Source organism: Pinus tabuliformis, chromosome 5_1 (genome assembly GCF_031772625.1).
Source record: "Pinus tabuliformis cultivar Carrire ecotype Pingquan chromosome 5_1, CPIR1, whole genome shotgun sequence".
Classification (NCBI taxonomy): Eukaryota; Viridiplantae; Streptophyta; class Pinopsida; order Pinales; family Pinaceae; genus Pinus; species Pinus tabuliformis.
Window position 1 is genome coordinate 302,763,901 of NC_142305.1, and position 72,089 is coordinate 302,835,989.

Here is a 72,089-nt window from a genome sequence, read left to right on the forward strand (position 1 = left end):
ATCAACCGTTGCAAAGTAAATTCTCTCACCCCTCCACCATGCAGCCATAAAATCTTTAGAATTAGTCCTTTGCATAGATTTTTTGGATTCATTCAGTAGGCAGCACAGTAAATCACCACTCTCATGGAAAATCCACATGAGCAACAAAAGTAGAAAATCATCACTCCCACAACCAAATGAGATCATCTCCATCAAAGAAATCAACAACTACATACACAGGTTGACCAAGTAACATCATTGTTTCAATCACTTTGGCCCACCATTGTTGAGGTAGTTATCGAAGCCCTAGAAGACTTTTTTGCGTGCACCTTGGACGAATTTTGCAGCCATATTCAAGCAGCCTACATGGGGATGATCTCGACCAACAGGGAACTGAAACAAAGCCTCGATGCGATGAGAACAGCTCTAACCCATCTGTCCACTAGCTACATTTCTGAGATCGAACAAAATATCACTACCGTGGCCACCATGAAAGCCTCTATTCTTCATGCTCTGCCTAAGGGATACATTCTGATGGATCAAGTTCATGACTGGTCAAGTAGCTTGGCCATGAAAAATCAACCGATATACCCAATTCAATAGCAAATTCAACAACTCCTCAACGACAGCCGGAACTGCAGGGACAAAGATCAACAGAAGAGGATTGACATGGAGGTTGCCTCTTTGGAAGCCCGAGTTCAGCAAATTGAGGATGAGTCGGCAAAGACTAAGAAGAAGATTTGGGATCTCAGGCCACCAGTCAATTCCCATGTCAATTATCTTCGCGAACTCTGTGATGAAATGGAGGAACAATGGAGCTCCCTAATGAACACCTGGACTGACCAGCTAAACTTCAAAATTGCTATCGAGTTCCTTAAGCAAGCTAACACAATTACCGGCCCCCATAAAGCAGCCCTCGTTGAGTACACTCGATTCCGCCAGGAAACTGTTGCTTTGGTACCACAGTTGGGGCCTTTGTTTGGAAAAGAAGGCCAGTAAGAAGCAGAAATCACACAACAAGAAATAGGATTGGCACAGCAGGAAATAGCATCAAAAGAGGCACTAGCATAAGCATCAACAGAGCTTACAACAATCACGCAAACAAAACCCAGGGTCGATTGACTCGGAGATGAGTCAATGAATTGTGGTTGGGCCCTATTAGGGCCTTCGTTTTGACTTTTTGTAAAAAGAAGAGTCAAGGATAGGTGGTGGGGAACAAAAGGGAACCGTAAGTTTCGGGAAGGTCGCGTGGAAGAGCAGGAGCAAACGAGAAAAGGGAGATCAATGGCAGCCAAGGATAAATCCAGTCGATCTGAAGATAAGAGAAACTTGCAGTCTAAGCATAGAGTAGAAGATAAAAAGCAGCAGGGAGGGTGAGAAATGGTTGGTTGTTGATCATTTGAGCAATTCAGGGATCGGTAAGGATTTCCTGAGTTGCGAAAGGCGTGAATCCTTCCTTGTCCTATCTATGTTTGTTCTTGTTGGTTGTGGTATTTATTTTCTTGATGATCAGGCTTCAAGCCTCTTGTAATTATGTATGTATTTCCTTATGTTAAGCTTAATGAAAGAGACAATTTGATCAGCAATGTGTTATTGAGTTTTGTGTTGGTTCTTTAAAAATTTTGAATGGATGCTTATAAGTTGTATGGTTCCTTAAGAGTATCTAAGTAGATCAGTGTGATTGGATTAATTTGGATGATTGATTGTTCCAATACATTATTGTTTGTTTTTTGTAATTCCCTTGGTACCTTTCTCTTCTCCTTCTAACTTCGGTCGCGGAATGCCTCAGGTGAGACTCCTTACCCTATCTGGGTAAGGTGAAAATGTCGGCGTTTCTCTAGACTACAATGGAGCCTTGTTGGCCCCTTGTTCCTGAACCCAGGGTCTCTGCCCCATTGTCAAATTCGTTCCAACATCCATCTCTATTCATCGTATGTAATGAATAACAAACCTTTCTCCTTGGAAATTTTTGTCCCCCCTTGCCTATAAAATTCTTCCTTCCTCTTCATCTTCGACCACCTCTTCCTCTAGAATAATCATGTGCATGATTCTTCTCCTTCTATGCAAGGTACACAGCTTCTTAAGTAGACTAAGGAGTTCTCTTCTTCCCAAAAGCCTTCTCTCTCTTAGCAAACTTCTTCCCAAGGGAGTCAAAGGTAATCTCCTTAAGGTTGTCACTTGCTTTCAATGACTCAAGATAATGTGAATAGGTGGGATATATTACCTTGACATAATCTATGAGATGAATGTCTATTTCAACACCAATGGATTTTATGTCATGCATAATGGATCTTACTTATGATGTTAAGGCAAGAGGGTCATCATTTTTCAACTCAAGATTGAACAACTTGATCATCAATTGAACAAATTCAAGTTCAAAGTGTGAGTCATACAATTCCTTCAACGTCTTTAAGGCTTAAAAAGAATTTGAAAATGGAGAAATATGATGACTCACCTCTTCATTTACTAATTGTTGAAGTCTGAAATTTTTTCCTTTTCTACTACCTCTTTCCCTCTCCTTTTATTTTTTTTGTGGCCATTTTTGCAGCAATCTCAGCATACTCAAGGTTATTTCATCTTATAAAAGGTACTAATCATCCATGTTTTAGAATCAATGTTTCTTTATGAATTATAATGAAAATGTCTCTACAATTACAGAATATTGATCATTCGGCAACTAATGTTGAATTTCGCAGCCATATCCATGATTAGACATGTTGCAATGCATCAACAAAGGGATGAAGGGTATCTGAAGATGAAAAATTTTCACCACATGGATGACCACATACCGGAATGACCTAGTAGGCTATAGAGATCAGGGATCTAAGTGTCAAACTCAAATTCAAACTCTGAGTATAACGATGCAATAGTCAAGCAAAGATAAGCAGGAGATCACAACGACATTAGGCGAGTGTGAAAAAAACTTGTTCAATCACGAGGATATGATTCGAGAAGAATCCCTCTTGATTTTCTCTTTTAGTATAAATTAATGAGGAGATGAAGTTCTAATTTAAATCTATTTCCTAGATGGAAAAACAATTTCATTTCTTATCGGCATAGAACTCTTGAATTAGTTTTAATTAATTGTATAAAATCCTTAAGGTGAAACCCAAAAGATAGTTCGGAAATTAAGTATGTTGTGGTTTATTTTCATTATTGTGAAACTCTATTTCGAATTAATAGAATCATTTGTTTTCAATGCGTGGTTGAGAAATTAGTTGATCAGTGATAGACTTACACTCACGGAAGGACCCCCTGGTGAGTCGTAAGGATAGTTAGTTTTCTTCCTATTTTAATTTACTCATAGTGTAGTAGTTTCATTACTCATTTATGTTTTAATTCGCTTATAGAATTGTAGTTTTATGAAGTTTTTCTCCTTGAATAGTTTTGGTTTAATCCTTTGTTGTTTTAATTTCATAATGCTCATATGCATTTTCTTTCCATCAATTTTGTTTCATTACTGACTTAATTTTGTAGATGGTGAAAGAAATGTGTTTTAGAGTTAATTGTGCACATCAATGATCATTTAGTTACAAGTTATCATTTGATTCTTGATTCTGCAAGTAGTTTCATTAGTATTCCTTTCTGTAATTGTAGTTAATTTCTTTTATTTCTTCAATTAGGAATTAAGTTCTCTTTATGCAATTAGTGTAGAGGTTCCTTTTTGCAAAGTCGTGTTGTAATGTTTTTAATTATGCAAGTAGCATTAAAATATTTTTCCTGCAATCTAGTGTTAGGCATTTCCTTTATGCAAGTAGAAATAGGTTTTGAATTCTGCAATTAAAATAGATTTTCATTGCTGTGAGCAATAGATTTCAATTCAATTAATTAATTGGGTTTTGATGTAATTTTGAATAGAAAGAAATTGTGTGTGATTACTCTCTAACTCTGATTCAAACATTTGTCCATACTTAGGATCATTTCATACTTAGAATAATTCAATCCGTAGATAGAATTCCTAGCATGTGTGGTGCACATACATCTCACAAATACATGAACCTTGGTTGACAATTAATGAAGTAATTTAATAACAATTAAAATACCCAAAAATTTGGCATCATTGTCAGGGAGGTGTGTATAGATAGGATTCCATTCTTGGTTTGCATATCATTTTAGGTGCATCAATTTTGTAGATGCATAGTTAAAGCATGGTAAAAATCGTTTATGCATAGAGAAAGGGATTTTAGGGTTAGATTTGTAAGTAGAGGTAGAATTTCAATTCCAACATCATCACTCACCCCTGCTAGACCTCGTAGTGCCACACCATCCACTCATACTCACATTCCATCATTTTCATGTAGACATAGACTTCCTGAGGTGCATAGATCTTAAATCCAACCAAAAGATTCACTAACTTCTTCTACCAAAGTTGTAGTTGAAGAACCTACATCCCCAACAAAAGGAGTAATTTTCCTCTCTTCGACAAGAGAGAAACTTCTAGGACAAGAACTAGAGGTTCATAGTGAAGAAGAAGAAGAAACTTACTATAATATACCATTAGTAGAGGAACTGAAAGAATAGCTAGACAATCCTATTATAGAACTTTATATTACCTCTGAGGAATATACAATGGAAGAGGAGGAGGTCGAGGTCGAGGTGGTAGAGGTGGTAGGGGAGAACCAGATGCTTATGGATTTCCCATTTTTTATGAAGATACCATAGCCACAATGAAAAACATCTCACCCTACATCCTTCCTAATTTCCATGGTTTGAGAAATGAGGACCCTGAAACATTTATTTTTGAGTTTGAAGTTTCCATGGTTTGAGAAATGAGGACCCTGAAACATTTCTTTTTGAGTTTGAAGTTTTATGTAAATCTTATGACTACTTACTTGATCCTCAAAAATTGAAATTATTTCCAGCTACTCTTAAATATGGAGCACTTAAATGGTTCATGGGATTAGGAACACATACTATTAGAACATGGGAAGAAATGAAAAATGTATTCTTAGAAAAATATAAGGATTATTGCATGCCCCATAACCTTAAGGATGAAGTCTTTAAGATGATGCAGAAAGAGGATGAAAGCCTTGAAGACCTAGTTGAAAGATTTTCTTACAATATTAAAAGGGATAAGATGCATAATTTAGATGATGAAACATTAAAATCTCTTTTGCTAAAATCCATCAGAGATGAATGGATTGACCTTCTCAATTTAATGGGCAAGGGAGATGTTTCACAACTTTTAATTTGGAGAAATATGTGATTTGTTGATGCAGGGATACCCCCGCACATACCCACAGTATGCATGGATATACATAAATACATATGTCCCAAGTATTTGACTCACAAAGGAGTCAAATCTTTAACCATACATGGTTAAGGCCCTTTTAGCCACAGTTCCTTTTATATCGAAACCAATCACCCTGCCTAAACCTCCTATCAGAACATTATAACTCATCATAACCATCACTAACCCTTTTTCCACTTATATATGTAACCTTTCCCCTTTAAACATTGGCTACACATATAATTAACCCACAAAACCTTTTATCTGCACATAACGATGGACTTATATATGAATTAATGCATAAACCTTCCATTGGTGCTATTTTCCTTTATAACCATTTACAAAGGAATTATGCGCAAAACATACCTTTTGCCTTGGTACGGCCTCTGCACAGTTCTCGAGGTTTCCACCTTAATTTTTGATCGCATTCAGCTCTTTGTGGTTCATTAACACATACCTCTGCTTCCTCCAATATGTGATAACATAGCTTTTTCCTTTAAAAGACTTGGCCACAACATTTAACACAATATAAAGGAAATACACGGGAAAACTTGCTCCGAGCCAATAAGCCGAATCTCAAATATTATATAACCCGCTTTATAACTCCGTCAGATCTGCCTCTCGCTTCCCTTTCCACAGTGCTCTCCTTCGAACTTTGATCTCCCAATACCTCTGATCACCGATCGGCTTTGTCACTATCAATGTATTGCTATTGCACTATCCTTTCATTACCGCTATCATTTTGCTTCTCTGATATCCGATTTGCGATTAGATCGCGACCGTCGATCTGACTCTCAATCTGACGGTCCATGATTGATATCGCTTGATTGCAATCGGAAATTGCTTAAGGTTGGGGTTTGTTCACTTAAAATTTGTGATGTGATATGAACACTGCGATATGATACTTGATCTTTAAAGATCCAACGGTTGCTGAGCAACTAAACTCTCTTCTTCGCTCTTCACTTTACTTGTGTTTTTATGTTGTTTCTTTAATTTTCTCCATGGTTTGGGTTTCTTCAAAGGTTCCCGTTCTTCGTTGTTTCCGCTGCTCAACTCTTTCTGAGTTTAACTCCTCGAACTCTCAACTTCATTGTCTCTCCAGAGCTCCGCTCTGATGCTTCAATTGGACTCAATGATCCATTACGATTCTTCTGAATCGTTCTCTTCTCTGTGTTTTGCCTCAACTCTGCCTGCATACAACTATTGCAGAATCCCAATTCACAATAATTTCAACACTCAAAACACACTTATCCATGGTCGAAACTAACCTCTGTATTTATAAATATACACAATTATTACAGAATGAGGCTCCCTGTCTCTCATGCAGGCCTAATCCTCAACTATTCTTGGTCCTCCTCCCTTTCTGCCCGTAGGCTTACATATATGCCAGTGAGTTTTGTTGAACTCATCCTGGTTCGAATCCTAAATCTATTGAATTGATTCCTAAATCCTCTGTCCACTTCTACTTCAATTAATTCCTAAAAGCTCTCTTTAGTTCCTCAAATCATGGAACTGTTCTAAGAGTCCTATTTGACTATTTTCATTTATTCACCACTCAGATTCTCCTTTAATTCGAGAGTATCTACCACTTCCTTTCATTATCTAATTAATTCCTATTCTATGCTCAAAAGCCTAATATTACATTAATTTATCACTTAGGAATCCAACTTCCTAAAAATACATGACCCCCTATGTCTACTTAATTACAATGATTTTCTCTTGGGTGAATGCTCCTACATCAGACTCCCAAAGTAGAAAATATTCATGATCTCCTAATCATGTGTCTTCTGGTCTTTATCGTCCTAGATCCCACACTTTGTTTTGTGACTGCCTAAATTTCTTGTTCCTTTGTTGTTGTTGTACTTATGTTGTCTTCTACTCTATCTTCTTCTTCTTGTCAATCAGGTTCAAACTTTGATTGATCATGCTTCCTTTTGCTACCATTTTCCTCCATTTGGACTGCTTCATCATCAGTTGCCACATTTCTTCAATCTCTGTCTCCAGTACATATTTGGACTAGCCAATGTTTTGCTTCTTACTTCTGTCTACTTCTTTTTGTTTCAGGTTGTTGTTGTTGTCCACTAATTCTTTAAACTTTTGCTGGTTACTTTCTCTTTGTAGCTGCTGGTTTACTTTTTCTTCTTCTTTTGCTCTTGTTCCAACTTTGGCCTTGCTTACTCCAACTTTTGTTTTTACTCCTTTGCTGACTCTTATGTTGACTACCTCCCTATCATCCTTACCCTCTTTCATGATTGAATCATGATTGTCCAACACTCTCTCCAGCAATTTAACATCTCTGTTCCATGGATTAAATTCTTCCACAGAATCTTCTTCTTTCATCTTTATTTGGCTGCTCATCTATGCCAAATTTCCTCCAGCATCTGCAACAAAACCTGCACTCACAAAACACTCGTTAATATCAAAAACATAAGACTTTTGTGCCTTATCTTCCTTTGGCAACAATTTAGTTTGCTACTCTGTTTCTTTCTGCTCTGTCAGCACATCAGTATGTTGATTTGAACTCTCAAAAGAATTCATGAGACTATCCATTAGTCTCTCTTCCACACCATCTGTCCTAATGATGTCTTCCTTATCTTGTTCATTGTAATGAACTTCTTCTTCTGCAATCACATTGACATACTTTGAATTTTCCAGCAAATATTCTAGCAATGCAATTTCTCTGTGACACTTCATAAGTATTTCATCATCACTTATGTTTCTTGCATTTATACACAAATTATTAGTTTGGAAATCATAAGGTTCAACAGTCTCAATTGTTGCTTCACATATCAACTCTTCAGACTGAACTTCATCTCCTTCTTCCACAAGAACTTGTTCCTGTGTTGTCACATCTTCACACATCCATGCATTGTTAAGTTCCTTCTGCTACAATAAGTCACTGCTTCTCTCATTTAAGAGACATTCTCCATCCTCCTTTACTTCAGATTTTTTATCTTCTGAAAGATACTTCTCCATACTTTTGACATCTTCAAAAGATTGTTCACCCTCTGCAAAACACTCCTTTGTTAGTGTTCCTTCTCCCAAGGTTAAATCCTTTGCATAGGTTTCTTCCTTCTTAACATCTTTCAGTAGATGTCCTTCTTTCTTACTGACTGTCTCAACTGTTTCCATGGCTATTTCCACTGTGCCTATCATCATGGTGAATTGATGATCCTTTACTATGTTTTCAGCTAACATAGTTTTTTCTTCAAGTTTGCCTTTAGTCTCTTGTTGTTTATCTTCCCCAGGAGCTATCCTTGTCTCACCATCTGCATTAACATTTTCCTTCATTTTTTTGCATCCATAGACAAACTATCAGTCTTAAAAACATAAGACCCTATGGTCCCACTTGATGCTTCAGCCATCATATCTCCTTGTTTTTCTAAATCCTTCATATGATTCAGAAATTCTTCAATGGTCTCCTATTAAATCTCCTCAAGCCCTTCACTTGGTTGCTTGATATCTTCCCCCAAGTGTATATGAGATCTATCTATCTCATCTTATTCCAGTACATAATTTAGATTCTGTTTGTCTTCTTTCTCCTTTATGACAATATTAGAAAATTTTCCTTCACATGTTTCACCTGGAAACATACACAAATTGTCAAATTTAAAATCATCAGACCTTTTGGTCTCGCTTGAAGTTTCAGCCTTCAAGTCTTCATCTTTAGTCAGCATCTCCTCATGCTGTTTTGAACTATCCCAGTAGTCCATGAGATCTCCACTTGATCTCCATTTTTAGCTTTAGTGTAGTCTTCACTTTCTCCCAGAATTTCTCCTTGTTCTGGTTCACAAATGGACTCTTCCATTTCTAACTCAAATTCCTTGAGTTTTTCCATCAGCCACCTTGCTTTTGTTGTAGCCTTCTCTGCATCTCATGCCACCTTACTGGCTTCTTCCTCAAGACCCAACCTATTCTCTGCCTTTCCTCAAGCATCCTCCTTAATGCATCAATTTTTTCTTTTAACTCTACAATCTCCTTGTCAATTTCCTCTTGACTCATCTTCTTGCCATTTGCCTTGGCATCCTCTTTCTTCATCTTTCTTCTGTTGTGGCTTCTCTCTGAACCTTTGCTATGACTATCAGTAGTCATCTTCTTCTCCTCTTTCTTCATGAGCTCCTCACTCATCTACAACAAGCCTCTGCAACAACTAGTCCTCCTCATTGCAATCTTACCTCACTAAGCTCTCCTCACTCAGTCTTTTGGTAAACACAGTCCTTTATCTAGAACCTCCTCTTGAGCAACACCTTTTCTCCTTCTAGGCTTCCATAATCTCTCATTATCTCTTGAGAACACTTCAGTTGCCCTCTCTGTCCAATCTCTTGTTGGATTCTTCAGGTTCACTGCCACTTTCCATTCAGAGTTTTTTCCTTCCTCTGTCTTCAAGAACACATCTGGTTCTCCTCTCCCAGATTCTCTTACTGTCACTTGTGCATTAGTGTAAAAACACACATTCTCAAATTAAAACAGTACATATTACTTCAATTTCAAGATCTCAGCATGATCTTGTTTCCCCATTCCATCTATACCTTTAATGGATTGTCCTCTGTCTCTTGCATCTACAAGTTCTGATACACATCACCTCCGTGTGCCTTCCTTCTGTCAGATTAGAATCTGATCCTTCCTCTTTCCTGCATAAACACCTTAACACATATTCTATTCTCAATTCTTTCTCATAGAATTTCTTTGTTATGTTTTAACCAATTGTTTCAACTTCAATTATGCTCTGATTACAAATCTGCTTTGATACCACTAATGATGCAGGGATACCCCTGAACATACCCGCAGTATGCATGGATATACATAAATACATCTGTCCCAAGTATTTGACTCATAAAGGAGTCAAATCTTCAACCATGCATGGTTAAGGCCCTTTTAGCCACAATTCCTTTTATATCGGAACATTATAACTCATCATAACCTTCACTAATCTTTTTTCCACTTATATATGTAACCTTCCCCCTTTAAACATTGGCTACACATATAATTAACCCATAAAACCTTTTATCCGCACATAATGATGGACTTATATATGAATTAATGCATAAACCTTCCATTTACAAAGGAAATATGTGGAAAACATACCTTTCGCCTTGGTACGGCCTCTGCACAGTTCTCGAGGTTTCCATATTTATCGTGTATCGCAAACGGCTCTTCGCGGTTCATTAACACATACCTCCACTTCCTCCGATATGCGATAGCATAGATTTTTCCATTAAAAGACTTGGCCACAACATTTAACACAATATAAAGGAAATACACGAGAAAACCCGCTCCGAGCCAATAAGACGGATCCCAAATATTATATAACCCGCTCTATAACTCGGTCGGGTCCGCCTCTCGCTTCCCTTTCCACAGTGCTCTCCTCTAAACTCTGATCTCCCGATACCTCCGATCGCTGATTGGCTTTATCACTAACGGCGTATCGCTATTGCACCGTCCTTTCACTACCGCTATCATTTGACTTCTCCGATATATGATTTGCGATTAGATCGCGATAGTCGATCTGACTCTCGATCCGATGGTCCACGATTGATATCGCTTGATCGCAAATGGAAATTGATTAAGGCTAGGGTTTGTTCACTTAAAAGCTGCGATGCGGTATGAACATTGCAATATGATCCTGGTCGTTGTTCTTTAAAGATCCAATGGTTGTTGAGCAACCATACTCTCTTCTCCACTCTTCACTTTACTTGTGTTTTTACACTATTTCTTCAATTTTCTCCGTGGTTCGAGTTTCTTCAAAGGTTCTCGTTCTTCGTTGTTTCCGCTACTCAACTCTTTCTGAGTTTAACCCCTCGAACTCTCAACTTCGTTGTCTCTCCAGAGCTTCACTCTGATGCTTCAGTTGGACTCGATGATCCATTACGATTCTTCTAAATCGTTCTCCTCTCTGTGTTTCACCTCGACTCTGCCTGCATACAACTATTGTAGAATTCCAATTCACAATAATTTCAACACTCGAAACACACTTATCCAGGGTCAAAACTAACCTCTGTATTTATAAATATACAAAGCAATTACAGAATGAGACTCTCTATCTCTCATGCAGGCCTGATCCTCGACTATTTGTGGCCCTCCTCCCTTTTTGCCCATAGGCTTACATATATGCCAGTGAGTTCTGTTGAACTCATCCTGGTTCGACTCCTAAATCTATTGAACTGACTCCTAAATCCTCTGTCCACTTCTACTTCAATTAATTCCTAAAAGCTCTCCTTAGTTCCTCGAATCATGGAACTGTTCTAAGAGTCCTATTTGACTTCTGACTCTTGTCATTTATTCACCACTCAGGTTCTCCTTTAATTCGAGAGTATTTACCACTTCCTCTCATTATCTAATTAATTCCTATTCTATGCTCAAAAGCCTAATATTACATTAATTTATCACTTAGGAATCCAACTTCCTAAAAATACATGACCCCCTATGTCTACTTAATTACAATGATTTTCTCTTGGGTGAATGCTCCTGCATCATTTGTGTAAGAATATTTCAAGGGGTAAGGCTAGAACTAGTAAAAATCCAAGAGGTCCTGTGATGTCCAAAATTAGTAAATATGAAACTCGAACAGTAAGTAGAGCTGAAATAGGCAATTTGCTTGACAATATTAAAATAGATATTCTTGGGAGTCTTAGTGAACAACTAGATACCCTTAAGATGCAAAACAAGCAAAAAGCCAAGAATGTTTTGTTGTCTATTTTTTTTCCCAAATGTAGGAAGAAACATGCCTTGAGAGAATGTCCCCTTGATAGTATAGAAATATGCCATATGTGTTGAAAATAATAATACAATGGAATGTCCTTCGATACTTGATCTTAAAGTTGTTTTTAAATATGAGGCTGTAACAACCCAAGCTGAATCACTATGTTTTATCGCTAAAATACCATGGCAAAATCAACAAGCAAATATGACTCAACAATCATAAGCACAACCATAAAATAATTGCATTGCACCCATGCCTTGGTAACCTTGGCCCTCACAATCTCAAAATCCATCTTGGCCACAAGTTTGGAAAAATCCTTATGGAAAATATCCTCAATTGGAACAACCTTATCCTTCTTTTCCACCACAATATTATCCTCCTTAACCAACCCAACCCCTTCAATTTCAAAATCCAAATCAATAATTTTCATTACCATTTCCTTAAAAATCCAATCAATTACCTGCTCAACTGCTTCTGAATCCAAACAATAAGAATCAACAAGTTATTTATAATGTTGAAGGAAAAAAATTTCAAGCTTTTATGATTACTCCATTAGGTCTAAATGATGTTCAACTTAGATCTGGTAGGGTTTTGCAAAATAAATCACCAACAACCGCCATCCAAAAATATAAAGAGGATGAAGTTCATGAAAAAGATGCAAATCTTAATCAAGAAAATATTTCTCTAAAGGAAGATGTTCCTATACATCAAAGGATGAGAAAATAAAGCAAGATCCTACAGTTCCTCTAGTAGGACAACCTTATATTTCTTTGCAAGATCCATCTTTTCCTGAAAGGCTCAAAATTGATAAACGAATAGAAAGGAAAATTGATTTACCAGACTATGATATGCTCGATGAACTTAAGAATATTTGCATCAAAATTCCTTTACTCCAAGATATAAAGGAAATACCAATATTTGCAAGAACAGTTGAGAAGTTATGCATTAGAAAACCAGGAAGAAAAAGAAAATATGTTAAAAAGATCCAATTGGTAGGAAAAATTGTTGATATCATGATGGGGAAACATGTTGTTCAAAAATATCTAGATCTTGGTAGTCCCATTGTGAAAATGCATATCAATGGTATTGAAATTCCAAAACTTTCACTGATCTATGAGAAGCCATCAAGATTATGAGTAAACAGACAATGGAGCAAATTAAGTTTCAAAGCCTTCAATATACCCCTACATTATTACAATTAGTAGTTAGGTTTGTTATCAAACCAGATGGAGTATTAGAACATGTATTTGTTTCTCTAGATTCTTGGGAATATCTTGTAGATTTCATGATTTTAACTCCCAAGAATAATTCAAGAGGCCATCCATTGATCTGTTGTAGTCCTTGGCTAGCTACATCTAATGCATTCATAAGTTGTAGATCTAGTGATATGTATATCTTTGATGGGAATTCCACTAAGAAATTTACATTGTATCCTCCTGCAAAAACAATAATTGAAGTAGAAAGTGAAATTTGGATAGATGATGATAATGAAGACTTTGATGATATGCAACCAGTTTATACTCTTTCACAATTAGATGAAAAAAATCAATTGATAAATTTAATGAATAATAATGATTCTTCTTCATACTGTGAGCAAGATCAAATTTTTCAAGAGCAATGCAATATTGAATATCTATCATCTCACCAAATGGCTTTACATTCTATGGAAAATTTTGGCAATTCTCAAGTAGAAATTTTTCTAGATAAAGCATTGAATATTAATAATAATTTGGAGGAATTTCAAAAGAGTAAATTGATACATATGCTATAGAAGCACTCTTCTACCTATGCATGGGATTATACTAATATGAAAGGAATAGATCCTAAAACTTATATGTATCATATTTATATTCAGGAAAATGTTAAACCAGTTAGACAGCCTCAGAGAAGGATGAATCCTAATTTGAGAGAAATTGTTAAAGAGGAATTACAAAAGTTACTTAATTTTAATGTCATCTATCCAATATCAAATAGTCAATGGGGGTCACTTTTAGTGATTATTCCAAAGAAAAATGGAAAATGGAGAGTGTGTATTGAATATAGGGAATTAAACAAAGTTGCTTTGAAAGATCATTTTCCACTACCCTTTATATATAAAGTATTAGATACCTTGGCATGGAAGAAATATTTTTCATTTTTAGATGGTTTTAGTGGATATAACCAAATCCATCTAGCACCAAAAGAACAATATAAGACTGCTTTTATATTTCCATGGGGAACATATGCCTATAGGGTACTTCCCTTTAGATTATGTAATGCACCTACCACATTTCAAAGAGAAGTTTTAGGTATCTTTTCTGATCTAATTCATGATTGTGTGGAAGTATACATGGATGACTTTATTGTGTATGGTGATATTTTTGAGGAAGTTATTGAAAAACTGGAGAAAAAAAATTACTATTAGATGTAGAGAGGAAAACCTTTCATTAAGCCATGAGAAATGTTTTATGTGTTCAATGAATGGATTTTTTTAGGCCACCATATTTCAAGTGATGGAATTAAAGTGGGTACATCTAAAGTAGAAATAATTTCCAAATTTTTAATTCATGTTTGTCAAAGAGATGTTAGAATTTTTCTCTTATTTAATGGATATTATAGAAGAATCATAGAAAAATTCACAAAAATAGCCTCTCCACATTTTAAACTCCTTACAAAATATTGTGAATTTGTTTGGAATTCTAACTATCAAAAAGCATTTGAAACATTGAAACAAAAGACTAATCAAGCACCAATTCTAAGAGGACCTAATCGGTCTCTTTATTTCCACATTTCTATGGATGCTTCTGACACAACTTTAACAGAAATGTTGGGACAAAAAGATTTAACTCCTTATGCTATCTATTATACAAGAAAAAAATTGATTCCAACATAGTTAAATTACACTGTAACAGAAAATGAGTTTTTAGGTGTTGTGCATGTCATTAATAAGTTTCGTCATTGTATCATTGGTTATGAAACTTTCGTTCATACAGATCATTCTACCATTATATATCTAATGAAAAAACCAATTACTAATGGTATAATTACAAGATGGTTTTTATTGTTACAAGAATTCAACATTACTATTTTTGATAGACCAGGAAAACAAAACACAGTTGTTGATTTTCTTTCTAGAATGCATAATAATAATGATTATGTTCTTGTAAAAGATAACTGTCCTCATGAATATATTTTTACAATATCTACTAAAACACCTTGGTTTGCATATTTTCTAATTATTTAGCTACTGGAAAGTTACCTCCACAACTTGTTAGAAAATTATATATTACGGAGCAATGGAACACATAAAGAGATATAAACACAGAAAAACACAAAAACAAGAGAGACACAAATATACGTGGTTCACCCAGTTTGGGCTACGTCCACCCCGAACAGCCAGTCCTTCCTTTTTATTATCCAGCAAAATGAAGAGACACAACCTACAGCAAATCCGCTGTAATATCCTTTGTTTTCTCTCACAGTCTCACCTCTCTGTTTCTCGCTCACAGAATACACATCTATCTCACAGCGTCAAATACAATACCCTCATACAAAGAGAGGGGTTGCCTTCTAGGGCAAAAAACCCTAAACTAAACATAAGTTCTACCGTCAGATCATCCGCCTAATGAACGGCTCAGATTGACTAGAAATTACTATACTTTTACAAGGCAATTTTACAGTTGTTTTTAGCTTCGGGGACGCTGCCCCCAAAACACCCCGCCAGGGGGGGGCTCCCAAAGGTCGCAGCCGCCCCCCCCCCTGGACCCCCCCTTCAGCGAATATTTTACGGGCGGCGTTGCCGCCCCCATTTCGAACTGGGGTCCTATGTGGCGATACCTTTGAATACAGAAGATAATCAGGCTCCACACCCAACACAACTATCAGCGAGAGAAAAGTAACAAGTGATCAAAACCAGTGCACTTTATTCTTGGATAGATGGAGAATTGTACAAAAATGAACCTGATTTGATCATTTAAAGATGTGTTCGAGAAGATGAAGTACTTGAAATCTTGAAAGTTTGTCATGATGAGCCATGTGGAGGACACTTTGCTGACAAAAGAATTGCTTACAATATCCTCCTTTTGGGATATTATTGACCATTTATTTTCAAGGATGTCAAAGAATATGTCAAAATATGTGATAGTTGTCAAATAATGGGAAGCTTATTACATCATATGAAATACCTCTACAGCCACATGTACTTGTAGATCCTTTTGAAAAATGGGCTCTACCACTCCAGATTTTGTTGGACCAATAAATCCTCCATCTAAACAGAAAAGGTACATACTTGTTTGCAAAGATTATGTTACAAAATGGGTAGAAGCTAAAACTCTTTTATTTGCAACTGAAAATGTTGTAGTTACATGTCTTTTTGATGATATTTTTACTTGTTTTGGTGTTCCAAGAGAAATTGAAACAGATCAAGTTACTCAATTCACATCCAGGTTGGTACAAAGATCATGGAGCAATATAATATCAAGCATCGAAAGTCTACTCCATATCATCCACAATTCAATGGACAAGTGGAATCCACCAACAAAGTACTTGAAGCAATTATAACCAACTATGTGCATTTGCATAAGAATGATTGGGCATAAAAGCTTCCATAAGCATTATGGGCATATTGAACCACATGGAAGAACACAACTAAACATACTCCTTATAATTTTGTCTATAGGAAGCAAGTTTTTCTTCCAATTGAATTTCAAGTGGATACCTTCATAACAACAGCTAAATTGGGTCTTGATCTATCAGAAGCTCAAAAACAGAGACTAGCACAATTGAATGAGCTAGATGAGATTTGATAAAATATTATCCAAAGAACCAGCACAATTCAGTAGCAAAGATCAAAATGGCATGAAAAATTTATCAAAGCTAAGAAATTCAAGCAAAGTGACTAGGCTCTTCCTTTTTATTCCAAATTCAAATATTTTCAAGGGAAATTTCAAACTCATTGGCTTGGTCCTTATGAGATTGATACTATTTTTTATAATGGAGCAGTCAAAATCAAAACTATTGATGATGAACAAGTTACTTTCCTTGTTAATGGTCATAGTTTAAGGTTGTATCATAAACCACTAACAAAGGAAGAGTTTGTCAAATATTTGCAAGAGAATTCTGAATTCAAGTTGGTCAAGAAAGGAGATTCTTCTCCTCATTCTCCAACTTCATTGTAATTTTTCTTATATATATATATATATATATATATATATATATATATATATATATATATATATATATATATATATATACATGAAAACCAACTATGTTGGCATGTTTATATAGAAAACCTTAGCTGAAAACCAAGATTTCTTAGTGGTTTAGATTTTCATAATTCCATTTTCTTGTCAATATTTCTTTCTATCCTTCTTTTTCAAATAATTTTCAACTGATGAGCAATACTTCTGAAGACCGGTTTTCTTTCTTATGATCAGAGCAATTAAATTTCGAAATAAGCAGCAACAGAATATATGACATTCTGATGTTGATCTTCAATTCTGCAGCCAAATCTGAATTCTACATCTACATCAACATTAGAAAATCCATAGCAAAGGAATAGAAAAGGAACTCACAAGCAAAGGTATGTAGGATGTTGAATTATTTTTCATGTAAGAACATTATGTTTTAATTCATGGGATGATTTTATTAAAGAAAAGCTTGAATTATTAAACCTTATAAGACTGCCCAAAAATCATAACTGTTACACCCTACCATCATCATTACTCGTTTGGTCACATCAATTCTTCTAAAAAATCGCATACATCTCACCGATCCTATGAAATCGGATGTAAGAATCATGGGAGATCATGTGAAAAAGTGCATTCCTATCATGAAACAAATACTCTGTAAGCACCTTACTTTGTTATCATTTTACTCGACCTCGTCCCATTTCACTCCATTATGAAACCCTCACCGTTCAACTCTGCTCATTTTCTATCAATCTTCCATCATCAACGGAAAAATCAAGGAGAATGACTGGGTAAACTTCCTTAGAGAACCAGGTATGGATATATCCATCTTTAAAAAGGGAATTCCAGTTACAGCACTAAAAGGGAAATGGAGAAATTTATTGTTGGTTATCCAGAAATTTTTAACTTGTGAAGGAAGGTTCGGAATTATGTTTTTCTACCATGCCCAACTTTTGATGCATTTTATTGATGGGAATGAAACCAATTTGCCTTACTTTTTCTTCAAAGTCTTAGAAATATGGCATCTATTATACAAAGAGAGTCTAAATCTATTGATAATGCCCTCTACCATCATGGACTAATCAAAATTCTCATAGAAGCACATTTAGAAGCTAAGGGAGACAATTGGCAGGAATTTCTAGTTCATAACCACTTTATAGAAGTTCAAGAAGAAGAAACAAGTAGAAGGGTTAAAAGAAGCCGAAGAAAGTTAGCATCAAACCCTAACCCTTAAGAGAAAATTGAAGAAGAAAGTCCATAACATAATGAAACAGAGGCACCAGAGGACCTGTTTGAAGATGACACCCCGCTCTCATTACTTTGAAAAATGTAAGCATAAAATTGAAAAACAAAGTGTTAGAAGAAAGAAAGCTAGCATATATCCTAAACCTCCTTAAGAACATGAAGAACGAGAGAAAATGACGCAGGAACAACTTGGAAAAAAGAGGAAAAGTCAGAACATTTCAGAGATAGAAGTAAAGCTAAGAAGAAGTAGAATAATTTAAAAACTCTCAAATACACAGTCTCCAGAAATTATTGATCTTGAAGAAGAAGGATATAAGACACCACCTCAATGAGCCCGACAAGGAGAACACCAAACATTGATCCAGTTCAACAAGAAATTTATGACTATGTGGAATCCCTGGAACAGAAAGTGCAACAGAAGGTAAGTTCCTCTCATAATCAAGAAAATGCATTCAATGAAACTCCTTTGTAAAACCATAGACTTGGGGATACTTTGAAGCAGGACATATATGAGCTAGAAGTTCTTAATAAACATCTTACACAAGAAAGGGAAGCAGCAAAGGTACAAAATGAGATATTAAGATTTCATAATGATAACATATTTTTACATCTCTGCCATTGGTATAAGAAAAATAAGAAACCCAATGCAAAAAATAAGTTCCTTGAGAATAAGATCAAGGGTTTGCAGAGAAAATGAAGCGGGAACAATTTGGAAAAAAGAGGAAAAGTCAGAACATTTCATAGACAAAATTAAAGCTAAGAAGGAGTAGAAGAAATTCAAAACTCTGAAATACACAATCTCCAGAAATGAATGATCTTGAAGAAGAAGGATATAAGACACCACCTCACACAATGTGCCCGACAAGGAGAACACCAGACATTGATCCAGTTCAGCAAGAAATTTATGACTATGTGGAATCCCTGGAATAGAGAGCGCAACAAAAGGTAAGTTCCTCTCAGAATCAAGAAAATGCATTCAATGAAACTCCTTTGTCAAACCATAGACTTGAGGATACTTTGAAGCAAGACATATATGAGTTAGAAGTTCTTAATAAACATCTCACACAAGAAAGGGAAGCAGCAAAGGTACAAAATGAGATATTAAGGTTTCATAATGGTAACATACTTTTACCTCTCTGCCATTGGTATAAGAAAAATAAGAAACTCAAAGTAAACAATAAGTTCCTTAATAATAAGATCAGGGGTTTGCAGAGTAAAATTCTGATGAAGAAACCAAGGGCTACCTTCAGCATTAGAAAGAGAAAGGAAAGCACTAGCTAGATGTACTTGCACAAGCTTCAAAAATCATACATTGAAGAGGATAGAAGAACCAATTTTGAATTTTTGGTGCATGATGACATGCAAGACGTTTGGTGTGGGGGAATGTTGAAGTCTGAAATTGTTTCATTTTTTACTATCTCTTTCCCTCCCCTTTATCTTTTTGTGGCAATTTTTGTAGTAGTCTCAACATACTCAAGGTTATTCATCTTATGAAAGGTACTAATCATCCATGTTTTAGAATCTATTTTTCTTTATGAATTATAATGAAAACATCTCTACAATTACAGAATCTTGATCATGTTGCAACTAATGTTGAATTTTGTAACCATATCCATGATTAGACAGGTTGCAATGCATCAAAAAAGGGATGAAAGGTATCTAAATATGAAAAATGTTCACCACGTGGACGACCACCTATCGGCATGACTTGGCAAGCTATAGAGATCAGGAGATCTAAGAATAAAACTCAAATTCAAACTCTAAGTATGGCGCTGCAGCGGTCAAGCAAAGATAAGCAAGAAATTGTGACAAAATCGCGCGAGCGTGCAAAAGAACTATTCAATCACGAGGATATGATTCGAGAATAATCCCTCAAAAACTAACACTTTTGATTAAGAGAACATGTGTGTGTGTGTGTGGGTGTAAAGCTATTAAACTGTGATATGGCAAAAACAATGTCAAAGTGTTTTAGTTTTCTTTGTTCTCAAATAAAAATAAATGTCAACAAGTTTTACACTTATTATTTTGATATATTTTCTACTCTAGTTTTCAAACTCTAAAGCTAGATTCATTTATTAAGTCATTTAAGTTCAAAACTCAAAGCTTTGAGAGGATGAATATTATAGGCAAGGTGAAGCTAGATGCTAATGAAATGTGGAAGCATTTTACAAATGCAACAAAATCTCATTTGATAGTTGGAAATGAGGATGAGATCCTACACTAGGCCATGGCACATGTAGCAATTCGGTAGCCTGGGAGCCACCTGACCACTCAAGGTAGGAGCTCAACCTAGGAGCACAACAGGGATCTAAAGGAGAGACCACCGCCTTGAGATTGATTTTTGATTTCTTTCAGAACCTGATCAGAATAATGGATGATGGACAACTAATAAAGAGGTTGAGTCATCTTTAAACTGTCAACACGTCAATGGATATAAGTGTTTTTCACTTAAAGGTTTCTCTCTCAAAGGATTGATGTAATTAAAACATAGGATCACGATCATACATTTTTTATTTTTTTGGGTGCTATAATTTGGTGATGTTTGTTATATATTTATTTATTTATTTATTTATTGTGGTTAGAATTTGGTTGTGAAAAATTGTGTGAGATTAGTGATTGTTTTTGTTTAAGATCACTTTCAATTGGAAATGTTGCTTTTCTCATCTTTTTGTGGCAATCTTTGTAGTAGTCTCAACATACTCAAGGTTATCTCAGCTTATAAAAGCTATTAATCATCCATGTTTTAGAATCTATGTTTCTTTATGAATTATAATGAAACATCTCTACAATTACATAATCTTGATCATTTTGCAACTAATGTTGAATTCCACAGCCATATCCATGATTAGACAGGTTGCAATGTATCAACAAAGGGATGAAAAGTATCTAAAGATTAAAAATGTTCACCACGTGGACAACCACCTATCGACATGACTTGCCAGGCTATATAGATCAGGAGATCTGAGAGTAAAACTCAAAGTCGAACTCTGAGTATGACGGTGTAGTAGTCAAAAAAAGATAAGCAGGAAATCATGACAACATCATGCGAGCGTGCAAAAGACTTGTTCAATTGCGATGATATGATTCAAGAATAATCCCTCATGATTTTCTCTTTTAGTAACAAATCATGAGGAGATAAATTTCTAATTTAAATCTATTTCCTAGATGGCAGTACAGTTTCATTTATTATCGACATAGAACTCTTGAATTAGTTTTAATGAAAATTGTATGAAAGCCATAAGGCGGAACCCAAAAGACAGTTGGAAATTAAGTACGTTGTGGTTTATTTTCAATATTGTGCAACTTTGTTTTGAATTAATAGAATCGTTTGTTTTCAATGCACATTTGAACAATCAGTTGATCAATGATAGACTTGCACTCACGAGAAGGCCCCCTGGCAGTTGTAAGGATAATTAGTTTGTTCCTATTTTAATTTACTCATAGTGTAGTAGTTTCATTACTCATTTATGTTTTAATTCGCTCATAGCATGGTAGTTTTATGAAGTTTTTCTCCTTGAATAGTTTTGGTTTAATCCTTTGTTGTTTTAATTTCAGAGCGCTCATAAAAGAGATACCAAAAAGATTTGATTTTCATATGCATTTCCTTTCCAACAATTTAGTTTCAATACTCAGTTAATTTTGTAGATGGTGAAAGATATGTCTTTTAGAGTTAATTGTGCACATCAGTAATCATTTAGAGTTACAAGTTCTCATTTTATTCTTATTTCTGCAAGTAGTTTCATTAGTATTCCTTTCTGCAATTGTAGTTAATTTCTTCTCTTTTTACAATTAGGAATTAAGTTTTCTTTATGCAAATTCATTTTATGCAATTAGTATATAGGTTCCTTTCTCCAAGGTAGTGTTGTAGTGTTTTCAATTCTACAAGTAGCATTAAAAAAAATTACTGCAATCTAGTGATAGCATTTCTTTTTATATAAGTAGAAATAGGTTTTGAATTCTGCAATTAAAATATATTTTCAATTTTGCAAGCAATAGATTTCAATTCAGTTAAGTAATTGGGTTTTGATGTAACTTTGAATAGAAAGAATTTGTGTGTGCTTATTATGCAATTACAATAGATTTTCAATTTTGCAAGCAATAGATTTCAATTCAGTTAAGTAATTGGGTTTTGATGTAACTTTGAATAGAAAGAACTTGTGTGTGTTCAATTCAGTTAAATAATTGGGTTTTGATGTAACTTTGAATAGAAAGAACTTGTGTGTGATTATTCTGCAATTAAAATAGATTTTCAATTTTGCAAGCAACAGATTTCAATTCAGTTAAGTGATTGGGTTTTGATGTAACTTTGAATAGAAAGAACTTGTCCATACTTAAGATAATTTCATACCTAGAATAATTCAATCCATAGATAGAATTCCTAGCATATATGGTGCACATACATCTCACAAGTACACAAACTTTGGTTGACAATTAATGAAGTAATTTAAGAACAATTAAATTACCCAACACTTGCGTTGCAATCAAGACATAAACGTTTTTGTACTTGTTTTCTCAAATATCAAGCTCTTTAGGGATTTTCAGGTGCATTGTTTCATTTTCCTCCACAAATTCATTTCCAAAACTCATTGAAAATGAAAGTGTGTTTTATCTTCCTAAACCACTCTTGTTAGTTCTATTTGCCAATAAAAACTACTCCAACAATAAATATAAGTAAATGCATCCTACAATTTAAATTGGGCTCAAAATAATTATAATACTTACAAAACTTTGTAATAATAATAATTGACTTTCTTAAAAAGTTTTCAACTAAAATATAAACTCTCAATAAATTTTCATGCCATGAATCAAATCAAACAATTCCTCTAACAGAAAAGCCAACAAATAACCTTCGTGCTCACATACCCTACTACATATCACATATAATCTTCATAAAGTAAAGGGCACATGAATATGATGTATGGTTAATATTATATATATACCATATTCTTCATTAAAGCTCCAAGCCCTTTTAAAAACTTTTATATTCTATTAAAAAAACTTGTATATACCATAGGACCCTCATAAAAATTCACTGTATCATTTTACACCATATGGTCATTTTAATCACTTCACCATTTAAAATAAACACCAATCGGTCTTCACAAAATATCAAAGCATCAATCAATTTTGTAGCCCTTCCAAAAAAAAGTTCAACATAACATACCACTCAAATCAAGGCATGTAGTGGGACGCAGAGTCCTTCATCAACAAGAATCCGGAGAGATACAACCAATAATTTCCTTCCTCACGGGTAAATCGGCCAACACCCAGGTTTATAAAGCGATCTGAGATACGTTATTTCAACCAGCTCTGCGCCCCAGCTTATATTGACGTGAATTGGCCACATTAATCCAAAATTCCATTCCCTGGGACGAGTAGAGATACCGACCTTTTTTTACCACGATTCTGCTCAGCTTGGATCACATTGAAGAAAAAAATAAAGCTGGTGCGGTTTGAAAAGAATGGCTAACAACCTGGTCATTTGAGGCGGGATTCTAGTGTAAAACTGAAAGAGGGATAGATAATATGTTAGAAGAGTAGGAAATTTCACTGAAAACAGGGTTACAATTCTAAAATGGCTCTTGTGCTCTAATACCATGTTAGGCCAAGAGTAACTCATAATGAATTTGTTTGTTGCTTATTGTATTAAGATGGTATGATTATATACACAGAGAAAAATTATTGGGTTTCATCTTTTTAATGTTTCTTTGTTTTTCATGTTTTTTTAATTTTTATTTACAATTATTTATATAGGATCTCTAATCTCTAAATATTAAGTGTTCAACATATTTTATTGAAATATTTTATTTCTATTATAATTATTTATATATATATATATATATATGCAGTTTGAGTGAGCATAGTTAAGAGCATGTGTTTCTTCTTAAGAGGTCACAAGTTCAAACCAGAGATGGTCACAAGTTCAAAACCAGAGATGGTAGAGTATGCATCCCTTTGTAGACTTAGCAGTGAAACAAAAGGGTTTCATACACCAATTTAGTGTCTATCACAATTGTCAAAATAAAAATAAATAAATAAATAATATATATATATATATATATATATATATAAAAACGGAAAATACTATTAAAATAAAAATGGAAAATATTATTAAAAAACACATGTGCATGTAAATCAACAAGATTCCCAATATCTTCCCAAAATTAACCTAATTCTTATTGGTCTCTCCTTGGTTGGCACATTCAAAGGCAACATTTGATTAGTGTAGGCAACCTGGAATTTTTTTAAAGCTAGTAAATTTATCATTTAAGGTTTTATTGCTTTTTTCAATGAATTTCTTGTGATTTCATAACAAACTTGAAATGAATTCCAATATAATTTTAGACGAATTTCTCGAATTATTCGTATTTTTGTTTGGCTTGTTCATGTTCAGCATGAAATTTGCAACCTCATCGAATAAATTCCCCTAGAAATGAAATTTGGCAAACTTCAAATTCAATCAATTTTGTTCATCGAACCCAATGACTTAGAGCAACAATACTCTAACAAGGATGAGGATCCAAGCACATTCATGGTATGATCAAATTATCACTACAATTATCATCGACCTTGCCCTGCGAGCCTAACTCTCCTAAAGTTCTAAGTCCATTCATCCCATTCGTTGTTTCTATGTGATACATTGTTATTCGAAAAGACCCTGCCTCATTTTCAATTATTTCCCTCCCAAATTTTGCCTTTTGAGCCTAACTGTGGTTTTCTCTAACCTCCTTTCTCCACTTCATGACTCCTCCACTCTTTCATCCCTATAATCCAACTATGTCCAACTTCTTCCTACTCTCAAATACTCTACACCAACTATGGGGTGCTAACACTCAGTTCAATGCGCTCGTGCCTCTATTTATTTCTCAACCCTCTTTTAGTGTCCTATCATGCCTCAATATTACACTCCAACCTTAAGCACAACAAATGAGACTTAACCCTTCACACTCGTTCCAATGCAAAAACCTTGACCAACTATGATTGGGAGTCCACTACCTAGTCAAATCATGCTACAAACAAGAGGCATGGGTCAAAAGAAAATTCCTTTTAAACCTAACGGGAAAATGAAAATATGAAGCACTAGGTACTCACACAAATAACACCCAATTCTAGAAGATCTCAATACCCACAGGAAATAGATTTATATCGACAAATAAAGACCATAATGAACAAGTTCTAATTGGGAGAAATGAAGGCCGAGAAGAAATTATTTAATGCATTGATGCCCAACCAAAAGTCAAAATGGACAAACTTTTAATGATGGCCAAGACGCTAACAAACCTAGCCTTCAACAACATTGAATATGATGATACAACACCAGCGACAACATTGAATATGATGATCCAACACCAACTCTAACTAGGTGGACACTTCTCATGATTAATTATGATATATTCAAATTGCTTTTGTTTTGCAAAAGGTCTTGCTTAACAACCTTGTAGATAGCCTTTTCCATTGTTTTTATTCTAGCTATCTAGACATTCACAAACAAATTAAATTAAGCATTTTCAAATTCTTGATTTAATATTCTTTACCCACTTTTGTTTTCCTAGAAGATATAAATTTCTAATGTTTTTTATCCATAACACAAAGATTCATTTAACTTGAAAATAAACTCCAAATTTACAAAAATCAAATTGCTCAATGTAAAAAAATTCAGCAATTTTCATAATAGATCAATAAAAAAATAAAATCACCTCTCACAAAATTAAATTAAATTTGATTTCTCACCATGCAATAAATTCCAAAATTGATACATTGTCCAAACACTTTCACTTATAACCAAGCACCCAAGCACCCAAAAAAAATTGTCCAAACGCTTTCACTTGTAACCAAGCACCCAAGCACCCAACAAAAAAATAGTGCTACTTTATTTAGAATCCTAATATTTATAATGCTACTTTATTTAGAATCTTAATATAAATATTAAGATATTAAATCTTAAAATTCTTCATAAATATAAAGACTATAATATTAAATATTAATTCCATAGATCATCGAGTCTTAATTCTTTTATAAATATGAAATTATAATATCAAATGCCATATCTAATAAATTAAAATCTTCAGTTTTTCACTCTTTAAATCCACTTCACAATCAAATTTTTAATTTTTAAAGTTAAATTTATATAATCTTCTATTTAATTAATATTAATCTTCAGTTTTTCACTCTCTTTAAATCCACTTCACAATCAAATTTTTAAAGTTAAAATTATATAATTTTTTATTTAATTAATATTTTATAATTATTTTAAAGTAACGCTCTTTACATCCACTTCACAATCAAATATTGTCATCAATGGAAAAAAGGGCATAAAACCAACTCCAGTACTTTACATTAGAAACAAACAATGTTTTAATTTTTAAAATTGAAATTACATAACTTATTTAATTAATATTTATGTCAAGTACCAAAAATAATTATACATAACACTTATATAAATAATTATACAAATCTCCGATATAAATTGGTAAAATTCTTTTAAGACTAAATATATTTTAAATTTTATTTTATAAATTTCAGTGGTTAAAAGAACTCAAGCCACAATATTAAATTATTTTATATGCTTTAAAAAAATTATTTCGAATAAATTCATGAAATTTCACTGACTAGATATGAAGCTGCGCTGATCTTAAAGGTGCTGTGTGGATAAACACCCTAAGATTCGGTGCAATCAAACCTGAACATGGACAAATCGGAGAAATCAAACCTTAACTAACGACAAAAGTCGACGTATAGGGATTCAATGATGTCGAAGGAGCTAAATCCCTAACGAGGATGAATCAAACAATTTATAGCCAACAGACAAATGATCTTTTGACCAAATGGAGCCATCGCTTAAACGAAAAAGAAAATAAAAAAGATGGAGAGAAACCGTTAGGAAAGCAGGTAATATATCCCACTGAGCCTAAGTTTGTATTAGAAATTAAAATTTAAAGAAAAAAAAGTTTAAAATGCAGTAGTTAAGCCTCGGATTTGGTGCCATGGGGCTAAAACAGAACATCAAAGCCGAAAGAAAAACAAATACAACTCAATTACTCTATCACAGATGGGCGCCCATAATTGTGTTTTGTTCTTTCGGGTAGTGTTGTATTAGAAATTTAACTTGAAAGAAAAGAAAAACAGATCATCACAGCCAAAAGAAAAACAAATAGGTACAACTAAATTTCTCTATCATAGATGAGATCCAAAAATGTGTTTTGTTCGTTCGGGTAGTGTTGATTACATTTCTCTTCACTCCAAGATTATTGAATCACTGATATCAATGATGTGTGCAATAGGTACAACTCAATTTCTCTATTACAGATAAGATACAAAAATTTGTTTTGTTCGTTCGGGTAGTGTTGATTACACTTTCTCTTCATTCCAAGATTATTCAATCACTGATACCAATTTACGTAAGCAAAACTTGAAATCAAGATTACCGGAAAGTGATTTTGCTTCTATTATTCCCCATAAACATATACATAATGTCATTTTCATTCAAAGCAACAATTTTATTTTTACCTTAATTTAATTATGCTATTGCACAAATTGATGCAACGTATACGAATACAAGCAGCTTCATGGTTTTTTTTCAATGCACAGACAACTCGTAACCAACCTAGTTTCAACAAAAGCACCAATCAAGTTAAGGCATATATATGAATGAAGCTAGCAACATGTACCCAACACTTTCAACCTCTATAAATCTCAGTGGTTATAGTTCTCATTATTTTGCAATTACATGGAAACAAACATGTACCCAACACTTTCAACCTTCTATAAATCTCAGTGGTTATAGTTCTCATTATTTTGCAATTACATGGAAACAAACTAGTCAACAACGTGCAGTGTCGTCCTCCGTAACATTTGAAAACCGTCTGCCTTACATTGTTCTTGCAGCAGCTTGTCCACATTCGATGTTTTTTATATACGATGACAGTTTCACCTATTCTGCTTTTTTGTTCTGTAACGACATTTTATTACATGAATGAGAGGTAAATATCCTATTGTGCATGTAGTCCATGAAAATAGTGACTACCATATATTAAAAATTTATTTCCTTGATACGGTTAACGGCTAAAATGAGTTTCTACATCAATTAATAATCTTGCAACACAACATTGTTGAATACCGGCACAAATGTAAACAGACATTCCCACAATTACATATTGAGCGAGGACCAGCAACCGTTAAGGCACAGTAGCTTAATAATTAGGAGTATGAAACAAATGCAATTTCCAAGATGATAATAGAACGGTTTTAAAACGAAATGAACATAGAATGCCCTTCACAATATCCATGCCGCTGCATTTACTGTTGACTGGAACAAGAAATAAATACAGCCTAGAAGATAAAAATGTACCTAATAAATGATCTTAAAAAATGAGAAAATGAAACTGATGACACAGGAACCAGAGTTCCACTAAAAATCAAGAAAAAATTTGATACCCCTGTATTGCAGTAACATGGGGATGATATCCAAGGTCCTGACATAGATGTTATGATATCTGACGCATATAAAATAGTCTTTCTGATGGGTTTAAAACAATCAATTTCATGATTATGATATCCAGGAAATTTTCATATTGTCAGGATCATAACTAACAGTCTCTGCACTCTGAATTCAATTTGACTCAGCAATCATATTTCTCTTCTGTCCTGATCAATCCGTTTTGCATCTTATTCAACATTCATTACAAATACCGCCCCCAAACTAACCAATTTCAAAAGAACGCAATCTAAACTAAATGTTCTGCCATTGACTAATTACAACAAAAAGGTGATTCCTCGGTTCATTTGTAAACCTATTTAATGTACTGAGAGAGCCATTTAATACCTTCACCATAACCCATTTTCCTAACGATACTGCACATGAAGACCTCAATCGCTCTAACATTAGAATCTGCCAAATTCACTTTGCCCTTGCCAGTAGTATAATTTGATAGGCCTAGGTAATAGCGCAGCTCATCTTCAGATGCTGCATATGGAATATCAATCTTGTTTCCTAAAATCAAGAAAGGCACGTTTGTCAAAGAATCATCTGAAAGTAAGGCATCGAGCTCCTTTTTTGCCTCTGCAAATCTCTCTTTATCCGCCGCATCAACCAAATAGACCACGGCATCCACCTGCATTTGATGCCAATAATATTAATAAATATACCCATCTTAAAACAACATTGATCAACAATCTCACATACTACACTGCCTGCTATATTAGATACCCTAGCATAAAATCAACTTCTTGAAGAAAAGACAGCAGCTTTTTAAAATCTAAAATTACAATGAAATTTTCAGCGGCCAAATAGCCTAGACTTCTATAGATAAGTTTTTCAAGATTAGGAGTTTCAGATAAGTTTTTCAAGACCTCCCTAAATAACATGTGCTCGGAGACAAGCTAACATAGGCTGGGAGTATGGCCCATCATTGACTTCAGGCCCATCTTTACAAGCAATGATTGCGAGGAAAAAACTGTGAATTTAATGACAGCTGAAAATAATTAAGACCAAGCCTTATTAGGTAGTAGAAAATAAAAATAAGAGACCTGAGACAAGTTTAAACCCTGTGCAATTTCCAACTCATGCTAGGGCTCGATTAGGAGTCTCCAGGGTATGCACATCCCCACATGCAACTAAAAACAAACCACAAGATGACCAAAACAAAAGGGAATGTTCTGGGGAGAGATAGTAACATAGTATTCAAAAAGTTCTTAAAATCTGACTAGACAGAACAGGTCAAAAGGGAACGTTTCAGATTAGGAGTTTAAATCATGCGTAATTTATAAAAGTATGTTCATGCTATGGTTAGATTATGAGTTCCCAAGGTAAATGTTTGCAAGCAAATTGCTTCATTCAGGCTGAAACCTAATGATACATGGAAAGGAAATCAACTAAAAATAAAAGATGGAATAAACCCCAGCCCTTATTGACTATAGCAACCTCCATCAGTGCTATAGCAAAAGAAAATATCTACACAACATTCACAGTACTTTGTTAATATCCTTAACACTTGGTTTTTCCAAGTTTATATCCATGTTGCATCATCTCTTTTAGTCCTTTATATTTACATTTTCCCTTGACATCCGAAAGTCGATTCTATTAGCAAACAACTGTGGAGCCATAGCCCCTGCATATGATTGTAAACGCTTGGCAGCATCTGAAAGTTAATTTTATTAGCCAACAACTGTTAGACAAAGACTCCACATGTGATTGCAACCACTTGGCATACTGCTTCGACTTTGGATTTTCTATCTTCTTGATGAGTTATTCACTTGCACGCTAGCAATAACCCAACGAAGCCCTAGGATTCCAAAACTGGTTTGGGGATAGCACATCCCCAAAAGCAGGCTACATTAACCCTTATGCAACCTGTAGAAACCAAGCCTCCTGGTAAATGTGCAGCTAAAGGCTCCAGCCGATGGTTTCTCCATAGGAGGCATCCATGGAAGGTTTCAATTTACCATACAAAATCCAGTTATTTTACCATTAGAAATAATTTCTCTGATTCTGAGAAAAAGCAAAATGCTGCAATTAGTAGATGTTCCCTGCCCTCTGACACACAAATCCCCAGAATTTACAACCAACGTTGAGGAATCGTAAATTCTCAAAAGCAGGCCACATGAAAGCCAAGGATCCATCTGGTAAAGATTTGCATCGAAGGTTGCCCTCACCACAAGGCCTAAACAGGCAGCTGCAGCTGATTTCATCATCTACCTAAACTAGCCACTTACTATATAAGGTATTTTGTTAAGGTATTTTTGTATAAGGTATTTTGTTAAGGTATTTTTTGTATATAGGTTACTCAATGAAAAACATCTGACTCTCGACTGTTCTTCACAAATGAGTGCAATCTCTCTCATGCTACTTTGATTTGCAAATCCAGCAACTTTAGGCCTAGTCACTGGGCTCTGGTATGGTAGATCAGGAAAGGTGAACTGCCTTCTCCTCAACATTTGTTCCAAGGATTCATTCTATTATAAATCGATGGTTTAGAGGGGAAGCCCCAAAATTTTAGAAGGGGGTCTGTGATTGTGGAAAAGAGCAGTCCGTTCAAGAAATCTTGGTTTTTTTTAGCCCCAGTGTGGCTAAAGTAAAAATAATCTGTCTAATCTGTCTGCAGTTCTGGATAAAGAACATTCTTGCAAGTATTAACAAAACCTATGTTTCTTAAGCTTAAACCAACTCACTTTAGTTATTTGTATGGCTAAAGTCAATAAATCTCTCCACATTTACATAAAAGGATCTTTCACCAGGTACCAACAATTATCTTCAGGTATTTGTTCATATTTAGCACACACCAAGACAACAACATTTGTTACTAGTCCTGCATGTTATTAGTCCCTCCCATTTGTGTTGAATCAGGTTGGGTTACCAAAAGAGATTCTTCTGGAGCTGTAAATAGAAATCTGGGGATAAACATTAGGCTATAAAATGTGGATGTCAAGTCCAAATCTGTCAGTGTCATGTCATGTGCCTAGCCTCAACATGTTAGGACCAGAATCAAGATCCAAAATGTTCTAAAAATATCTCCATCAAGAGGCAAATACAGGGCTTACAAAGGAGAGGGCGAAGAGGAAGCCACTGCTTAAATGGTGAAAAAATCCCAAAAAGCAACAAGAACAAGGGAAACAAGAAAGCTTAAAGCAATATAGAGGCAACCAAAGAGACCTACTCAAAAGAAGGATTGAGGTATTAACCAGAGACTAATCTTATGACGATGCCAAAGGACCACCTCTGAGCAGTTCAAACAATTTGTCCACTCAGCCAAAGAAACAAAAGGAATCTAACAACTTTCTTCGATGGATGATGATACAAACTGTAATTTGGGGGATCTGACAAAAAGTAAGGTTGAAATCTCAGTTAGTGATAATTCAAGATGCCATTGTAAAACATCTTATGTAACCATGTAGGAATGGATACAAAGCAAGATATCACTTACATCCCTATGTAACTGTGTAGAAATGGTACATCCTCTAAGCAAGATATCACTCGAGAATTTTATAGGATTTTCATGGAGACTCAGATTTTATGCCTAGAAACAAAATAACTGATGATTTAATTATCCCTCAAGAACACATGCATTCCATGAAAGCCATCTTTCATTTTGAAGCTACACATAGAAAAAGGGATATGACAGTTAACAGGCAGTGTTGTTATTTTTTCTTATAAAAGTTAGTTTCTTTAGAAAAAGGATGCCGATGTCAAAGCTTCCATGCATGATCCCACCATGATGTAGTCAATGGTCAATCCATGGAGATCTTTTCTTCATGGGTGAGTTTGAGGCAGAATTGTCCATTAAACATCGACACTTTCATATGCCAAAGAATGATTTCTACAATGTCCTTGTAACAAAAAGGTTTTTTGCAGGTCAAAGAAAGCTTGATACAATGCTGAAATGTAAATTGAAAATAGAGATGAGCCTTTTAAATAATAGGAAACCCATGTCTTTTAGACCCTATAAGAGTAAAGACTGTGTTTCACTTTTAGGAAAGTTACAGAGAATTGAACTCCTAGAAGAGTAAACGGTAATGGTTTTGCTTTGCAGGAAGGATTTTTAACTGTGAGTTACAGAGAATTGAACTCCTAGAAGAGTAAACAGTAATGGTTTTGCTTTGCAGGAAGATTTTTAACTGTGTGTTGTCAAGGTTGCCCAGGTTGAAGCTTACATGGATCATCCCAGTCTCTTAGCATAGTCGATGTTCTATAAATGAAGGCCTGCTACAGTGCCTTCTCATCAATAATGACTCTTTCATAGGTCAAAGACAGCTTGGAAAAATGCTGAAATGTAAATTTAATTGGAAATAGGACCATTGAAGAGTAGAGATTGAATTTTCCTCTTATCAAGAAAGGTAATTAGTTTTTCTTTGCAAAAAGGGTCCATTTTATAGACTCTGTTTTGATAGCAGTATCAAATTTCTGCAATTCTAATCAAGCTCGAGCTCAAGTAATCAATAAGTGAAGAGCTAATCAGTCAATTTCTACAGCTGGCAATAATAAAACGAGATATTTGGGTATGGAGAATTCATTTTCTGACATGGCTAAGTGGTCCTGGAGTTTATGTACATGTCAAAATTGAAGTAAATCGTCCTGAACAAGTACTATAGTCAATTTCTACAGCTGGCAATAATAAAACGAGATATTTGGGTATGGAGAATTCATTTTCTGACATGGCTAAGTGGTCCTGGAGTTTATGTACATGTCAAAATTGAAGTAAATCGTCCTGAACAAGTACTAGAGAGGAGCTAAACAATGGAGCCCCTTTTTCTATTAATTTCATGATGATTGATGCTACCAGTCAGAAAGTTCTGAAAGGAAACAGAGCGGAGTTTTAGGACCATACTTGGCCCATGGGGAGTCTTTCCTGTGGTGGTTACTCGAATGATTACAAATTACACGTTTAGATAATCATGAATTAAAGGAATCCTACAAAGATCTTTTGAAGTTGATCAAAACTAGGTATATTCATATTTTATCAAAAGCAGAGGACAAGCTTAGTTGGAGAATGTTCTCTTACTGTGGACATTTCAAGGTTTACTTGGGAATCAGATATATTAGGAAATGCAGGGGATTTGGAAGTCTAGAGCAAAATATGGCTTCCTAGGAGTGCACTATGTGGATGCTCCCCAAAAAATAGCTGTTTACTTGCCATGTTTTGTTTAGAAAGAGTGTACTAACCCTTCCATCCATGTTCTTTGCAAGAAAGAAGACAAGACTGTCATTGTACATTTGTCCTGTGAAATTATGTTACAAAATTCTGGGGTTTGAATTCAAAGGATTTGGATTGGATCCCAACTTGCTATGAATGTTAATTACATAAGTGGAAATGAGTAGTCATAAGATAAGATGGGATGAGATCTACCAATCTAGGCTCAAATATAACTCTATATTTCCATTATCCAAGCAATCTAGGTTTGGAGACAGAAAGTGACTTAACTGATATCTGCTTCAAAAGAAGTCGAAGAAAAAATAGTATCCCACTGCAAAGTTCATAATCCTAAAAAAAATCTAAATTTCTGAGGAATTTTGCAGTCTACATTGTTAATGGCGCTTCTAGATAGAACTCAATGAATGCAGGGTCACAGGGTCAAATTGTCAAGAAAAGAGGTTTAGGTGAAGTCTCTAACTATGAAGAAGAATTCAGAGGATTTGTTGGGGATTTCAAACCTAGGGAAAACGTTGAAAAAGTTTAACTCCAGTTTAATCATAGAGTGCACGGATAAAAACTATAGGAAAAGAAGATCATGGAAGTCTCTTCCTTGATTGATGTGATCTGTGAAGCTTCTAACTTTACTATTCAGGAATATTTTGTCCTAAAGACAACTTCAAAGCTTAGTAAATAGATAAGATGGAATTTCCACGAGGTTTGAACAATACTGGCCTACCATGGAAAAAGTAGTATCTCCTGCTCCTGGACACCTCTATGGGTTCTCTGCTTTATCTGGCATATCTTATATTATCACATTTGACCCAAGCTTAATATTATGGGGAAACTGAACTCAAAAAAGATGACCATGGATGATGTGGAACTTAGACCAAGAAGAAACAATAGGTTTTCTCTCAAGCACTGCCAAGCTAACATAGGCTGGCTTCAATTGCATGCATGTTTAGTGTCACTGGAAAGGTGACCTTTAAAACATCATTCAGGGTTGTAAGTTTGCTGGAGAACCCTGTTCACATATTGCTTAGTGGTTCCATGATGTTTTGTGCAGACATGTTCAGTGTTCACCGAAGAGTGGCATCTCTAGTAATCCTGGATTCCATACTAAATCTGCATCATGATAGTGTTGTCATCTGGTTCACTACTCATTCTTATCTTTGGAAAGTAGGGTATGCCGTTACTTTTGAGGGATCCAAAAAAGAATTATGTAATAAGGATTTCCATACATTGTTGAATAACTTAGCAATCCGAATTTGTATTACTGTCCTTTTACTTAGGAAAAACATTTATGTCAACTGATATGGATCCCCAAAGATATGTGAACTTTTCTTGCTTAGCAGCAGCTGGGAAGAGGAAGCACTACAATGCAAGGGCAGACCTGCCATATTTTGCAATCCTATTCATCATATAAAATTCAATTTTCACCAAACCAAAAAACACTCATGTGCATCATGATATGAAAATAGAATTCGTCATATAAAATTCAATTTTCACCAAACCAAAAAACGCTCATGTGCATCATGATATGAAAATAGAATTCGTCATATAAAACTCAATTTTAACCAAACCAAAAAACACTCATGTGCATCATGATATGAAAATAGATGCAGATCACATGCTAACACAAAAATTTGTTCGCAAACAGATTGAATGCAACATAGACTTCCAAAACTTGCACTAGATTGTGCCATATGGTTCAAAACTCAAAATATGTCATAATGTCAGACTTTCAGAAAACTTTATTTGAATTTATGTAACCTTGGAGTCATTTGTGTAGTTTAGGAAATATTATTTTAGGGCCTTGTGTTCAAACCTTTAAAGACACCTTCAACTAGGATAGTTGTCTTCAATGCATACTCTTCGTCTATATATATTTATAATATGAGTATTTTTTGTACTGTGTCTGGGGGGAGATTAGAAGGTTTGTTTATTAAGTTTAATTTCTACCTTCTTATTTATTTTCCATGTATTGAAGATTAATTTTATCAAATGTCATTTGATTGGAATCGTCCCAAACAGAATTGAACAGCATTATCCAATCCCTGCCTCCTAGGAACACATCCACAACCAACACGTACGTGGCAAGCAAACTCTTCATTCATTAAAAATGTGGGGACAAACATAGCACTAATAAGTAGGTCGATTTTTTCATCATTAGTTATTGCTGATATTTTATCTTTTTCATGGACAACACTTACTTGAGCACAAGCTCACAAACATATCCAGACATTAGAACCTGACATGGACATGTTAAAGGTTTGCAGTAAGTGCAGCATATGCCTAAGGAACATTCCAGCTGAAATGGAGTATAAACAAATAAGGTATTTAGATAACACCTCCAAAAACAACATAGATTTTAGAACATATTTTTAACATATATATCCATGATAGTGCACGTTAGCTTACAGACAATAGAGAACTGGCCCTTAAATTTAGCAATACCTTCATAAATCACTGCCCCAAAAGCCCTTGTGGCTGACCTGAAACATAAAAGAGCTATTTCTCCTTTGTATAACAGCTATTGATCAACTCGCTATTAACTAAATCTTCAAAAGAAATTACAAACCTAAATAAACACAATCAAGTACAAAATGTCCTGCAAAATAAATATATAGAGTGAACAGTATATAAGAGAACGCCACAACAGTCAATTGGGGTTATTATCTCAGGTGGTTGGGCAGAGTGGTTGTTATCTCGCCCACCCAGTTCAATTCCCTGCGAGTAACATGATGATGTATTGACCCTCACTCTCACACTCAGGCTGAGAGAGAGTATGATTTCCCTTGAAAAAGAGAACACCACAACAAAATTGTCAATGACCTCTACCTATCAAAAATCTAGTCACAATTATTTTTACCAATTAAGTAGTTTGTAACAAACTAAAGTTGGTAAATAATGGTGAAAATTGAAATGCTTGAGAGTATTTTTCCTTCATCAACCATATTGGTATCATACTTGACCATTCTTCACAAGCCATACTTGGGCAAAACATTAATGTCTTATATCACTTTCTTACTCCCTCTTAAAAAAGAGAATGCCAATAGAGCCACCAATAGTATTCCACAAGTTTCCCCAGTTATCAAAGTGCAGAGCTCAGTTGTAACTATTACAATCCATGACTTACTGAAAGTTATAATTATGAATAGATTTTTGTTAGTGTTTAATCAGCCAAACAAAATACTTGACAACCAAAACATCTCCTATAAACACCCCCAACGTGTGAAAACAAGGTTGATAGTTGGTTATATAATTGTCATTGCAAAATGTTTGATTGTAATGCCTCTCTAAAAACATGCGAAAAAAAATGAATGAAAATGAATTTTCCAAAACATATGTTCTAATCCTTCTGGTGTGCATTGAATTAATATATTGCAGGTAATATAAGAACATGAAAAATGGGCAGCCACCAATATTTAGTTAAGTCACAGGCTTCACCAAATCTAAAGGTTCAGGATCAAAATTTGACAAATCCAAAAAAAAATTAGGTTCATCCAGGTTCGCTGAACCTAAAAGACAAACCTCTAGTCAAACCAAATTGAATCAACTTGATTCAAACCAAATCACAAATTTGATCAGAAAAAAAATCAGGATCAAGTTTAGGCTATTTAAAATTTGCTGATCAATGGAAAAAGATCCATAGATTTGAGAGTTTCAGTCGACGTTTTGGAACCACCAGTTGGTCCATCTCTAAAATTTGTTTTAAAAAAATAAAAATAAAAATGGGAACCATAACATGATTATTGAATTTTGGCACATTGACCCAACAAAAACATCTCCTATAAATATCCCAACGTGTGAAAATAAGGTTGATAGTTGGTTATATAATTATCATCGCAAAATGTGTGATGGTAATGTCTCTAAAAACATGAGAAAAAAATGAATGAAAATTATTTTTCCAAAACATATGCTTTAATCCTTCTATTGAGCATTAAGGTAATGCATTGCGGGTAAAATTAGAACATGAAAAATGGACAGCCACCAATATTTGGCTAGGTCACAGGGTTTGCCAAACCTGAAGGTTCAAGTTCAAAATTTGGTAAACCCAAAAAGAAAAGAAAATTAGGTTCATCCAGGTTTGCAGAAACTAAAAGACAAACCTCAAGTCAAACCGAATCACAAATTTAATCAGAAAAAAATCAGGATTGAATTCAGATTCAAAAATACAATGGGACCCACAACATGATTCTTGAATTTTGGCACGTTGAAACCCTTTGCCACCAATGCATTTCTCCATCATGCTTGTCGGTTGTGTGTCAGTGTAACCAATTTTTAATATATATTATTCTATATTCATCAATCAAAATTCCTATTCACGTGTGTTTATTGATGTGATTTCTATTTTTTTATGTTATATTTCATTCTAAATTACACACACACACACACACATATATATATAGAGAGAGAGAGAGATTATATATAGCCAAACCTCATTGAAAAAAATCAAACCCAAATGAAATTTAATTATTGCCAAACCCGAACCATGTGGACTTAAATATTTGGATACTCAACCAAGGAAAACAAACAAAAAAGGAAAGCCACTAATGATGACGCAGTGTAGAACTCTAGAGTCTACACTATCAAGCCTTCTACTCCCACAATTTGCTAGGTTAAAACTAAAAATAGGAAAACAAGGCCACATTGCAAATAGAAAAGGACTTCAAACATCTGCTCTAAACAATTAGAGAGCCATATCCAACATGTACAAAGTAGAATAAAAGCATTGCACCTTTTTACAAGGTTTTGATGTTACTAAAATACAATAGAATTAAACAACCAAAAAAAAATCCAGTACAGCATCTTCAAAAAAGATTAATAAATTTCACTAGGACCATAAGACGTTTGGAAAAAGTCATTTAATATTTCAATCAAATATTTCCCAACCATGTCTCTCTCACCTGCTTTCTACATTACTGCTAGACAAATGTGATCTCAGTAGATATTAAATAAGCATTTCACTTTCTTTGTAAAAGAAAAAGGAAATATTTTTGGCGCTAAAAGATGAAGAGCTATAGGTTTCTGGATTCACGATTATCTTGCAAAAAGAATTCCAGGACAGCATCTTCAAAAAAGGTTAATAAATTTCACTAGGACCATAAGGATATTTCAATCAAATATTTCCCAACCATGTAAAAACATTGACTGTCTCGCCTGCTTTCTATGTTACTGGTAGACAATGTGATCTCACTAGATATTAAATAATCATTTCACTTTCTTTGTAAAAGAAAAAGGAAAAATATTTTTTGGCACTAAAAGATGAAGAACTATAGTTTTCTGGATTCACGATTATCTTCAAAAGAGAATTCCAGGACAGCATCTTCAAACAAGATTAATAAATTTCACTAGGACCATATAAGACGTTTGAAAAAGTTCATTTGATATTCCATTGTTTTAATCAAATATTTCCCAACCATGTAAAAACATTGACTGTCTCACCTGCTTTCTACGTTACTGCTAGACAAATGTAATCTCACTAGATATTAAATAATCATTTCACTTTCTTTGTAAAAGAAAAAGGAAAAATATTTTTTGGAACTAAAAGATGAACAACTACAGGATTTTGGCCTCAAAATTATCTTTAAAAGTATTCTGTGATTTTATTTAATCTTACAAAATTATCACAAACAATTTCATGGCTTCTAATCCTTACTTCCCAATGATTACTACTGTCTAATCCAAATCTATCACCACATCAACAAAAATCAAATACTAATCTTATCAGAAACCACTATCCATCTAAAAGATATAAACAAATGAAGCAGAATACAGAGAATAATAGAGGTTCTTAAAAACACAAAAGCTCATCTTAAATAGCATAGAAACATAACCCATACCTTGGCATAATAGTCTTTCCAGACTCTTCTAGCAATTTGATGACCTCCAAGATCGAAGGCCTTAAACTTGATTTTACCAATACTCAGTTCCTCAGATGTAGGATACTGAGTAGGTTGATGTTGGACTAACCTCTGCGACCAAAAGAACATAAAACAAATTAGAATAGAGAGAGCCAACGATCAACCTACTCCTAAACTTCTGCACAACTCACGTTATCATTCAAAAGATAAGCACGCAACATATAGAAGAGTTCAAAGGAGCAAAGTTATAGAATTAAGTTGAAGATTGATTTAAATATAAAATTATACCCCGACTGAGGTTATAAAGTTACTTTTCTCAAACCTTAACAATACAATGATTGCATATTCAAGGAATAGTATCTAATAAATCCAATCTCTAGCTAGTACTCCAAATTTTGCATATATAATTATCTGAAAATCTAAATAGTCAAGTTAGTTCTTCCCCTGGTGGCCTTCGAATGCTTACTACTATAGACATCCCTAACTGGTCTGAATCTATTGGATACCCGTTTTAATAAACTCACATCTACTACAGTTTGCTCAAACAAATTTACAAGTTAAATGCGTAAAATCTAAAGATCAGATCGTGAAAATTTAACAGTGGATCATGACCCAAATCAAGGAGCTAAGACCTCATAATTAGTCTCCCGCTTAAACAAACAGGAAGGAACAGTGCAAATGCATTTTTATATATCCGACGGTCTATCAAAAGGGATTGTATATACATAATTATATCAAACAAAGCAGATACCATGCAGATTATTGAGTTTTTCCCTGCAAAAATTATTTGGATCTTGCGCTAGCAAAGCTCATGGCTCAAACGTCACTCTGTAAGAACACACATTTCCAACGTATCATATCGGCGTCTTACAAATTTTCAATTGATGTGGTTCGTCCACTCATGATTTTGCTTCCAGCAGTCCCAATGGGATTCCAGTGCACTCTTCAAATCACTTCACCCCTTATGGGGAATTATGGATAAAAGAAACAGTGGCTGGACTCTGCATACCTGAAAGAAAAACCACTTTGCTACCGGCCTTTCTATCTAGAGAGACGAGTGATATAGGGATTTCTAGCTAAAGGGATGAATGTTAGAGCGCTACAACAATGTGATTACGAAATTTATAGATTGGCATCTCATAAGTTAAAATTATTTGCAAGTGTCCACACGGAACTAAGTAAACCCAGACGAGTTTATCAAATCTAACGTTTATACAATAAAAATACACCAGCTAAAGGTCAGGTCTAACAGCCAGATTTAGGCAGTTCAAAAGCAGATTCCTGCATCTGGTTACGTTGAACCAAAGGGCAGTAAAAGGTGGATTCATAGCCTCCGTTTTTTCTACTCCAGATTGCAATAGTACTGTCAATGTAGTAGCATTCATGGTGGTTTCACCCAAATCAATAATAATATATTGTGTTGATAAATTTGTTCGAACATTTGAGCAAAGGGCTGGAAGGATTTACCTCATCTTTCAACATATGCAACAAGGTGGTCTTGCCTGCATTATCTAGGCCTAGAAATAGAATCTTGGCCTCTTTCTGCCACAGGCCTAGAGTGGCAAGAACGCTGTAAAACCAATCGAACAGAAACATCTTCGAGCCTTCCAATAGTTTCTTACGCAGAACCTGCGAATGACTCCGTAGAGACAAGGATACCCAAATGGGAAATCAGATCCAAAACAATTATCTGCAAATAACCCAATTGATTTTTCACCGTGTCGAATAAGCCGAAGTCCAAAGAAATCGAGAAAACGATAACTTTCTGATATACCAGACCTGGAATTAAGTATTTCAAAGCCGAAAACGACCCTAGAAAGCTAAGGGTCCAGAATTGCAGAGACCCTGAGAATAAATAGCCACGCTCCAAAAACGAAAAAACCCACAACGGATCTGTCCCCGGAGCTTCTAGTCACGGAGGATTTCTGCTCTGAAATCCCGAGAAAAAGGCATTGTAAGAAAAGCCTCACAAATTAATAAATAAATTACTAAACAACAGCACACACGTATATAATATGATAGGAGGGCTGTGAGTTTCACCGGGCTTTACAGGCTGGGCAGGTGTCAGGACAGCCTGCTCACGGTCGATCAGCAACTGCCGGTCGCCGGTCCCGTTTTACCAATGGGAAAGCGGCGGAGCGACCAGTTTTACCGGTGAAGGGAGTAAGGTCCGCGACTAGCCGGTCGTGGAAATGTAAGCCGTTGATTTAATTTTATACGGATGAGATGAATCGGTGGAGTATTTTCTTCAGTTGAACGTTGACGCGTACTTAGATTCGTCAAAGATCTCCGACACGGTCACATCAAGGGGCTCAACTTCAAAGTAGGGGCGTAGATTCTTCATTTTGGTGAGAAACAAAGGGTCTTAAAGTAAGACCACCCGGGGAGTGATAATGTGGTACCAAATTTCAACGAGGGCATGCGTGATTAGAGGGTGAAATTTTGGGATACATTATTGTAAGGTCGAGGATAAATGATTTGTACCACATTATTGATATGATTTGTCACTTTTACCATTTAGAATGGTAAGTAACTATCAATCTCATGTTCACCACGTTTTATAATGCTAATATATTACATAGTGGTATAGTCTAGTGAATGTTATGCAAATTATTAATGTGTATAATTTGGAAGTGTGGTATTGTCTATTGTATTTTTGGTATTATTCATTGTATAGGTCAAAGTTGTGTTTAAAGAAAGTTTGATGGGTTAGGTTAAATTATTCACCACTAATGTTGTTGGGTGTTTAGTTAATTTCATGTGTAAAGTGTGAGTTGTAATAACATATTTTCATGAGATTTTCATTTAAAAGAAGCATCTAATAATAATAGTAGTTAGTGACATTGTATATATAATAATCACAAGTTGAAGATGGCTTTTTAAGTTAACACTTAAATGGTTGAAAATGTTTATATTAAAGTGAGGGCATATTATTACATGAACTCAATTAGTTTATTGCCAATGTTGTTAAGCATTTGGCTCATTTCAAGGTGGTTTCAAGGCAGCAAGTTCTTGATTTGAAACCCTCTATTTGAGACAAATTAGTATATGTCGATAGGTTTACTAAAGATGTCAAGCACAAGGGTTAGACCCAAAGTTTGAGCTCCTTAGCCAACAAATACCTCGTAACCATTAGCATTTTTTATCTCTAATGATTGGAGAATGTCTCACTCGAGATGCATACAAGAATTACAAAACTAAGACCTTGTTCAAAGATGAGGCAATTCAACTTAACAACAGGATCTTCACATCTCAAACATTCACATAAAGAATCATTAATGGTTTAATAGAGATTGGACTAAGCACTTAAAGAACACATTCATTATAACACATAAGACTCACAAGCTATAATTGGACATATCTTTCATTTGCTCATCACGAAAACAAGATATTTACATGACAAACCCCATATACATTCTCCATTACAAAACTTGTGAGCTCTACAAAGACAACTCAAAGATTCTAGACTCTTCTCTATCTTAAAGAATCTTCTACCGCCTCTAGAATGGTCTCTCTTTACATTATTTTATAGGTTTATCCCCATGGGGACCACATTAACCTGACCATAGGTTGTTTAAAAAATTGTATAGATTCATTACAAGTCCTCCTCAAGTGCCTACATAGTTTGCTTAGTTCTAATATGCAATGTGTCCAACGCAACACCCATGCACAACATCTCTCCCTTGCTTGTTGCAATGTCCTTTGGTGCAAGTCTTCAAAACTTGTTAACATTTGAAATCTTAGGCTCCCCTTAGTGTCAACAAGACCCCAACATTATTATATGGCTCATCCTTAAGCCAAAGGCAGGGGTTGCATCTTCTTACTTGATGTTGTCATTGGTACTCTAGTCATGCATCCCATGTAACATGTTTCCATTGGCCTTCCTTATGGAACAATGGAGTGAACTCCTTCCTTGCAGTAAGTTCTAGCTAAACCTGGTGATGGCCTTAAGTATTCCAACAACAATGTTGTATCCCTCAAGATCTCAACTTCAATAAGTGAACCAAGGTCTGTAAAAACTTAAGAGGTATCGCACACCATATATGCAAGGCACATTCCTACTTACTCTTCAATGCATCTTATTTGATGGGAAAAAATGTATCTTTGGTCGAGTGAAAAGGGGAATCATATGGTGGAGCAATCACTTAGCTAAATTAACTTGCATAAACAAAACTAATTGCGGAAAATAGACTTGTAGACAAAAAAATGTTATGTTATTTTGTGAGAAAAGAAAACTAACTTTTAATTGCAAAGAAATAAATATTGCAGCAATGAATATCCAATTTTACTCTTGCATAAATGTGAACCTAATCCTACTTTTGAAAACATAAAGCAACGACGGTAAAAAAAAAAAATCAACAATGTAGTAAGCAAAAAAGTGATCATGTAGAGATAATTGTCTTCTCTTTAACTCCCGTGTTCATTAAATCATTCAATAAATGTTGTTTGAGGTATTTGCATATGAAAGGTGAATAACCATGAAAAAGATGCTAAGCACAAGCTATCAGAATTGTTCCAACAAAAAGTTTTGTAATGTTATAGGAAAGTCTTGTAGCCTTAAAGGAACTTCCAGATTTGAACTTAATGTAGCAATTTAATGGTCAAAAGCCTAAAACATGTAAAGAAACATATTTATAACATATATATTTCATGATAACAACTCAAAAATTGAAAAGAAAGTTCCTAAGCTTCTTCATGAACATATAAAATTCATCACACTCATTAAACTACTAGCAATGTAAAATGAAAGACATGAACAGTATGGAAAATAAGCATGAAAATGAGAAAGAGAGAGTACATAGGGGTCGCTAGAACTCCTATGGGTGGGCCCTCTCCAAGTTTCTCAAAGACCTAATAAAAATCCAACAATAGTTACTTGACAAGAAAGATTGTCCTTCCATTAACTTAAATCAACAATACATAAGTCTAAGTAAAGAAAGTTGCAAAGGTACAATGTAATCAAAACAATGTTCTTTCTCTCCTCCTTAGGGCCTAGCCTGGAATCTCCTTCTCATATAAAAAGTTCAAGAAACAACCTACTCAATAGGAAGGTTGATTTCCCTCCATAAATCCCTAAATCATAGGCAATCTGCGTCCTCTGATCTGTTGCACAACTACATATGTCTTTCATTATTGATATGGCATGTCCTTAAGCAGTTTTGGAGTTCCATATTGGCAACTAAGGGAACAAGGTCCCTATTTTTATGGTGGGTTACTAGAAGGGGAGTTGTTGTTCCAAAAACTTATCAAATCAATGTGTTTGTGATGCCAAAGGTCATGAAAACCATAAGTATGATTAAATTACCTAAGCGTTCACTCGACACAAGGTATAACACACAAATCATCAAAATGTATAACGAACAAGGTCAAGAATGCACGTTTTTAGGGTGGTTAGAGGTTGTAAATGGGCCTTTGAGCATCCATTGTTAGGGCCCATCATTTGGTTGACTTGTAAATCACTCCAATTGATGGAATATGTGGAAGTATTATTAACTTAATGAACATCTAAAAATGCTTACTAACTCAATTATAATTGTGCTTCCCAACATCGATTTATCAAAATAGTGAAATTTTAGAAGGATGCAACATTTTATCATGTTTAGGAGTAGTATCTTGTTATTCTCTTATATTGTCCTAGTCAGTAACTCTCATCAACACTAATCACAATATGGTACAATTGTGGGTCATGTCCCCACATGTGATTGATGCTCTCCTAGAGTGTGACAACTCATATATTTATCCCTTGAACTACTTGTTATAGTTATTGTGCATACTTCATTGGTTGTATAAGACTATTGTGAACTACATTAGCCCTTTATTTGATATACTATGTCTACTTTACTCCTAGCTGCCTAAGTGTTAACAATGTCGCAATATTATAGTGCATCAGATTCTTGGCACTTGTAATACACCTTCAGTGAGTTGTACATTAATCCCTTTAAAGACTAACCACCAAGTGTCACTAACATCACTACATTGGCCTTCACTGTAGACTACCCTGAATGGCCCTAACAATCGCATGTGAAACTTCCCTGGATGTTGCAAAAACTTACTATCACATAGTACTACCAGTGTGCTTGGTTATAGAACCTTGCACTAAATATTCCAATCATGCCATGCTTTCTATGTTGTTTCTCAACTGCCTAATTATAACTAGCTATCAAGCCATCTTCCTCCAACTCCATGAATTCAGCTATTCTTCATTGCAAGAATTGATCATCAAACATCTTTCAACACCAAATCAATTCGTAGACTAGGTATGACAAATTCCAATGGCATTACAACTTCTTTCCCATATACCAATATGAGGGATGAATGCTTTGTTAGGTGGATACACATTGTCCTATATGCCTATAATAAGGCATGTATGCATTGGTCCTAATCATCGTGTTATACGTTGCACATTTTGGTAAGACCTTATTCTAGAATTTTGTTGAAGGCCTCCATCCGAGGGTGGTATGGTGTGCTCTTTTGATGTTGGATCATACACTCTTGCACTAAAGTGTGGATCATATCATTGAGGAAATTGGTCCCTTGGTCACTCATAGACACCCTTGGCATTCGAATTAGGTCACAATGTTCTCAAATATGAATTATGTTGTGGTGTCTATAGTGCAGTCCTTGATTGATGTTTCCTCAACTCATCTAGTTAAGTACTTAGTTGTTGTTATGGTACACTACACACCTGTTCGCCTCTAAGAGGATTGATTAGACCAACAAAATTAATTTCCCACTTCTCAAATGACTATAGTATAGGTAGAGGGACAAATAGTAGTTCATCTAAGCCATATTGCTTCCCTATTCAAAGGCATAACATCTAGCTCATGGTCGTCTAACACACATTTGCACAGTAATTCATCAGTGTCGAACCTATATAATTATCCCATGATTAGTTAATAATCAATGTTATGTTATATGTATCTCTCCAATGCTCTTCATGTGGACAAGAAAGTTGCAATTTCCAAGAACTAATTTGGAATTTACCTCTACAAAGTAATTATGCATATGGTAGTTTATCATCCAACTTTCTCCTATCTCCCAGGATTCTATTTGTGACAAATGATCCCATGTTCTATTTTCCTAGTTTTACCACTAGTTCAATCTCAAATTCTTCAAACAACAATAACCAACAAGAAATTATCCCTCCTCCCCCACCCCCCAATGTTAGCTTGTTGACTAGATGTTTGAGGGTAGAGTGATATGCAAAGAATTTAAACATAGTTCCCTATGGGTAAATCTAAATTTATGGAGTGCATATACCATTGCTAAGCCTTCTCGTTATGTGGTTGTATAATTCTTCTTTGCATTTCATTTTTGGCTAGCAAAAGAAAATGGGTGATATATGTTCCATTCCCTAAGTGTTAGGCAGACTAATCCCTCTTGCAGACAAGATGGATCTCCCTAGATCTCAAACAAAATATAGTAACAAATAAGAAAATAACTACTACCTTTCCTTAGCTTATGATTTATTGAAACAAGTAATATGTGAAGGATCACTTACCGATTTAACGAAGTGCTTGTTGAATTCCTTTCAGTGCATTCCACAGTTGGCTTCTCCTTAATGCTTTATAGACCGTTCCAACGCTTTCCACAGCTTCTCCATGATGTTTCGAAGGAGATTTTCATTGACAGCAACACACAAAAGGATCAAAGCATCTAGTGTATAGAATGAAAGATAAATGAAATAATTAACTCGACATATATCATAAATTGAATCAATAACCAATCATAACCTATGTGAGTGATCAAGGAATCTCACAAATGATATCAAAATAGGCATTATTAGGAAAGAACAGTTGTTTTTTATTGAATAAAAGAGAGAACAAACTTACAACCTCAATGCCTTGATGTTACAAGCCTCTTCCCACAATATCTAACCTTCTCCTTGGATGAAAAGCCTTCTAGCCTTATTTATGCAGAATAAGCATACCTTCAAAATTCTTCTCCAATCTTCTAGCATGTGTTTGATTTATAGGCCAAGAGGAGGAGGTTTGGGATCCTCTTCCTAAGGGATGAGGTCCACAAATGGTGGGATAGGGGATCCACAAAGAGAGGGAAGTAGCTCCATGATGGGAGGGATCGACCTTGAGTAAGCATCCATTTGAAGTTGTTAGTTGGGAAAGATTCGACTATGAAAGATTCTAGACTTTTATTTTTTACTTGCATTGAGTCATGTGTGCAGACCATAGTTTAAGATAGAGCACACTTTTGCACAACTTCTAATGGTCTCTTCTGCGTATGCGTAAAAAGTTGACTAGGGAACTGCGTAGACAGTAAAAAATAGGTTTTTGGGCCTTGAATTCCAAGAATTTCATTCTCTTTGGGATTTTTTGGGTTCTAGCCTTGCAGGGGGTGCTTTGGAACACTTTGATGGATAGCGAAAGATCCATATTTGCCGAATGCAACAAAATGACATGTAACATATTTCCCCCTAAAGTGAAAAGTCAGAAAAGATGTTTGATGACTGAAGCGCTTTATCATGCCAAGGTTCGAGTTAGAGACTATGGTTGGAGACCTTAAACAATCAATCAAATGTTATAATGCAATATAAAATCGTCGTTGAGGTAGGCATTCCCATAAAGCATAAATGTCTCAAAGAACCAGTACAGAAATACATCTGAAGATCCATGTTAATAGACGACATAGTATGGATGCAGCCATCAATGGATCTATGTTTAAAATCATGAATATTAAATAACTCCACACAACCTAGATGGATGAAAATAGATCCAGGGTATTGATCTCCATCTCTCGATCCGTAGTACGAATCTAACCATGAGAGTGATTGTCTCGTAATCGAACATGGTAGAAACCACTTAATTACCGGTCAATGATGTGAACCGTTAACAAGCGCAAGAGAAACCACCAATAATGACAATGGTTCTCAAGGTACTTCTAGTACAATCTATGGAATGTGAATATATGTTTTGAATTCGAACACTCATAGAATCATTCGATCGAAGGTCAATGATGAGGACCTATCATCAAAGGCGAGAAACCTATCATTAAGGCATACAGGCTCCAAGGTACTGAGAAAGGTTTCTAGATCAACTTCCTAGATAGTGAGCCGAAGTCGATAGGAAGCAACCTGTCGCAGGAGGGCCTACGACACGAAACTCATGTCAAGTTTTGAAGAACATCAGTTTGGATTAATCTGGGAGTACTGACTCGGGGATAATCGACGCGATTGAAGGCTATGAATTGCAAGGTAATTTTGACTGAGGTTTGACTTCTCTTGAACATATCAACGACACAACATTCTGACTTGGCAACATTTAACTCAAAATAATACCCAAAACCAACTGAAGACTTTCAATGAGGTATGATCAATTAAGAGACAAATGGATTTCCTAGCCCAGACACAAAAGTGACGGAGTGTCATGTTCGAGAGTGACATACTACCTTTTTTAATACAAAAACAAATGTTCTTTACCAATTCCCCCCCACCATTACTGGTAAGTACCTCTTTATTTTTACACAAACTCGAGGGGGATAACGTATGCTTGTCCTATAAGCTCATGATTCGGAAGAGTCCTTTAGAGTATTTTTAACGAACCCTAGGAAGGAGTGGTTCGGTCTCGTCATGATTGACAAGTCCTACACTGTTTAAGTTTTACGAGTCTAGTGAAGGGGTAACTCGATGTTGTTTTCATGTTTAAAGAGTTTGAAAAGACACGAAAAGAAAACTCATTTAGTTCTTTCAATGTAAAATTTTAACAAGATCGGAGAAAGTAAAACTTGGTGTTTTTCATTTTTAGGGAGTTAGGAGAAAAACATAATTAAACTCCACAATGTCCTTTTTCATAAATTTAGCCTCTCAAGCCCTGAAAAGCGTAAAATAATGCAGGAGAGAACTCTATTGACCATGATTAGTCAATGTATACCTTTTTCGTAAATAGTCTAGTTCAGTTTGTAAAAGGGGTAAACTTATACTGAATAGACGACTGTTCTTTTTTTTTACGGGTTCGAATAGTGTAGTACTCGACGATATTTTCATGTTTAGGGAGTTTGAAAAGTGCTTAAAGAGAACTCCTTGGTTTCGCTTTTTCATAAGTTTTTAATGAGTTTGAAAAAGTGATAAAAATATGTACTCATCACCAAAATTAATTATTTTCGTAAATAACCTGTGTTTTGCACATTTAAACTCAAAAATAATGGTGCTAAAAAATATAGTAAAAACATTAAAAATTTGGATTTCAAAGGCTAATAGGCAAAAAATAATATTTTATTGGGCTTAAAAATCTTATAAAAAATCCAAAAAGTAATTTTTTTTACCATTTGTGTTTTTTACCATTTGAGAGTGGTTGAGTGCATTTTTCACCAAAAACTTCAAAGGTGGATTGTAGGAAAATCGGTGGACCAAATCATGAGTTGTCTTCTCCAGGTAAATAATCTCTCTGATATCTTTGTTTTCATTGCTTTCTTTTTTCTTTTCACAGTGTATTTAGGTTTTTTTTTGGGGGGGGAGGAGGGGGGTGTGGGGTTTATCAATTCGAAAATTGCCCTCGGTGTGTGTAGTTTCTTTTCATCGAGCCTATGCAAACTGACCCAATTTTTTACACATAAAAATGGGATTTACACAGTTTCTAAGGCTAGAACCACGCAAATCCGCACTGGTCTTAAAAGGCGGTCACACACAGCGCGGAGGGTTTTGGAAAAATGATGAAAAATGCCCAATTTTTTTGCAAAAAATCATCACAATGTTTTCTAATGATTTTCCATGTTTATTTGTAGGGTTTTGATCTTAAAAAATGGAATGGAGAGAGCATGAACATGAAGAAAAGGATGTGGATGCTTTGAACCATCAGAAACATTACATGCTCTGAGAAACTATGGCCTATGCAATTTGTTCACAATCCCAGGCATGAAGGCCCAACTAGATTTGTTGGAATGGATGGTGAGAAAATGGAATGTACATGAAGAGTGCTTCCTGGTTGGAGACCATAGACTCGTTATAGATGTTGATGACATCTATTTCTTGACTAGGCACCCACGTCATGGAGTTAACATTTATCTTTACAGGCATAGACAAGGTGGTGAAACCACTACCACTTACCTAGTGCAACATTGTTTTCCAGGAGCCAAATTCAAAGACAAACAAATTGATATCAAAACCATTGAGAGGTTTCCTTTGAAGACTATCGGCTTCACTATTGCACGATTATGTGGGAGTGTAGCACTTCACTTACTCACCAAGGCTTAGATGAAAACTTATGTAAGGTACTTGCAGCCTACGATATTTAACTGGTGTGAAGGGGTAGTTACCAACCTGAAATGGCAACTGACTAGAGTGAAAACTGGAAAACCCAGTAAAAATGGGTATGGTACCTTTGTTATCTTGTTTGCTCTAGAGAGGATCCCCCTTCTCACCCCATAGGTAGTCATAGATGTAGGAAGACCGCAAGATCCTCATATGTTGAAGTGGGTCACGTTGATGCCACGACATAGAGGTGGTGATGGCCCAACTGTTCGATATACTCTTGATTTCTTTGGATGGTTGGAACGTCAGATCATTATGATCAAGGACTTTCCATATGCAGGCATGGATTACATAGGTGATCCAGATATCCCACTACTAGTTGGAATGCAGTGGGGTGACCTAGGTAAAAATTTCACATTTTGGTTGTTTTGTGTTTTTCAATTTTTTTATTTTTTGGCATCCAAAACTAACTACCTGAAATAATCATGCATATGTGGGCCCAATGGGACCATCAAGACTACGTCGATTCGACAAACGCTGTGAGCAGCTAGTAGCTCCCGCAGTACAGAACCTCGATGCAGCAGAGGCTTTATCTGAGCTAGAGCACAACCTATAGAGGTTAATCCTAGACATCCCAGATGTCAGGATTAATGAATTGCCTCTCCGCTACTAGAGGCACACTGTGGGGGTTCCTGGACCAATTAGTCCCCTGCTACCGCAAGTAGATCATGTTATCATTTGCTACCATGATCATCATGCATAGCTGCTAGTCTTAGGGCTAGATTTTTCTTTTTGATGATGTATCGACATGTTTGGATAATAAAGGCCACAAGGCCTCATGTATTGGATGAAATTTTGTAAAGCCACACTTTTTATAGACATTTTGACTAATGAAAACTACTACTTTTATCTCAGTTTATCTTGTACAATATATGGATGAATATTTTTTTTTCTTTTTACAGATGTTATAGTTCAGCCAATGGATCAGTAATCAAATGTAACACAAGATAAGCAGGAGAAGTAGCAGAAAATTGTAAAAAGATGCTAAAAAATTGTCACACACAAAACATAATTACAATGTACCCATGGAGAGGCACATGCCCCCCAAGCTTTGTTTGATATGCTTAAGTAAACGGTAAATTACTATTAGGCAGATGAAATAAAGGTTTATTGATAAAATCCCATAAAAGACTCAGTTTAAAAAGGGGTCTTGTTTCATTTTTTAGCGAGGTTGACATAACAAAAGAACCAACCTCAGAGGAACTTTATTTCATTTTTTAATGAGGTTGACGAGGTAAAATAACTATCCTCACAGCTAATTATTTCATTTTTAACGAGGTTGACACAATAAAAGAACTATCCTCACAGTCACTTGTTTCATTTTTTAAAGAGGTTGACACAGTAACAGAAACATCCTCTTAGTCAATTGTTTCATTTTTAACGAGGTTGGCACAGTAAAAGAATCATCCTTAGGGGAATTTGTTTCATTTTTTAATGAGGTCGACATAGTAAAAGAACCATCCTCAAAGTATTTGTTTCATTTTTTAACGAAGTTGACACAGTAAAAGAACCATCCTCATATCAACTTGTTTCATTTTTTAAAATGAGCTTGACATAATACAAGGAACTCTGCTCAGGGGTAGTTTCATGTTTATGCGATCTCGAAACAAAAATAGCTATGCTCATAAGAACCTATTTCATTTTTTAACAAGGTTGACACAGTAAAATAACCATCCTCTCAATGACATGGATCCTGGCTTCCATTTGGAAGAAAAACATGCCAAGGGATACTTCCTGACCATGGCTTGCAAGAGATATTCATTAGAAGGAAGAATAGATCTTTGGAAGTAATACATGTGAAGAGAATAAAAAGGGGAAAGAAAATCCATTTCAAATTCCCCCATAGGGTTCCTTGTGTCAATTATCAGATCTAAGTCATAAGAAGTTGAGCAAACAGTGAGAGGCTCGCTTGCATCGGTAACTGAAAACATGGGGTTGGTTGCCACATAATTAACTTGTCGTGGGGTGGTTACCACTTGCATATAAGGAACATTAAGGGATGTTAGATGGCAGGTGGCTGAATCAAGATCAATAAATGAAAGTTGGTCAATCATCACAATGTTTCAATTGTAAGGGAAAGACATCACTCGAAAGAGTGTGGACATGACAACTCTCATGGCATAGACATAGTCTCGCCCAAGGATCAAATTAAAATCCAAGGGGCCTTGGACTACCATAAGATCAATACAGAGAATATTTCCTTCCAAAGTAATAGGTAACTTAGGAGGGATCCCTAAAGGTTCGTTGATGGTTCTGTTAAAAGCCAAAATATTATGTGTAGCAGGCACAAGCTGAGGGGAACCCAAAGCTTGCCAAGCGGATGAGGATAAAATACTGACAGAATCACCTTCATCTACATTTGTCTATCGCACATTCTTACCATACACTTTCACAATGATTTGGAAAGGGGTGGAAGAAGGAAGGCAAGGTTCTGTCAGTCTACTCCAATCAAAGGAAATTGCCTCATTACTTGGAGGGGGGTAAATGGAAACAGGTGAAATGCCACCATGTATAGAAGAATTTGAAGTAACAAGAAGAACATGAGCAATATTAATTTCACTCTCTAAAAGGAGAGTGAGATCAACTGAAGATGGAATCGAGTCGGTCGCTTGATCAACCAATGACTCACCAACCTGAGTGATATGTATTTCACTCTCCAAGGGAAGAGTGATATTGACAGTACTTGGAATTATATCAATCACTTCGTCAACTGACGATGGGTTGGGAGAAAGTTTACGGTAACCAGTTGGAAGTCGTTACTATGAAACAATAATTTTTTCCAGCAATGTTGAGGCTTCATCCATATGAGGGCAAAGGTGACTATGATGAATCCCTTTGCATAACCTATTAGGAAACCTAACTTTACCCTTTTTCCCAGGAACCTCACAATCACTAGTTAATGAATCAACAATAAGTTGATAAGAATTTTTATGACCACACTTCCAAGACCTTAGGAATACTAGGATAATCAATAAGGAATTGGTCACCCTTACAAAGCTTGCAAGGGTATCTGGGCTTGCGATGCATGTTGGAAGTTTCCTCAACATTACCAATACCTACAACCATGGTTGGTTGGTTGAATTCTTTCTTATCTTGCTTCTTCTTCTTCTTCCCTTTCTTCTTCTTCTTAGTCACCTGGTTACTAGCATCAAGGATTTTACCAAGCGAAGAAGAAGAAAGGGAGGAGGACATGTTGGGTGAAGAAGGTAAAGGGTCAACATGAGGTTGGTGATGTTGAGATGGTGAACTCGATTGAGGTGAAAAACTCGATTGAGGTGGAATAGTTTGGGTATTTGGGATCAAAGAAGTTGAAAACAACCACACTGGTAAACCTATCGTGAATCCAGGAAGTGACAATGTAGCCATATAAGGAGGATCGACATTTGCAAAGTCAGGAAAAGGACTAGGATTCTTGTTAAAAGGGGTTTCTTTATCAATAACTTCTGACATTGTTGCCATTAGATTCAACTTAGATAAATTTATTACCAATATTAACAATTCAAAATCACAATCCACACCTAAGGTCTGTAAAAAGTAAAAAACAAGAAAATAACATGCACTAGTAAATCTAAGGAGTCAAACCATGCAAACAAAATTTTCACAACGAAATCACTAGTTGGTGATGAAATCCAACGTCACAGAGATCAATGTGAAAAGTGGCTAAAGATAGAGCGGGTGGAACCAGTTACGCTAACAACCTGCTTAATGTACATGATTTGGTGCAAGTAATCTTCACTTATGCCATCTCAAGTGAAGAATACCCTCCAAAAAGGTCCAAGTGAGTCTAGCCAACGTCTGTTGCAGGTACAACAAAGACTTCCCCTCTGTCATCACCTTGGGTAATAGCCCTATGATTATGGTCTTTAAGGTTACCACTTAAAACAATTTAACTTGGGGGGACAATCGCAGATTGAACGTACACGCAAGGGCAAAGTAAAAAATCTCAACCCCCTTGAAAGTTCCTCAACATGGTTAATTTGAGATTTAATACCAAGTGACTCCCAATTACCTTTCGCCATAGTTTTTGATACGTGCAAATCACTCTACCATAACCAATGACGTGGGGTCGATCACTCCATTGGGTCTAATATGATCTTGTGCTTAACTCCTTTCTAAGGGGAGCTTCCCAAAGCCATACTATAATAAATGGATTTACTCCCTATTGCAAGATTCTAATGTTTGTTTGCAACTTTGGAAGGTTAACTCACTTTCATATTCCAAAGCCCTACAACCTGATCTAATGTAGGTGGAAAAGAGTCCTAAAATAATAAAAAATTCTAAATTGATTTTATTAGCGTTGTTTTTTAAAGTTGTTACTTACTCACAGGGTAAATGGATGTTAAATAGATGGTGTTATGACCTGCTTCAAAATTTTAATGCAATCGAATATCATATTATAATATTTTCATTTCGACGAATTGTAACTAAAATAAGGGAAGATGTTTCATTAACTTTTCAAAAATACAAGAATCAATGAAACATTTTCAAGATACAAAAACAGAGAGAATACAAAATACACGATTCTTGGCTCTTCTTTGAGAAATGCAACCTAAATTCTTCAAGATCTAAGTTACAAGAAGCAAAAATGTGATCTTAACAACTTCTTATGTACCCAAAAACAAACAATGAATTCTTCCTTCAACAAACACAAGCTATAATTTCAATTTGAGATAATGGGTTACAAATCACTGTAAGTAAAAGATTGTGTTGTCTTATAGAGAAAAATAATCAGTATTCACTTTGACAAAACAACAAGCCCCTAATCACAAGTGTTGCCTTGAAAAACCCTAAATTTTCCTAATACCAATGACACTTTGCAATTGAAAAAACAAAGTACATAATATGATTTTTTGACATAAAAAAGGGCAGACTCAAACTATCTCAGCAATGACTGATCCTTCTCCTGATTAACCAACAATTTACTAGATCAAACCTTGAACCCTAAATTGCAAAAGCAAAAAATTAATCAAAAAGGAAACGCAAAACACCAAATCAAAATAAAGAGCGCATTTCCAGAAGTTAAACAGGTCTAATTAAACACAACAATGAAAAGTTCATGGACTCAGCTGTGAGAAAGCTTTAATTTAAAAAAAAAAAATCACATGTGCATAGGCAATCAGTATAGTTCAGTGCATATATGCATTGTTGCTAAAATCTAAATGCGCAGAAGTACGCTTTGTGAGAAAAGATAAAGTGCACACAACGAGAAAATTTAAGAAAAAATAAAAACAAGCCAAACAAATCATAAAATCCATACTTTCAATATTTTCCAAACACTTAGAGAGGGCTACGTCCAAAGAATCAAAAGTCAAAACAAAGAGAATGACGGAGAATGAGATGTTCCCCAGTGGAGTTGCCAATTTGTTAGGTGGACTAATCCCTCTCCCACACAAGATAGATCTCCCTAGATTTCAAACCAAATCTAGTAACAAATAAGAAAAGAACTGCTACCTTTCCTTAGCTTATGTTTGATTGAAACAAGTAATATGCGAAGGATCACTTACCGGTTCAACGAAGTGCCTGTTGAAGTCCTTTCAGTGCCTTCCATAGTTGTCTTCTCCTTGATACTTTAGAGATCGTTCCAAAACTTTCCACTGCTTCTCCATGATGTTTCGAAGGATATCTACATAGGCAAAAACACACAAAGGATCAAAGCATCTAATGTGTAAAATGAAAGATAAATGAAATACTTAACTCAACATATATCATACATTGAATCAATAACTAATCATAACCTATGTGAGTGATCAAGGAATCTCGCAAATGATATCATAATAGACATGATTAGGGAAGAACAATTGTTTTTTATTGAATAAAAGAGAGAACAAACTTACAATCTCAATGCCTTGATGTTACAAGCCTCTTTCCACAATCTCCAACCTTCTCCTTGGATGAAAAGTGATGAGCCTAGGTATTGCAACAATAATGTTGCATCTCCCAGGGCTACCATCTTTACTTATCAACCCAGGGTTCGTACAAACTTGGAGGTGATAGTGCTATATGCACAAGTAGAAGTGAAGATCCTGCCTATTGTCACTGTTTGTTTGGTAAGAGATCCTAGGGGTTCCAAGCCAAACTTCTATAGGGTCAGAAGAAGCTTAATTCTTTGATGGAAGGAGAGCAAACCTATTCTAAGAGAGAGCTACTCTACTGCAGTAATGAAGAAAACAACATGAAATGCTAAACTTACACCATAACCTAAATAACCAATTAAACAACTATGCTAAGTAGAATTGATACGTTAACACTAACCTAATGCTAATTATCTAAGTTGCAGAGGTAAAGAGCATCAAAACTAGACTAAGGTGTAACAAATAAACTTAGGCTAAATCAGTTTTCAAGCGGAAAAAATAGTCGGAGATCGAAATTGGTGAAAGGGGGACGTGAGGGAGCAACAATGCACAAGGACCATTGGATCAGTTGGGTGAAAGGAAAATGAACGGCGGAGATCGAACCATAGGAGGTTATGTAGATAGATGGGTGAACAGGTTTAGATAGATGGGTGAACAGGTTTAACTAACAGGATGAACAGTGGAGATCTTATCGTGAAGACAAGTGAATGGATGGACGAACAAGTGAACAAAGCAGATGAATGGTGGAGATCGTTTCGTGATGGATTAGGTGAGTGGATGGATGAATGAGGTTAACAGAGATGAATGGACGAGATCTAATCGCACAGGTGAAGTCAAGAGATGGACGGACGAGGCTAACAGGAGCGATGAATAGCTAAGATCTCATCGCACGGGTGGAGTCAAGAGATGGAAGGCGGAGATCGTATTGCGGGGAAAAGAAACGTGTGGAAATGAGGGAGCGGGTTTCTAAGGCGATAAGTAGTTTCTCGTGCACCCTTAAGGCTGTAAGCAGTATTTGGAAATTTCACGTGATCAGCCTTACTGCGCGACACATAGCATGAGAAAACCACTTTTCTCGCGCGCTCTCGGCGGATAACGTTCGTGCACTAATCCGTGCAAGATTGTGCGATAGTCGTTGGATCAGGCAGGGCTGATCAACAGTGGATATCGGCCAAGCTAGTTGGCGATCGATTGAAGCGATAGCCGTCGGATCAGGAAAAGCAGATTGACGGTGGGGGTTTAAAGTGCCTAAAGTGATTGGGTGACGCGATAGCCATCGGATCAAGTGAGGCAGATCGACGGTGGGGACTTAAAGTTCATAAAGTAAGTGGTGGACTCCACTCGAGGCAGCAGTTGGAGAAAATAGTGAATTAGATGGTGATTGTGAATTTTTGTTGGTGATCGGACGACGAGGGAGCGATGCATGAGGAATGTGTTGGAGGCGGTTTCAAATGAAAATGACATAGAAAAACCAGTGTGGGTGAACAAATAACTACATTAAACAACGAACTCCATAGCCCATGAGAGAACCCGAGACCTATGCTTTGGGGGTGCTGAAGGGTCTCTTCCTCAAGTCATGGTCCCAGAGGGAGGAGATGAGGCCGAGACACCTGCGCACAACCTGCTAGTGATTTTTTTTGCCTAGCTAACCTATAAATTGAAAGAAGGCACAAATGGAAGTAAACTACAGCACAACCGATCTACTCTACGCTACTTTAATGAAAATGCAGCTACCTAAGCAAATAACCATAAAAACCATGAACCCTACTTAAGCAACCGAACAGAACCAGAAAGCTATTTAAACAAATAAATAGAACCAGGAAGCTATTTAAGCAAATGAACAATGAAAACCAGGAAACTATGTCAGCATACATGTATAGTAAAGAGGATCTTTGGCTGCTTGGGTCAGCCCTTAACCCAAGAGCTTTAGGCCTCAGAGTTAACTCAGAGTTGGCTTAAACAGAACTCATTCTTATTATAAAAACCATGGATTACAAAGCAAACTGTCACAAGTCTTTGCAGCTCAGAAATAAAACAGAGTTTTACAATAGAAGTCTGAATCCTACTGAGGTCCTAAGCCTCTCTATTTATACATTTGAAGTCTCTAACGACTTCCTTCCCATTAGGGAGGCTTGGCCTCTAACTCAAGAAAAACTGGTTTGTGTCACTTTCACTTGCTCGACTGTCTTTTAGTCTTCAAAGTGATGGTTGTGTGCACTCCAAGCTGATGGTGGAATATTCGAATGGAGGGGTAGTAAATGAGGAGGATTTACCTCCTATAGTTACTCTCCCTTGTCCCATTCGAGTCTTTACCAAGGTCTTTGCCATAGTTCTTTGCTTTTATCCTTTCTACCTGCATTTCCCTTGCTTTTATCCTTTATTCCTGCATTACATGCACATTAGACCACAAAGCCAAATATCCAACTCTAACTCATTTCATAAACAAAATATAATCAAAAGTATGCAATAAGTTGTGAGAATAGTTGGTTTGACTAAGCTAGGAGGTGAATTAAGGCCAATTAAGGCCCATATAATTACTCAATGATGAGGCTCATCAAAAATCCTTCTAGCCTTATTTCTGAAGCTTAAGCCTACCTTCAAAAGTCCTCTCCAATCCTTTGGGTTGTGTTTGATTTATAGGCTAAGAGGAGGAGGTTTGGGATACTCTTCTTAAGGGATGAGATCGACAAATGGTGGGATAGGAGATCCACAAAGAGAGGGAAGTAGCTCCATGATGGGAAGGATCAAGCTTGAGTAAGCATCCATTCAAAGTTGTTACTTGGGGAAGATTCGACTACGAAAGCTTCTAGATTTTACTTTTTATTTTTTACTTGTGTTGATTCATGTGCACGGCTCATAATGTAAGACAGAGGACACTTTTGTGCAGATTCTAATGGTCTCTTCTGCGTATGCGCAAAAATTGACTAGGGAACTGCATAGGTAGTCAAAAACAGGTTTTTAGACCTTGAGATCCAAGAATATCATTCTCTTTGGGATTGTTTGGGTTCTAGCCTTGCAGGGGGATGCTTTGGAACACTTTGATGGATAACGAAAGATCCAGACTGATGGTAATTTGTTGAATGCGACAAAATGACGTGTAACACTAAATCATGCGATAAATATACACAGGGGTATGGAAAATGCATTTGCATGCACATGGAATAATTTCTTCCAATTTAGAAAAACAAGGATAGGGATACTAACCAATCTTTCCTTGTCTGTGTCCTATGCTTCTATACACTCTTGTATCCAATTGTATTTTATATATTTTCTTAGTAATTTTTCCATCTACACAATAATTTTCGTATAGTCTTGGATGGACTTCCTATAGTAACATGTATGGTTCAATATAGCACATAGTTGTCTTAATGAAGTGGGACCCCTCATATCCATGATTGCTGCAATTTTTGCAAGATCTACCAACAAGCTCTCTTTACAAAAAATATGACCCGATAGGGTCCCAAAAGGAGTGTAGAATATGAACTTTTTGATGTTCAATGAAATATACAATTGTCTACACCTATCCAAAATCAACTAGAGTAGTTGTATATGGTAATTCAATGGGCTAAACACATTCTAATCATCCAAGTATACCTCTAGGAATTTATGGATAAACTCTTTAAATGTTGCAATAATAATGCAAGACAATACCACATGTGCATTCTTCAAGTCAAATGGCATGACTATAATGTAAAGAAACCCCATTCTGTCACAAATGTTGTCTTGGTCATGTCCACCTTTGCAATATTCACCTAATGATATAAAAAAAACCCATCAGTGAATGAATAAACAATTATTGTCGGGGTAGGGTTCAGACCCAGAGTTTGACCTCCATGGCCTACAAATACCCCGTAAGCATCGATATTTTCTATCTCCAATGGCTAAAGAGGTTCTCACTCGAGATGTGTGCAGGAATCAGAAAACCTTTAACCCAGGTCCTTATTTGAAGATGAAGCAATTCAACATAACATCAAGGTCTTAACATCTCAAATATTCACATAAATTTTTATTAAAGATCCAGTAAATATTAGACTTAACACTTAAAGAACACATTCATTACAAGATAAAAGATTCATAGTATCTAGAATTGGATAGATCTTTCATTCATCACCCTAGAAACAATATATTTACATGATAAACCCTTGATACGTTCTCGATGACTTCATCAATGAATGGTGTCATAAATGGGTCATGCACACAAGTTGCATTCAATTTGTGTCGATCTACACATATGTAGATATCTCCATTTTTATTATCACGTACAACCATAGGACAAATCCATTCTTATTCTTCCATTGGGAAAATAATCCCAGCATCCAATATGTAGTCTAATTCTTTGCACTCCTTTTCTTTATACTTGGGGTTAACTCTATATGGGTGCTTACTAATAGGTTTTGAGTCAAGGTTTAATTGAATTTTCATCTCTCCTAATGAATTTGAAATCCCCTTCTTTACTTCAAAAATTGTGGGAAAACATATATTTGTATTATTCTAATAGGTCCACCATTTGAATAACTATCTCTTGGTCTAAATAATTCCTAATACTTTCCATTTTAAGGGCCTCTTTAGTGCAAATATATATATATATATATATATATAGATATATATATATATATATATATATATATATATTGGTCTTTAGTGGTTGGGCATGCATAGGTGGCACTACTAGAAACCTATTATAGGATCATGTTTTCCCCAATTGTCTCTTGAATCTTCTCCATAGGATCGTCATCTGGCCCTTGTTCCCCCTCAATCTTCCAATAACAATGTAAACTTTGAAACGGGAACTGATACTGTTACCCGTTTTGTAGAGATAGCAAAAAAGTGACCCGATTTTGAAAAGGGGTGATGCAGAATACACATGTTTTGTAGAGATAGCAAAAAAATTACCCGATTTTGAAAAGGGGTGGTGCAGAACACACATGTTTTTTTTAGAGCATAGTTTTTGGCACTTTAATTTTTTTTTAATTTTTTTTATGTACATTGTGTTTTAGAATGGTAGTGATTTTCATGCTGATTTTAAAAAGTGGTTATTCTGCATCAGACCCTTTTTTTAAAAGACCTATTTTTTGACTTTAACTTTTCTAATGTATGTAATGTAAATAATTATTTTGTAAATTTAATAATTTTGGAAGTGGTCTTCTTCTTCATATTTTCTTGTTTTTATTTTTATTTTTATTTTTTTTGGTAGTGAGGTTTTTATAGTTTTGCATATTTAAAAAAGAAGGTCAATATTTTGCATTTTCCATATTTTACATATTTATACATCGTTAATTAAATTTTCAATCCAAATGAAATAATTGTCTCTAAAAAACAAATATAAAATTATATATATAAAGAGACAAAAATAAAAAATAAAAGTGTTAAAAAAAATTTATCTTATAAACCATAAAACACTTTGGAAAATAAAAAATAAAATTATATATATATATAATTAAGTCGATAAAAAATGAGAAATAAAAAAAAAAAAAAAAAAAAAAAAAAAAAAAAAAAAAAATATTAGCAAAAACTAGGAATAAATTTTTAAAAACAAACTAGTTTAAAAAAAAATAGAAAATGAACCAAAAAATAAATTAAAAAAACTAATAAAATAAATATTAAAAAAAAGGGTTAAAAAAATTTATCTAAGAAAAAAAAACATTAGCAAAAAAAAAAAAAAAAAAAAAAACTAGTTTAGAAAAAAAAATAGAAAATTAACGAAAAAAAATTGAAAAAATAGTAAAATTAATATTAAAAAAACAAAAATAAATTCAAATTATAAAAAAAAAAAACAAAAAAAAAAACGTAATTTTTATTAAAAAAAAATGTAATTATTTTTTATTAAACATACATATTTTATTTATATATATATATATATATATATTAATTTTTTTTTTTTTTTAAACAACCTTTTTTATTATTTAAAAAAAAATTATAATTTTTTTAAAACAATTTTTATTTTTATTTTTATTTTTTCCCTAAAAATACAAATTATTAAATCTACGTTTTATATTTAAAAAATAAATAAATAAATAAAACCTAAATTTAAAAAAAAAAATTACATTTCTTTTTTTTATTTAAAAAAAAATTAATAAAATTAATTTTTTTTTAAACAATTTTTTTTTATTAAAAAAAATTATAACTTTTTTTTTTAAACATTTTTTTGTTTTTTATTTAAAAATATAAATAATAAAAAAAATGATTTTAAAATATATATATATATATATATATATATATATATAATTTAATTATTAAAAAAAAATTTAAATTTTAAAAAATTTAAAAATTAACATTTTTTTTTTAATTATTAAAAAAAAAAATTATGAGCCCCGGCGACGGGCCGCCCACCAGCCGCCCGTGGTGGCGCGGCGGTGGGCGGAGGGGGCTGCGTTACCAGAGAACAAACTAACCCATAAAATAAAAAACACAAAAACCAAAAACCCCACAATTTCTCTGCTTGCCTGCTTGTCTGTGTGAAGAGAAAAGCCAAAGCTGGCTGGATGTATGAAAGTGGTCTGATGCGTAGCGGATTTCGGATCTTATCAGCGCTGAGCCCTTTAACCAGAAGGCCTGTGTCGGATCTCAAATTGAAATGGTCTTCTTTCAGTAGTAATATCAGCACTCATATCTTTAACAATAATAACAACAGAAGCGAGCTCGAGATGATGAGAATGGCGTTCGATTCCACTGGCGGAACTGTGGCGAATCCTACTCCCTCCAGTAGGCAGCACTTCGGCCCTATAAGCGGTGGAGGCCTCAGGTATCTTCACTTCGCTTTCTTGTTTAAATTCCCCATGTTTTCATATGATTTGCACTGTGAGATTCGAACCTGCGACCATTGACAAAATCCCCTTGGCTGAATCCATCTGGTTCGGGTTCGGATCTCTGCATCTGTGCGTTGTTAATGTATTTTTAAGGGCTTAATCGGCCTCTGGGCTTTGTGAGGCTCGTGTTTTGGGTGTAACTGAGAATGAAGCCGATGTGATACGATACCCTGACAGCATTCAGGTTTTGTTTTTCTCACCCTTTTGTTTAGGCAGATGGAATGTGCAACTCTGTTATTTGTACAAATATTGCTAAATGTTGCTCTTCATCGGGTGGGGTACACTGGGATTTGAACCTGGGCCATCGGTCTTGCAAAGTTCTTTGCGTTGGTTCAAATTGAATCACCACATGTTCCGCCGCTTTGAGCAGGCCCAGCCAATCCTTATCAGTTTTAGTCTTACGACCGCATACTTGCTAGGAAGGGTGGGCCTCTTTTGAGATCAGCTCGGATCCGTGGTGAGCAGTTCAGTTGCCTTTCAATTGTGCGGATTCCTAATCATTTGCTTTCTTTTATTCACAGGATGGTTTTATCATCACTGCGCATTAAACGTGCCATTACCCATCCGACAGCATTATAATAGAATCTAATCGGCTCTAGAAAGATTACTGCGGCTGATATGCAGTGGATGGGAGGTATCTGTTCTTCTGCCAAATTCACCCCGGATTTGCATCTGGCCACAACCGCACGAAATGCCAGCTAGCATGAGCTCTGTAACCCACTAGGGTGAGGCGTGCCTCTGAGGGATTTGATCTTTGGTGTAGGGGGTATGAATCATCCAGGCTTTACTAGCTAATCAAAACCCTGTTGATTAACCATCTGCTTTATTATGTCACAATTTTGCGGAAACCTTTAACTTAATTGAATAGAACCACTCCCACCCTGATCAGGGAAACCAGGAAGTCTCCCCTACTTACGAGGACAATTTGGTTTAGTGCTAAATTCAATATAAGTTTTTGGTTACTGGTTAGAGAGTAGGTTATGAGTTTTGGGTCAGAACAATTTCTCTCTCTAAAAGTTTATGTTCACTTGAGGTATGTACTCTCTTCTACATGTCCATTCCCACGAGGATGGAAATTTTAGCCACCTGGGGTGTAGATCCTCTATCTGTCTCTATATACATATGCGTGCTTAATTAAGTTTTTGATTATTGGGTAGAGAAATGATGATCTTGATTTATGGGTTTTGGCCCTTTGGGTCAGAGCAATTACCCTCACGAAAAAAGTTATGCTCACCTGAGGTCCCATACGCTCTTATACATGTTCATTGCCATGAGAATGGAACTGTCAACCACCTGGAATGTAGATCCCGTATCTGTCTCTATATAGATAAATTTGCTTCTTTGTTCGGAAGCCTATGTCTGAAAACAATAGGCTACCTAACCATCCAAATACCCTCTTACTGGATTACCTTCATCTATGAATACCTTTTGACTGGAGAGGGTATAGAACTCCCTTACTATATCAGATTTACAACCAGAAGACATTTGGTTATGAAGCCACAATTTAAGGGACATCCATTCTGCCAAATTCACTCATGACTTGTGCCTGGCCTCATCCGAACAAACATCCTTAGTGTGGGGAACCACCATTAACAACTTTGTCTACATTAGCGTGGAAAACCACTATTTACAGCTTCTTGGCATTAGCTTGGGGAACACCATTAACAGCTCCTCTGCATTAGCACGAAGACCCACCAGAGTTGAAAAATCTTCGATTTCTGCTGATTTTTCGTCTTTTTTTAGTGCAGCCCCCTTCGCCCACCGCCGCGCCACCACGGGCGGCCGGTGGGCGGCTCATCGATTCCGGGAATCGACGGGCCGCCCACCGGCCGCCCGTGGTGGCGCGGCCGGGGCTCATAATTTTTTTTTCTTAATAATTAAAAAAAATGTTAATTTTTAAATTTTAAATTTTTTTTAATAATTTTTTAATATTTAAATAAAATATATATATATATATATATATATATATATATATATTTTTTTTTTTTTTAAATCATTTTTTTTATTATTTATATTTTTAAATAAAAAACAAAAAAATGTTTTTAAAAAAAATTATAATTTTTTTTTTAATAAAAAAAAGTTATAATTTTTTTTTTTTAATAAAAAAAATTGTTTAAAAAAGAAAATTAATTTTATTAATTTTTTTTTTAAATAAAAAAAGAAATGTAATTTTTTTTTTTTTAAATTTAGGTTTTATTTATTTATTTATTTTTTAAAATATAAAACGTAGATTTAATAATTTGTATTTTTAGAGAAAAAATAAAATAAAAATAAAAATTGTTTTAAAAAAATTATAATTTTTTTTTTTTAAATAATAAAAAAGGTTGTTTAAAAAAATTTAAATTTTAATATATATATATATAATATGTATGTTTAATAAAAAATAATTACATTTTTTTTTAATTTTTTTTTAATTACGTATTTTTTTTGTTTTTTTTGTTTTAATAATTTGAATTTATTTTTGTTTTTTTTTTAATATTAATTTTAGTAGTTTTTCAATTTTTTCTTTATTTTTTATATATATTTTTATATTTGTTTTTTAAGTAATCAACATTTTAATCTTAATTTCAGTATTTTTTTTTTTTTTGTAGATCTAGTTGGTTTTTTATTTTTATTTTTAGTTTTTTAGTTTTTCCTTAATTTTTTTTTTTTTTTTAATTTTTCTATTTTAAATGTTTTTTTTTTCTTTTCCATTTTTTTTGGGCTTTTTTTTTTTTTTTGGGGCTTTTTTTTTTTTTTTACAAGATAAATCTTTTTCTTTTTTCTCTCCATTTTTTTTAAATATTTTTTTTACTATTTAATTGTTTATAGTTTTTTTTTTTTTGTTTTTTACATTTTTATGATTGATTTTTTTTTAGTATATATTTTAATCTATGTTTTGTTATTTTTTTAACTTTTTTTTTTTGTTTTTTCATTGTTTTAATTTAATTAATTAATTAATTTTTTTTTTTTTTTTTTTTAATTTAATGTTTTTCGGGTTCATGATAAAATATTTTACACCATTATTTCTAAATGTTGAAATTTTACTGTTGAAAAAAAAAAAGTGTTCTCCCAGCATCAACACTTTTCGTTTTGAGGGTGTTTTTTGGATATTTTTTGCTCAAAAAATTTGTTTTCACCGCCATTTTTAAAACATGTTGAAAATTTACCCAAGAAAAAAAAAAAGTGTTATTCCAGCATCAACACTTTTCATTTTTAGCACTGTTTTTGATGTTTTTTCGAGGTTTTTTGGCCAGAGTTCCCGTTTTGAGTTTATAGATCCCGTTTCATAGTTTACATTGTTCAATAATGGACTGATTGTTGTAACCAAACAATCAAATTATGATGTGCATATACCAATTTCTATGTAGGATCTATAGGTTGTTGCCAAAAAATAAATTGCTTCATGCATTGCATAATACCCATCATCTTTGTGTCTTCATATGTGAAACTGAAGGTGGCATAAAATTCATGGCTAGGTTCCTCCCACTCTTTTGTTTTCCTATGTGTAGCCCCTTGAATTTACCAATATGTGGAATCCTATCCAATGTATAGAAAAAACTAGCACACACCCATTGAACTTGTGATACCTACCAATTCTTCTACCATTGTGCATAAAACCATAGGTGTTCTTTATGGATCTTCCATCCCTTTATATCTATTCCTCAACTCAAACCCTTTAGGTGATTGGAACCTGACTTGGGTTCATTCAACTACCTACGTTTATCCACAAAACTTATCCTAATGTGTCAACCACTAGAATACAAGGGTTCCCTTAATTGCTACATTCATAGCTTGGATTCATTGATACAATGTTGTGTTTAATGAATGCCTCTATCAATTTTGTATTGTCAAACTGGGGAATATTGTACAACTCTGATCCTATCCAAAGTGATCCTTATGCATTGTTTAGTGGATACCTTGTACAATTGATTTTACCACTGGGTTAAAGCCTCTTTTGAATGTGTGTCATAGGAATAGATGCTTCATCAATTCAACTACCCATCCATTATTGGGTTGACCTAATCTTCCCCATAACCTATAATTTTATAGATGTTCTCAATTATAGAGTTGCATGCATCATCTTGAATGGCCTTTATTTACCTTTCCCCTTTGGCTGGGTCCAACAATGCAATGAGACACAACACATCTATCTTAAATGACATATGTTGTTGCTTAATATTTCAACATTGTGTTGTTATCGAAGCCCAATCAATGCCCAGTAGTGCTAGACATGGATCAGAGTCATCTAGGATTTCAATGACCTCAAAGTTGACTTTTGTCTTTAGCCGTCAACATTTACTTCTATCTTCTCCAACCAACCAATATAGTAATTTTTGTATTGATTGGTTAGCTTGAGTTTGATTAGTGATCAAACCAGTTTCCATTTACCCATTAACACCCATGTGTTCTTAGGTAAATGGTTCACATAATACCCCGAGTCTAACATGACATTGTCCATCTCAAAAGTTCCTAATCTAGTTGTTATATTGAATTCTTTCTCAATTATCCTCCTATTAATTCAACATGCCCTTCATTCTGATAGTAGGGCTAATGTAGATGTCTTTGCCAACTTGGTTAGTAATTACCTCAACCTTTGGGTCACAACAGGTTTCAGTAACACCTTAAGACAACATTGTAGAAACTCATTAACGTGATCTTCTTTGTCTTCCAACTCTCCTATATTATGTGTTTTGTCACACAATGGTTCCTCGCATCATGCATCCTCATACTACAGAGGCCACAAAGGTACCTCCTCCATCTCTTTTGTGCCTCACGTAGCACTTGCTTCTATTGAATAGTGTCAAACCACGATGGCGGTTGCATTGCTCTTTGAATCCGCCCATCCAATAACATTTATGGGAAAATACTTTGAATTAGGGCTTTTCATGTCCTTATGCATCCTTAAGTCATAATTTGTACCTACACAAGGTCCCTTCAATGTTTTATCCTCGTGACATTGTGTGACCACCATATTCAACCAGCCTTTCTTTTCATTTGTATTAATCTATCATTTGTACAGATCCTTCAATTTACTAACTTGATTGAATCCATTCGTTCATGACAAGAGATATATTTCCTCGTTCAAGGAGATTTCTATAACGCATTTAACAAAATAACATGTAGTCAATTTGGAAAAAGACTTTTTGCTAACCCTTTTTAATAGATCCGATTCAAAAGTTTTCTTCCTAATTTTCCAACAATACTAGAATTCAAAATCCTCCATCACATGCTCGACATTATGAGAATATGCATAGAGTGTGCGAGATTGATTACAAAACCTTACCAAATTTCTCACCTCACCATAATTATAACATGTGGGTTTCCTTCCATGATATCCTCATTCTTGACCCCTGAATCCTCCTCTAGGGCCTCCTTAGAATCCTCCACACTCTCCACCTTTGGTTTCTTCCTAGACCATATACACATATTCAATTCTCTCCTTCACTAAATCTAGGGATCTATAGTTATTAGCATCACGACCCATTGATTTGCAAAATACATAGAGAGGAGTGTGGTGCATTTTTTTTGTTCTTTTGTAATGCTAGACAATGTAGTGAAATGTGACTTCATTTCCTACAAATATCACACCATTCCCCTTGGGGCTACACCAAAAGTGGAGTTGATTCCATAGGAAAGTGGCTTGACACATCAGTCGTAGTATGGTTCCCTCGTATTGGACTCTCATTGCTCTCGTGTCCTTGTGTGTAGCAAAGAGAACATTATATGTTCTTGTGGCCTATCTTTACCTTCAAGATGTCCTCCAACTACAAGTTTAATTTAGCTAGTTGTGATTGGACCCATTCCACTCCACTTAAACTTTCAACACCACTAGGAGCAGACTGCGAGTGTATTGCAATCTATAACACTTATGCATTAGTCATTACCTTTTTCCAAGTAGAATTTGAATGTGAGTGAGTATCCCTGCAATGAACTACTCTTGATGTTAGACATATTAGATGTTGAATGTTAGTCAGTCTAACAATATCTTAAATGTTTGGTCATTGCCCCATATAAATCCCCTACTGATAGCTTAATTTCTTTCATCTCCACAACAAATTGGGATTCAAACCTTAGTTTTTGAAATTCCCTTAGTAGATCTCTCTTTATCTCCATGAACAACCTGGTTTGTATTGCTAGAGTTATCACCTTATATTTGATATTCCACTGCAAAGCTCTGTCTCTGAACGTAGTCTCCAACTATGCAATTTTGTCTCTTTCATCTATAGTCTACTTAACCACATAGACCAATTCACAAGTGAGCTAATGTCACTTAGTGCCATCCTTCCCACTTCCATGAAATACTAGAAATATAAATGTTAAGTCTTGTGTTTCCATCGAAGGATTCAACATTGATCTCCTTATCTAAAGCACGATTAATATCACATGGCCTACTTATGGAATCTTTGTATCCACAAACTTATTTGAACTCAATGCTTCTATTAGTATCTCAACTTCAATTACCTTTAATTTTTTTCATTTTTCCTCAAAACTCCTAACTTCTAGTTTATTACAATTTTCACCTATCACGCTACTATTGTTTGGTTATTTTAAGATGTCACCTACTAAGATGCATAGGGGGGGGGGGGGGGTTTCCAAGAGGGGGTTACTCCTTCCTATCTGACTCGTGTTAATAAATATACAAGAGCCTTCTAAACTCAATTGCATGAGGCTTCCTACTATTATCAAGATCCCTCCTTATTTGTACTCTTCTCCTTCACCACTTCCTATTTAGTCGTCACTGCTATCCTCCTTTTCCTCCTCATTAGATTCAATTAACTCTCTTACTTATTATCAAGATTCCATATCTTCACCTCCAAATACCTTGCTACTATCTCCATTGATCTCTCCCATAATCTTCTTTATGTCACATCTCTTTGATGGACTTTCCTCCACTTTTGCATTTCCTCCTTGTGTTAGCTCCTTAGTGCTCCACTCATGCACTACATTCCCAATGTTCACTTCATACGTTGTTCTCACACTTCTAGCTCTAAATGTTCATTGATTGTCATCCCTTGGCTTCAACCTCTCTTTCCCTCCTTTCTTTATCCTTTCCAATGCAACCTGTTCACTAGTATCGTCCCTTCTTATGTTTCTCTCCTTGCATTTTTAGCTTTGCTCTTCCATATTTCATTTTTTCAACTTCTTTCTATTTTTATGTTATCTCTTCCCCTTTCTCTTCATATCCACCACTACCATCTTAAGCCACAACAAGAGTTGAGATGGGAATCTTCTCAAGGATTAGAGTCAAATTTTCTTTCAGCATCGTAGAAAGATTCACTGCGTTCAACTATAAATTCAATCAGATAACCCTCTTATACTCACTAAAACCATAAGTCAATGGCTTAAGTCCACTTGTTATTGGGATATTTAGTGTATTGATTTTTTCTAGACCAATGGTTCTTGAGCCCTTCTGGATGAATTAATGGTCGCTTGTCGCATTAATCACTTATGGAGTAGATAGGAAAACTTTGAAAATAAAATTTCATAAATATCCTTGTAAAGATATTTTTGTTTCCATCTCTCAAGGTTGATTGTTTAATTTTTGGTTTCTTGTTGTGTAAAATTGTCTTCCTTCTCCAAAAACTAATCATGTGTCTCCTCCGAGGATGATTTCTACCTCATCCTTCATAAGGATCATAAATATTTAGGTCTTAACAACATAACCAACTATTTGTGCAGGGTCCAAACCTAGGGTTCAAGCTCCTTGGCCAAAAAATAACTCGTAAGAATCAACATTTTCAATCTCTAATTACCAAAGAAACTCTCACTCAAAACACTTACAAACATTGCAAGAATTTTAGCTTGAGACATTATTCAAATATAAGTCAATTCAACCTAACAAAAAGATATTCACATCTCAAACATTGACATAAAGATTCATTAGAGATCTAGTAAAGATTAGACTAAACACTTAAAGAACACATTCATTATAACATAATACTCATAGAAGCTAGAATTGAACTGATATTTCATTCATTCATCACAGAAAGAAGATCTTCACATGTTAAACCCCAAATAGATTCTCCATTACAAAACTTAAGAACTTTGCAAAGATATTAACATTGTTAACAATTTAAGATTCTCTCTCCTAAAGAATCTTATATCCCCTCTAGAATGATCTCCCTTTACATCCTTTTATAGGTTTCACCCCATGAGGACTATTATGAATATAATTCATACAAAAATAATAATGTAAATATAAAATATAATAATAATAAATAATACTTAATTAACTAATAGTTAGTTAGTTAGTAATGAAGAGGCATGTCTTAGAGACATGACCATTTATGAAAGGGCACCTGTATAGGGTATATAACCAGGGCCTCACCCTCATTGTAATCATCTCACATCAATTACAAAATTGTAAAAATTCATT

General features: G+C 34.9%; 1 protein-coding gene across 1 annotated transcript; it reads right to left on the bottom strand.

Annotated features, from left to right (window-relative positions):
* Positions 1–28,842: 28,842 nt before the first annotated feature.
* On the bottom strand, positions 28,843–41,795 carry LOC149164572 (small COPII coat GTPase SAR1A). The gene is made up of 4 exons (XM_089432103.1): positions 41,592–41,795; positions 41,280–41,441; positions 39,792–39,923; positions 28,843–29,433 (listed from the first exon to the last, which is right to left on the bottom strand). The coding sequence occupies exons 2-4, from the start codon at positions 41,406–41,408 to the stop codon at positions 29,113–29,115; spliced, it is 582 nt and encodes a 193-aa protein (XP_089288229.1). The 5' UTR covers positions 41,409–41,441; positions 41,592–41,795; the 3' UTR covers positions 28,843–29,112.
* Between the last annotated feature and the right edge of the window lie 30,294 nt (positions 41,796–72,089).

What these genes read in the sequence shown, in the direction of transcription:
- LOC149164572 (XM_089432103.1), bottom strand. Translation starts at nt 41,408, where the DNA reads ATGTTTCTGTTCGATTGGTTTTACAGCGTTCTTGCCACTCTAGGCCTG. An exon ending in TGCATATGTTGAAAGATGAG is followed by an intron (nt 39,924 to 41,279) that starts GTAAATCCTTCC and finishes TTTTGGTCGCAG; the next exon opens with AGGTTAGTCCAACATCAACC. An exon ending in GGAAAGACTATTATGCCAAG is followed by an intron (nt 29,434 to 39,791) that starts GTATGGGTTATG and finishes CATCAAATGCAG; the next exon opens with GTGGATGCCGTGGTCTATTT.